The sequence below is a fragment of the Hordeum vulgare genome, chromosome 3H (assembly GCF_904849725.1).
Source record: "Hordeum vulgare subsp. vulgare chromosome 3H, MorexV3_pseudomolecules_assembly, whole genome shotgun sequence".
Taxonomy (NCBI): Eukaryota; Viridiplantae; Streptophyta; class Magnoliopsida; order Poales; family Poaceae; genus Hordeum; species Hordeum vulgare.
In genome coordinates this window covers 447,909,564-447,981,652 of record NC_058520.1, presented here as the reverse complement: position 1 = coordinate 447,981,652, position 72,089 = coordinate 447,909,564, and the positions used below count along the sequence as shown (strand labels likewise).

At 44.1% G+C, this 72,089-nt stretch overlaps 2 protein-coding genes across 4 annotated transcripts; both read right to left on the bottom strand.

The window, feature by feature from the left end:
- Positions 1-33,811: 33,811 nt before the first annotated feature.
- Positions 33,812-37,478, bottom strand: LOC123444188. Of its 3 annotated transcripts, none has more exons than XM_045120825.1 (3): positions 36,828-37,473; positions 35,243-35,338; positions 33,812-34,441 (listed from the first exon to the last, which is right to left on the bottom strand). In XM_045120825.1, exons 1-3 carry the CDS (start codon positions 37,163-37,165, stop codon positions 34,414-34,416), a joined length of 462 nt encoding a protein of 153 aa, XP_044976760.1. In that variant the 5' UTR covers positions 37,166-37,473; the 3' UTR covers positions 33,812-34,413. The 3 variants fall into 3 exon arrangements, 1 of the variants encoding a protein (XP_044976760.1); XR_006630958.1 differs by having other exon boundaries at positions 35,243-35,573; positions 36,828-37,478; XR_006630959.1 differs by lacking the exon at positions 36,828-37,473 and adding an exon at positions 35,475-36,821.
- A 9,849-nt stretch (positions 37,479-47,327) lies between these two features.
- Positions 47,328-57,640, bottom strand: LOC123441839 (probable E3 ubiquitin-protein ligase XBOS34). Its single transcript, XM_045118047.1, has 9 exons — positions 57,539-57,640; positions 56,120-56,234; positions 55,484-55,564; positions 55,302-55,390; positions 55,107-55,177; positions 54,926-55,007; positions 54,490-54,592; positions 53,798-53,883; positions 47,328-47,903 (listed from the first exon to the last, which is right to left on the bottom strand). The coding sequence occupies exons 1-9, from the start codon at positions 57,638-57,640 to the stop codon at positions 47,328-47,330; spliced, it is 1,305 nt and encodes a 434-aa protein (XP_044973982.1).
- Between the last annotated feature and the right edge of the window lie 14,449 nt (positions 57,641-72,089).

Genomic DNA, 72,089 nt, shown 5'->3' with positions numbered 1-72,089 from the left:
TCCAAACCCCTTTTCTCGAGAAGCAATTCCGATCTCTGCCGCCATCGCCAACAAGTTTCGGGAGACAGAATTCATGTGTCAGCAACCTGTCGGGATGGTGAAGTGCCCCCGAATTCATCTCCATCGACGTTGCTTCCTCACTCCATGAAGCGGGAGTAGTTGCTCCTCGGGGCTGAGGCATTCTATCGTAGCTATGTGGTCATCTCTCTCCCATGATGTGATGTTGATTGTGATCATATGTTATGTTAATCTAGGGTGATCCCATGATGTTTCCCCTTCTTCTATGTATTGGATTGATTTACTTACTTGATCTTATCTAGTATAATCCCTGAGACCATGGTGACAGCGGTCTACTGGACATGGATTAGAAGAATATTTTCATGAGTGATTTCATCTTTTGTGAATTGATTGAAGATTGAGAGTCTCTTGGTGCTTGTGTTTGACTATCCTTGAGATATGTTGTGGTGATTGTGGTACTCTCTTTGGATGGCCGCGGTGACATTGGGAAATCCATAGATGAGAACTATGAGCTCTGAGGTCTTCTTTTGTAGCCTTACATAATTCTCGTCCTCTTTTGATCACAAAGGAATGACCTCCAAGTACGTCTCCATTGCATGTTTTAGTGGAAATATCATGTGATTAGATTATGTTAATGTTGTTGGGAACTGCCACTAGTGAAAGTATGAAGCCTAGGACTTGTTTCCCACCATTCTTACACCGTTTATGCTCACTTTTGTCACTTGCTATCTTGCTGCCATTTTTTTTACTTATTGATATTACCTTGCCTTGCCACACCTATCACCCATATTTTACCATCTCTTCGCCGAACTAGTGCACCTATACAATTTACCATTGTATTAGGTGTGTTGGGGACACAAGAGACTTCTTGTTTCTCAATTGCAGGGTTGCTTGAGAGATACCATCTTCAACCTCTACTTCCCTGAGTTAGATAAACCTTAGGTCATCCACTTGAGGGAAATTGTTGTTGTCCTGCAAACCTCTGCGCTTGGAGGCCCAACATAGTCTAGAAGAATAGGAGCATGCGTAGAAATCAAGCTATTTCTGGCGCCGTTGCTGGGGAGGTGAGTGCTTGAAGGTATATCTTTAGATCTTGCATTTAAATCTTTTCGTTTCTTGTTTTCACTAGTTAGGCTTATGGAAAAATGTACTCTTAGTTCGCTGCTTGGGGAAGGCCGCTTTACCGCACCCGTGGTAGAGAAGTCTCCTCCACCTACTGAATGTATCCCATTCAAAATACCACTAGGGATAATTGAAATAATTAGGAAGGATTGTTATGATGGAACAGTCCATCCTAGTGATTATTTGTTGAAACTTACAGAACTTTGTGAGTTGTTTAAGATTTCAGGTTTGACAAGAGATGGAGTCATGAGGAAATTATTTGCCTTGTTAATGAAAGGAAAAGCATTGGAATGGTATAGGCTACTAGATGATTCTCACCTACGGGATTGGGTAGAGATCCAGTCTCTCTTTTACTCCAAGTTTTATCCTCTTAATGAAGTCCATGAGAATAGGAATTTTGTTTATAATTTCTATCTTCATGACGGAGAGAGAGCTCAAGCTTGGGGGAGACTGAAAACTTTAATGCTAAAATATCCTAACCGTGGGCTCCCCAAAGATACGATTAGTACTAATTTCTATGCTAGGCTCTCTCGACGGGATAAAGACTTTCTCGATGCTTCCTCTATGGGTTCTTTCACAAATGAAATGATTGTTGCTAAATGGGAACTCCTTGAAATAATTCAACCCAATACTGAAGATTGGGAGATCAAAAAAGGTAAACAGTGAGGTATAAATTATGAGTATGATTGCATTAAGACCTTTGTTGAAACTACAAGTTTTAATAAGTTTAGTGCTATGTTTGGGCTTGATTCTCAACTCCTTGTTGATTTCCTCAAATCTTTTGCTTCACATCTTAATATGCATAAATAGAATTGGATCAAGCATCATGAACCTTTTAAAGAGATTTGCAAAGAAGATGCAATTGTTAATGATGATTGCAACATGCATGATCCAATTCCTAAAAATGAAGTTTTATATAAGCATGTTAATTTTTGTGGAGTGGATAGACCTTGTGAAAGGCCTATGATTGAAGAAGAGAAGTACTGTAAGAAACATAAGCATGAAAGAACAATCACTTGGGTTAGAGATTTAAATGAAATTTCTAGAGAATTATGTGACCTTTATCCTTTTACTTGTGAACTTTGTGGTATAGAGTGTCACTTTAATTTTCAATGCATGAACTTTCAAAACATAACTTTTAACTAGTTGTGTGATAACATGATCACTTTTGATCTTTATGATGAACTTATGTTATTTTTGATGTGTGAAGAGTTATCAGAAAAAACTTCTTGGCTAGATGATAATGCCTTAGGAATAAACAAAACTTTGCAAAAATGACATCTCTATTGCGGTGTTAATTGCCATGAAAATGATTACATAAGTAAGATTAGAAAGGAGGGAACTTTACCAAAGCATAAAAATGTCTCTTATGTTTCCACTAATAAAAAGGAGAGTTTCTCCCAAGTTTCCCCTATTGTTTCTAATGATAAACCAGAATATTTGGAGAAGCTTCCTCTCCAACCACTCCCTCCTAAGGTGAAGAAGAAGAAAAAGAAGAGGAGGAAGAGGAACAAGAAGGAAGAAGAATGGGTATCAACCTGGCCTAAGCATATTCCTCGCATCAACTTTTATCATGATAGACATAAATTTATGGAGGATGGTGAGCTTGATTGTTATTATCTTGATGATAAGTCCGTAGGTACCATTGAAGATGATTTTGATTATGGTATACATGTTACTTATAGTGATTGGGAAGATGATGATAATGCTACTTATGATCTTGAAAATATTTTTGGTACCAACTTTGAAAATGATGATATGGAAAGCTCTAAGCATGGGGATGATAGGATTGCAAGACCCTTACCCATTAGTGATGTGATAATTGATAATTCTTTTGCTAGTAAGAATAAAGACAACATGTTTACAAATATAGTTGTTAGCAATAATAATGCTCTTCTCTACCATGATGATATTATAACTCCTATCTATAGTGATTGTAAAGATAACTATGACATAAGTAGAAATTATCCATATCAAACTTGTCATAATCATGGAGGGAATTACCCCCTTGCTGAACACCATCTTCCCAATACACAGTTAATCTATAGTGTTCAGGTTATTTATGATAGTCCTACTCCCACTATTACCAATGAGAAAGATTATGCTTATGTGGAGAGTAAGAGTACATTTTTGCATGTGGATCATGGAAACAATGCTTTATGTGATACTTATATTGTTGAGTTTATTCATGGTCCCACTGAAAATTATTATGATAAGGGAACATATGCTTATAGATATTTCAATAATATCAAGTTCCATCTCTTTATGTTGAAGGTTTTGAAGGTGCACTTGTTTTGCCTTCCTATGCTTATTGCTTTGTGCTTCAATAAATTATTCTATTGCAATATTCCTACGCATAGGAAGCATGTTAGACTTAAATATGTTTGATATTTGCTTCTTGATGCTCTCTTTTGTTCTACAACTCTTATTCCTACGAGAGCATCATTAAAACCTTAAGCCTATCTTTATGGCTATAAAGAAAGAGCTCTAGGAAGGCAACCCAATTTGCTTTTACTTTCAGTTTTAGTGGTCTTGATGTTTTTTACTACTGTAGCAACATCATTGTATCTTTATTTTCAAGCTTTGTGCCAAGTTTTAGCCTCCGATGGCAAGAAAGTTCAAAAGTTGTGACATGCTGTCCAGAAACAGATTATGTCTGCTTGACGGAAAAATTCGCCAAAAATCACCAGGACATCTTTTTGATCTTAAGAATTTTGATAGTATGGTCTATATAATTGAATTTCCAGCGTATGGTCTGAGTTTTTTTATTTGAGTTGCAGAAGTGCCCCAAAAAAATTATTTACTACCTCTTGTTCCGTTTTTCACAAATTCTACCAAGTTTTGTGTTTTCATTGTTTCGAATCCTAAGCTTGATTTTTTATTTGCAAAAATCTTTTGAAAATCATGAGAAGCAGTAGATTTTCAAGAAAAACTCTATTTCCAACTGGTAATGAATTATTTTATTAACGGTACTAACCACTCTAATCAGCTTATGATGAGTTTCGTATGAAGGGAGTTTTCAAGTATGCGATGGGAGAGATGATGAAAGAAGATATAGGAACGTCTAGCACTGAAGCTTGGGGATGCCCCCATGCACCCCAAGAAATATTCAAGTAGACTCAAGCGTCTAAGCTTAGGGATGCCCCCGTGCATCCCCTTCTCTATCAACAATCATCAGTTCGTCCATCTCCATGCTATATTTTTATCACTTCATATGATATGTGCTATGCTTGGAGCGTCCCACTATTTGCTTTTTAGTTCGTTTTAGTTTTGCTTGCTGTTCATAATAAGTCGGAACCTAGCCTACATTGTTTGGGAGATAGACACGCTCCATTCCACTCTAGAACACAACATAGGTTTTCATGCTTATATTTTTGTGTGTTCTTCATCTTTTCGTAGCTACTGCCATGCTTAGCTCTTAGTTTTCATGCTTATCTTTTTAAAATCTTTTATTTTGGTTGTTTCTGGAACTCTCTTGAGTTATCATGCTTATCTTGTTTAGAGAGTTGGCTCGTTGCACTGAGTTGTGTTTCTTGCATGAGTAGGTAATTGAGATTGCTATTTAAGTACAGTAGTAACTTGCAATAGTTTTGAGGTATTGATTTGAGTAATGTTTGGACTATTGGTGCCAAGAGCTTGAGATTATTAGTGATAGGTGTCGTATTTTGGGAAATCTGTATGTTTTTTCAAAAACTAAAAATTAGTTGAGAACTCTAGCTACTAAATTGATCGCTAACCTCTGGATTGAAATATATAGAGTACCCTCACATTACCATGAGTCGAGGATGCGCAAGGATAACCAAACACCCAAACACTCCTCCTCGGGGTACTTGTCTCTTTGTGAATCTCCTAAGTAGATAGAGAGTTACCGATAATAAGTGCATGAGTTCTTCGGACTAATGTGAGTATTCGATTGTTGGCACTTCCACCATCCATATTTTGCTAGCTTCTTCGGTACCGTTCATTGCCCTTTCTCACATTGAGAGTTGGTGCAAACTCCGCCGGTGCATCCAAACCCATGACATGATACGCTCTGTCATACATAAGCCTCATTATATCTTTCCTCAAAACAGCCACCATACCTAGCTATTAAGGCATTTCCATGGCCTTTTCAAGATACATTGCCATGCAATATCCACCATCTCATGACTTGATATTCATGTCATACATGATTTTGCTTGATCATAGAGCTGCATGCTAGTTGGGCCTTGCCCTCATTACTGCTACATGACGCGCTAGTATCATTGCATATCCCACTACATTGGCAGAGGCATACATTTGCATACATCATGATAGTTTTCACTTGTCTTTATGTTGAGTACTTCTTATAAAGTGTGATGATTTTTATTTTTATTCATCTAAAACATAGATTGTTGCACTTAAGAGAGGAAAAGATCCCAAAGTGGACAAAACAAAAGATCCCAAAGAGGACAAATGAGAGATAAAAAGAAAGAGCCAAAGAGGCCACAAAAAAATAAAAATAAAAATAAAGAAAAATAAATAAAAAGATAGAAGGGGGCAACACTACTATTCCTTTTGAAAGATCCACACTTGTACTCCATTGCTATATTGGTACTACATAGAGATTATCATTCATGCATAACCATGTGGGGACCCTTGCACTATAGAACTTGGTTTGCATATTCCAATGATGAGCCTCCTCAAATGAGCTCTAGGTCTTCATGAGAATACAAGTAGGATGCACCCCCACTAGTTCCATTGGAGAGCTTACCTTAGCTCATATGTGCATCCATTACATGGCAACCCCTACTCCTCACATCATATCCATCATTTGGCTTTCTCTCGCCTATGGTTGTCCTCATTGATATGAGCCTTTCACACCTTTTTGTCGTCCTTCCCCATCATTATTGTATTTTCCATCCTAAGTGCCAACATATCTTGCTTACGCTCATCCATTGCATGAGTGCTCAAAATCGAAAGGGAGAGGATCATTTTGACTTGTGCCTGACAAGTGGTCTGGGGATGAGTTAAAATAAGATTCTGAAGGAGACTAAGTGTGAGGTTTAGTAGATTGAGTTCTCAATTAAAAAACATTTTATGATCTCAATCCTTCTCCCACTTCTTGCACGCAAACACCATTTGGATACATTCGAGTCACGGACAGCGAGAGCTCTTGCACCTTTATGTTCTTACTTTGCTAAATTCAATACTAGATATAGACTATTGCTTGTTATTGTCTTGGCTTGAATTGCATATCTCACTTGCTTTACTTTGAAGTTATTATATGTGTGTTAGCATGTCACCACGGAAATTATTGTGTTATCATTTACCTACTCGAGGACGAGCAGGAATTAAGCTTGGGGATGTTGATACGTCCCAAACGTATCTATAATTTCTGCTTGTTCCATAATCTTTTGGGTGACATTGTTATATGTTTTGCTACAATTTTATATCATTTTACACATATTTGGACTAACCTACTAACTTAGTGCATACAGTGCCAGTTTCTGCCTGTTGATGTCTTTTTGCAAGGGCTTTTACCCAATTTTCCGAAGCCCCAAAAATCCCGAGAAAAATATATAAAAATCAGCATACCAGAAGCTTCCAGATCACCGAAGATGGGCCAGAGGGGGGCTAGGGGTCGTCCACGTGACCTCCTAGCGTGGCCTACCCCTTGGCCGCGCCAGCAGGCCGCCTGGGCGGGCCCCACCTCCTCTGGTGCCCTACTTTGGCTCCTATTTTCACCCCCGTGGAGGAAACGCTGATTCCAGACCACTTTTCTCCAGAAGCAATTCCGATCTCCAACGCCACCGCCGACAAGTTTCGGGGGAAAGAATTCTTGTGCCGGCACACAGTCAGAACGGGGAAGTGCCCCTCGGATTCATCTCCATCGATGTTGCTTCCTCCCTCCATGAAGCGGGAGTAGTTCCTCCTCGGGGTTGAGGCCTTATACCGTAGCTATGTGGTCATCTCTCTCTCCCATGATGTGATCTTGATTGCGATCATAGGCTATGTTAATATAGGGTAATCCCATGATGTTTCCCCTTCTTCTATGTATTGGATTGATGTACTTACTTGATCTTATCTAGTATAATCCCCGAGACAATGGTGATAGCGGTCTATTGGACATGGATTAGAAGAATATTTCCATGAGTGATTTCCTCTTTTGTGAATTGATTGAAGATTGAGAGTCTCTTGGTGCTTGTGTTTGACTATCCTTGAGATATGTTGTGGTGATTGGGGTACTCTCTTTGGATGGCCGCGGTAACATTGGGAAATCCATAGATGAGAACTACGAACTCTGAGGTGTGCTTTTGAAGCCTTACATAATTCTCGTCCTCTCTTGATCACAAAGGAATGACCTCCAAGTACGTCTCCATTGCATGTTTTAGTGGAAATATCATGTGATTATATTATGTTAATGTTGTTGGGAGTTGCCACTAGTGAAAGTATGAAGCCTAGGCCTTGTTTGCCACCATTCTTACACCGTTTATGCTCACTTTTGTCACTTGCTACCTTGCTGCTATTTTTATTACAGATTTATATTACCTTGCCTTGCAACACCTACCACCCATATTTTACCATCTCTTCGCCGAACTAGTGCACCTATACAATTTACCATTCTATTAGGTGTGTTGGGGACACAAGAGACTTCTTGTTTCTCAATTGCAGGGTTGCTTGAGATAGACGATCTTCAACCTCTACTTCCCTGAGTTCGATAAACCTTAGGTCATCCACTTAAGGACCTACAAACCTCTGCACTTGGAGGCCCAACATAGTCTACAAGAATAGAAGCGTGCGTAGACATCACCAAGCAAGGCCTTTAGGATGATTTGGGTGAAAGTTGATTTGATCTTGCTGAAAAACAGAAACTTTTTCGCTCACAAAATTATTTTAAATTTTTAACAGAAGAGTGCTTTTGAGTTGATTGTTTTTTCAGAAGATTAATAAACAAGTTATTCAGGTCATCCTAGTTGTTCAGAATTGTTGGAGTTACAGAAGTATTCGAAGTAGTCAGATTGCTACAGTCTGTTCTATTTTTGACAGATTCTGTTTTATTTGCGTTGAGTGCTTGCTTTGATGATTCTATTGTTTTCTTTGATGAGTGTTTGCCATAGAAAAGTTGGAATACAGTAGATATAATGAAAAATAAAATATGAATAGGTTTGCAACAATACTTATAGTAGTGGTTTGCTTTCTTATACTAATGGATCTCGCGAAGGTTTTGTTGAGTTTTGTGTGATTGAAGTTTTCAAGTTTTGGGTGATCTTACATTGGATGAAGGAACAAGGATTAGAAAAAGGTAAGCTTGGGGATGCCTGAGGTACCCCAAGATAATATTGAAGAAGTAGCAAGCAACTAATCTTGGGGATGCCCCCGAGTGGCATCCCCTCTTTCTTCTAACAACCATCGGTATTTTACTTGAAACTATATTTTTATTCGTCACATATTATGATTTTTGCTTGGAGCGTCTTGTATGACATGAGACTTTGCTTGTTTTGCTTTGTGTTTTAAGTATTGAATCCTTGCTGGACACACCTTTTTGAGAGAGCCAAAAATTATGCTATGCTTGCTCCTATGCTTCACTTAAACTTTTAGAGCCATGGATTTGCTCTAGTACTTCACTTATATCTTTTTGAGCACGGTGTGCTTTATTATTTTTGAAGAAATGCTCTCATGCTTCACTTAGATTTATTTGGGGTAATTTTTTTAAGAAATTCTCTCTTGCTTCACTTAGATTATTTTGAGAGAAAGAAAAATTATGCTCATGTTCTTCGGTTAAATTTGTTTGAGCTTATCAAAAGCAACATATGAAAATAGTCCCAAAGTTATAAATATACAAGGGGGATATAATAAAAAAATTCATGAAGATGACCGGATAAAATAAAGTTGATTCTTAGTAATGGTTTTGAGATATGATGATATGATATGTGAGTCATGTTGATGAGTAATTGTGCTTTAGTAAGAATATTGATGTTAAGGTTTGTGATTCCCTATGCAAGAACGAAAGTAAATAGTTATGCAATGAAATTTATATCCTACTTGTGGTGCATTATTCGGTGTTTCTTATGCTTAATGCTTGGGTGCGCGATTTTTCTTTTCTTGGTTGGTCGCTACTCAATCTTTTTGCTACCCTTCATTTTGCACTAAGTATGATCACTACTTCTGCATCCAAAACCCTTTAAACTAGTTTTTCCATATGAGTACACTATACCTACCTGTATGCGGTATTTCCATGTCTTTCTAAGCAAATTTGCATGTGCCATCTCTAATTTTTAAAATAAATTTCTCTTTTGTGTGCTTTACCGCTCGCGAGGTGGTGAGGGGTGGCCAATATTTTCCATGCTAGATGTGTTATTCTCACGATGAATGTTTATTCACTTGTCATTGCACGAGAGTACGACAAAGGTATTAGGGATGCCCAGTCCCGAAATGAAAAAAATCAATTTACTTTTTGTTGTCAAATAATAAATTCCTTGGAAAGTGTTGGTATGGAGTGCACCCATGGATACGGACAAGCCATGGAAAGTGAAAGTAATGGTGGAAAAAAAAATAAACTTTATTTTCTGTTTGGGAACCGCCTATGATGTATCTAGCATGGAAAGTGTTGGGAGCCCTAAGTCATTTTCGTTGGTGGGAAAAGTATGCCTCCCAAAATGTTTTTATCTCTCAATTTTCGCTATGAGCTCTAGCACCTCTACAAATCCCTACTTCCCTCTACGAAGGGCCTTTCTTTTACTTATGAAAAATTTATTTTGAATTTGAGTCTCCATCTTCTCTCATAAAGCACCAACTAAGGGGCACTATGATCGTATTTGAGCATTGGGTGTAGCTAATATTCGAATGTGTTTCATGAATGGATCAATGATTGAGCATAATGGGCTAGGGATAACTTGCTTTGGTGTTGGTATTTTGAAAGACATGGTTGCTTGTTGGTATGCTTGAGTATTAAAGTCTTGATGTCAAAACTAGACTATTGCTTTGAACCATATAAAAGTACAAATGTCCATGCTATAAACAAAAGAAATGTGATGAACACGTTAGGCAGCATTCCACATCAAAAATTATGTTTTGTCATTTACCTACTCGAGGACGAGCAGGAATTAAGCTTGGGGATGCTAATACGTCTCCAACGTATCTATAATTTTTGATTGTTCCATGTTGTTATTTATCATTCTTGGATGGTTTACAATCATTTTATATTCATTCTATATTATCTAACTATATTATTCTCCAATGTATCTATATTATTTTATCCAAGTTGCTATTTTCTTCATGTTTTTTACATCACAGGAAATCAATACCAAACTCAGTCCAAATGAAGTGAAACTTTTTGTGGATTTGTTTTGGGCCAGAATACATCCAGTGGGCTAGGAACGCACCTGAGGGGATCTCCGATGGGAGCACAACCCACCAGGGCGCGCTTGGGGCCCGGGCGCGCTTGGGGCCCAGGCGCGCCCCGGTGGGTTGTGCTCTCCTCGGTGGCCTCCCGCACCGCCTCTTTGCTCTATAAATACCCCAATATTCTAGAAACCCTAAGGAGGGGGACGAAAATCAATTCCAGCTGCCACAGAGTCCAGAAACACCAGATCCAATCTAGACACCATCACAGAGTGGTTCATCATATCCATTGGTGCCTCTCCGATGATGCGTGAGTAGTTCTTTGTAGATCTACGGGTCCGTAGTTAGTTGCTAGATGGCTTCCTCTCTCTCTCTTGATTATCAATACAATGGTCTCTTGGAGATCCATATGATGTATGTCTTTTTGCACTGTGTTTGTTGGGATCTGATGAAATTTGAGTTTATGATCAAATCTATGTTTTTATCCATGAAATTTATTTGAGTGTTCTTTGATCTCTTATATGCATGATTGATTATAGCCTCGTATTTCTTCTCCGATATTTAAGTTTTGTTTGGCCAACTTGATCTATTTATCTTGCAATTGGAAGAGGTGCTTTGTGATGGGTGCGATCTTACGGTGCTTGATCCCAGTGATAGAAAGGGAAACGACATGTATGTATCGTTGCTATTAAGGATAGCATATGGGTTCTATTTCTACATAAATAGACTTTGTCTACATCATGTCATCGTTCTTAGTGCATTACTCCGTTTTTCCATGAACTTAATACACTAGATGCATGCTGGATAGCGGTCGATATGTGGAGTAATAATAATAGATGCAGGCAGGAGTCGGTATACCAATCTCGGACGTGATGCCTATATAATGATTATTGCTTGGACATCGTCATGATTATTTGAAATTCGATCAATTTCCCAACAGTAATTGTTTTCCCACCGTTTGCAATTTTTCTCGAGAGAAGCCATTAGTGAAACCTACGGCCCCGGGGTCTCTTTTCATCATATTTGCCTTTGCGATCTATTTTCCTTTGCTTTTATTTTCAGATCTGTTAAGCCAAAAATATAAAAATAAGTTGCTGCAATTTATTTGTTCCGCGGTCTATTTATCCTATCTACCACTTTTACCTCATGTTATTTGCCTATCTTGAGGCGTCGTACCTAAAAGGAATTTCTGACGCCATTGCCGGGGAAGATCGAGTCAAGATAGTCTCCCGCCAACGTGCCAATTTCCGACGTCGTTGCCGAGGAGGGATTGACAACCCCTTTAATACGTCGGGTTGCGAGTAGTTGTTATTTGTGTGCAGGTGTTGTTTTCGTGGTGTGAGGAGGTTCTCCTACTGGTTCGATAACCTTGGTCTCATCACTGAGGGTAATACCTACCGTCGCTATACTGCATCATCCCTTCCTCTTTGGGGAAATACAAACATAGTTCTAGCAGACATCACTAGTCCACCGTCATCAGATTGTGCTCCTGTAGCCAGTCCATTTCCAGGATGGCGTCGTAGAAGTCGAGAGGGAGTACTTTCATGTCCGTGTAGAACTGATGCTCATGCGAGCAACAGTTACAGTTTGGGACGCTTGCGGAGCAGATGAGTTCCCCGATGTCGGCCACGCGCACCTTGTACTCTCGTGGCAGAGGCCGGACTCCAGCGATGTTGGCTTCCAGACGGTCATTGATGAATGATGTGGAGCTGCTAGAGTCGACCAACATCAACACCTTGCGCCATTGAATCTAGGCACGGAGCTGGAATGCGTGTGGTGACACGCCGCCTGTCAGGAACGATTGGGAGATCGTCATGACAACACATGGTGGTGGATCTTCCTCGAGGCTAGCGCCTTGGTCCTTCGGGGTGTCGATGTTGAACAGCTCCACGAGATCCTAAACGACGTGGAGTTGCACGGATGTGGGGTAGGTGTGATCGTGCCCCCATCGTTCTCCACACTTGAAACAGAGTCCCCGTGCACTTCGGTAGTCCCAAAGTATTTTGACCTTGGATGCTTCTGCTCTTGCCGCCTCTGTCCCGCGGCGGTCAGTCGCCCCAGCGGGAGGTGTCACCCGTGGGGGCGGTGGTGGAAGAAGCAACACGTTGGGCACTCGAGTCGTGGTGTCCGAAGGGCGCGCCGCTGGTTGGAGCGGACTCTCTGACCGATCACCATTCACGACCACCTCTTGAAGCGGAGCTAGCGCACGCTGTGTCGAGGTCCGGTGGTCTTTGCACCATGACCACCACACGGATGTGTCGGGACCCCGATCCTGAGTCATAAGAACCCAGCCTGCAACACATCACATCACTTTGCGGCCTCACGCACGGTAAACTCCATGGCTGCCACCTTACCTTGGTCGGGACCGTTTGCGTCTTTTGGCTCACGTATATGAATATGTTGCTAGCGTTCAAACGACAAAGAACCCGGGTCGACATGACTAATTATAAACCCAAGCGGTACATCCATAGCACTCACGCTTATCTTGCATATTTTAGAGTATCCATTTAAGTTGTCTATGTACCACGTAATGTTTCCAAGTAGTCCATATCTGAGGACGCGGCTATTCGAACAGATTGATTCACCCTGCAGGGTTATACTTCTTCACACATGCTCTCACCACTTAGCACCATATGCACGTCATGCATCTCGGCAACCTTCAAGCGGAAGCACTGGCGTGGGTGACGGCCACGACCGTTAACCACACAAGACCCTGGTCCAGGTTTATCGCCTATTTGAGACTGAACCCGCAAGGAAGTCCGGGCGAGGTTTCCTCTACGGCCCCAAACGATGTGCGCAGGGTTCCCAAGCCCACCATCCGGGTGCCACTTGGTACACCATGCCACTGTGTATCTACCGCAAAGAAGCCTACCCCGTCGGGCAGAGCTAAACACGGCCGCCAACACTTTTCCTACAAACACCAGAAACTAGTTGCAACTCCTGGACAGAGATCTAGGCGATTAATAAGCCAAGAGGGTAAATTAAGTATCCCAATGTGTGGTAGTATCTTGTCTTGGATAACATACACAGAACTCAGTTCTTAAGGACGATCCTAATGAGACAACCCACCATGTACTCCTACATGGCCTCTCATCGCTACCTTTACCAAATCGGATTCACACTTTTACTCTCACGTTGTAGGACATAACTCAACCATTCCGATTCATCATCCAGATGGATCAGACCGACACGACTCTAAGCATAGCAGGCACAGTAAGCAAGCATGAATGAGTAAGCACAACAAGGCTCAAGCAGTTGCTACTCATGCTAAGTGGTTTCAACTATTTACTGTGGCAAAATCAGGTCATGCACAGGAATGGGTTCCACTACCTACAACATGTAACAGTTGCATCGTGTTTATCCTAATGCAATAAAAGAGAGCAGGAGCGAAAAGTGGGTTTATATCAGTATGCTCAAGGGGGTTTGCTTGCCTGACACGTCTGAAGATAGCAATGAGTCTTCATCAATGTCAATGATCACATCATCGGAACCATCGTCTACCGAGAGGGAATAGCACCGGCAAACAAGAAAGGGACAATAATTACTTCAAGGAAATGCAACACTATGATGCATGATCAAGAAATAGAAATGAAATGTGGCAGGGCCAATATAGCTACCATTTCTTAGGTTGAAGCTGGATTTGAATTAGAATTCAAATACCACTTCAAGCAAGGTATTTTCTGGATACCCTTTTAATTGATTCGACCTGATGCTCAGGTACAACTTGTTTGAGCATGCACGAAGATGGCATATTGGGGTGCTGAGTTTCCTAGATCATTGTTTGGTCATAGTAATTGAAGTGGAATTCAAATAGGTATCAAATGCCAACTCCAAGCTATTTATTAAATGTATCCTAATCATCATTTTGCCTATTTGGTGATGTTAACTTTCTCAAACTAGCATGAAAATGCCATAATCAGATTATTTGGATTTTTTTGATCATTTTTCATATATAAATTATTTTCATTGGACTTACAAAATATTTTCTATGATTTTTTGAAGTTTTAGGCATTTTCTAGATTTATAATAATACAGAATTAGTATTTACTGCGTCAACACTGCGTCATCATTGCGTCATCACGTCAACTGGCCTGGGTCAGGTCAAACGTGACAGTCAGGGCCCACTGATCAGTGACACAGAGCTAATCCCCGGTCAAACTTGAGGCTAACCAGGCTTTGACCCCATGTGGGGCCCTCTGTCAGTGACTGGGGGGGCTCATTAGGCGCTAATCACCAAGCCACGTCGACGCTCATCGGAATGTGGCCGGTGGCGACCAAAACCGCGACGGAGGCTCGCTGGAGTTGGCCGAAATTGCGCTATGGGGCACTATTTGGCATGCGGTTGGGTTCTACGGGAAGCTGGCAAAGCGCCGCATCCATTCCGACGGGTTTGAGGCACTGGGGTGGCCAGAGCTGACGGCAACGACAGCAGAGGCGGCGGCCGGAGCTCGGCCTTGTGCGGGTGGTGGCTGCAGGGCACGGGAAGGGCAGGTGAGGGGCTTGACATCATCCACAGAGCTCCAGGAGCTCTATCCCAAGCTCGAGCGCGTGGATGGGGTACCACAGCGACGATGACGACATGGCCGGCGACGAGGAGCTCTCGGCTCTGGTGGCTACCACGCTAGAGGAGGGGAACATCAACGGGGAAAGAGGAAACGAAATCTATGGCTCACAGGGGTTCTGATTGTGCTGACGGCAGGCTTGAGGATGCACCGGAGGGGGCGAATCGACGAGGAAGGTCCGGCGGCCGGAGGTGAAGGGAACGACGGCGATGGCGGCGCTCCGTGGCTCCCGGACCTGATTCCAGTGGCGAGAAGGAGCAAGGCGACGAGGGGGTCCCTCCGGTCTTCTCGGGGAGGCGAGGGGAAGCCCGAGGCTACGCGGTTGACGGCGGCTTGGTCATGGCGGCTCGGTCATGGCGAGTAGAGGCGAGGAGGAAAGCAGGGGGAAATAGGGAGGCTGGCTCGATGGGGACGGCTCCTCTGAGCCTATCCCGCTCACCAAATCGGCGAGGAGGCCAGGCAGGCAGGAGGCGTGGCGCTCCCGTGAGCTCACTGTCCTCTGCTTCTCCTCTGCCTTCTGGCAGGAGGAAGAAGACAGGGGTGCCCCCCTGATGGGCTGGGCCTGGAGGTAAGCGTCATGTAAATTCTATCTCTCTCTTTTCCTATTTTTGTTTTATTTCTTTCTGGCATTTAGGTTTAGGTTTTAAAATAAAATGTTTAATTATTTTATAAAACCCTAAATTAGTGTTATATGACACAGATAAATATAATCAATGCCACATAATAGTTTCACCATTTTTGAAACTTTTATTTTAAAGGAGAACAAAATAACTCCATTCCAAACAGTTATTTGATCAAATCAAAAATCCTTTTCAAAATGTTCTTGTGAATTAAAATTTTGGTTTGACAAATTTATTCCCTGTCACTATTTTCCCAAATATTTGGAACATTTTCCTGGTTCCTTTTAAGGTATTATTTTTATTGCCTTTTTGTCAAATTTCAACTCATTTGGGCTTGATCACTTCCCATTTTCAGATTCAATGCAATTTGAATGCATGCATGAAATGCAATGGCAAGCAAGGCAAACTTGGGCTGTGACAACTCACCCCCACGAAACAAGAATCTCGTCCCGAGATTCAAGCATAGTCGGGAAGAGGAAGAGGGGACACTAAGCTATCGCAATCTTCACAATCCAATTGCCCTTCTTGGAGATATTGAATCATTGCTTCATGTTGGTCTTGACATCTTTGTCTTCGAGGTCTTTGTCTAACACGACGACAAGAACAGGAGGACTCTACAAAATTCGATTTCCCCAAGATCAAGCAACTCAAGATCAACTTATAGAATGAGATGTGGAAACGTCCCTTGAGCTGAGACACTATACACATAACAGGGATGAGGAAATGAGACATATAACAGAGGTTCAATTGGTAGGCAACAAATCCACACTTAATACAGATGATGACGAGGTTTCAAAGTAGCAAGGAGTTAAGTTACCCTTCATACCATATCGGGGCACCATAGGAGGATGACTCGTAGAGTTATTCCCTTAAGTGGAAAAAAGAATTACTTTTGATATAATATCATTAAAACTCTTCATACCAAGGAAGGAAATTCACAAATGATTGTTTGAAGGAATTTAAAAGAAGGGCATACTCAGGTTGGAAAGAAACTAGGGTTATAGAACAACTCGACGAACGGAAGGCACATTCCAGTTACTACCGAGGTTATAACCTAGTGTCTCAGCGTGCTCTCAAGAACTTGAGCATTTCCATATTCATCAAAGTTTTACCAATATCTGTGCCAAGATCTTGGTGACGCAACATACTACCATGATGAACAGTGATGGAGGATGGAGATGCAAAGGAAGACAACACTTCCTCAGATTTCACCTTAGCTATACCAAGGGAACGAAATCTGGTTGATCGACCGAGAGACATTTAGCACTTCGCTTCTAATATTCTCCTTGATGTACTAGCACAACCCAATTATAGGTCATTCTTGATATCTAGCCCATCTAATATAGATCGGACTTCGGGGCTTAAAGGGTCCATGAGGAACAACTTCTAGAACAAGTCATACAAAGTCCTCACGGGGAAATGGCTAAGGTTGCTGATGCAAGATATTATAATATTAAGTCTTCCGGCTAGGTGTGTTAACCACGACATCACTTTACCGGGTTATAGAGAGACCAATATTATAATCCTTGGGAAGCGCTACAACCATCATATCTGCCTGAGATTCAGATTTGGTTTGTGACATGATGTTTCAGACTCAGCATGTCCGAAAAGATAGTTTGCAACACAAATCGACGAGATAACGTTGCGAGATTCTCAGGAAATGAACTACGAAAGACAGCTCCAAAACATGAGCTGGATTGCAAGACCCACGTGAACACACTGCCCAAGACAATGATGAGCACATGAAAAGTCTTACAACAAACACTACCGAGTTCTGGGTGGGAACCATCATTGCGGATGACGAAGCCATGTGCAAGTTCGTCTGGTACCTTCAGGAATGGCACTTAACTTCTTTTCCTTGAACAAATCAATCAGTGGCTTGGTGTGCTAGGAGATACATATGGAGTGGAGATGATCAGTCTATCAAACCATAGAATACTTCGCACGTGTGTGACTGACTTGGGACGATTCCGAAGAAAACAAATTAACTTTTCTCGAATTCACGGCGGCAACTTACATCAAATGCACAAGAATTAGAGGAAGTCACTTCTTACACCTAACATATACCTCGTGCTCGAAACACTAAGACAATGTCTACAAAGTTTCCAACACTAGCTTAATGTCCAACATAAGTCATGGAACAAATGAAAATGATGCTGATGGGCTCAACAACAATTCATCAAGATACCCATATAGATGGATTTCCACAACTATGTGAGCAAGATAATAGCATTGGTCAGATCAAAGAATACAATGGTGTAGGCTCAAGGAAATCCATGAGTAAGACACTGTTACTAAAATCTTTGGTTCTGAGTTTGATTTGACAATAGCCCATACTCAAATCAAAATTAACCAAGACAATATATGCAACAATTGATAACACGAATCAACCGATGAAAATACCATCTTTCTTCAGACTCGCACAACAGGAAAGATATCCCTTTAAAATGAACTAACTTTAGGCGGAGCTTTTATATTCCAACTCTCCAAGTTGTTGTTTAGCTTAACCCACTAGCTCGGGGTATCCAACACGGATTCTTGGAGAAGGGGTTGGTTTATAGAAATACCAATTTAGTCACAAGCTCGACATATCAATCAGGAAACAACCTGGTAATACTTCCGAGAAGATATTCAGAATATCACGAGATTATTAAGCTCGAGAACAATCTCTCTTTTCAGGGCAAGATGATGTGATCAAAAGAGCGTGGGATTGACACAATCCTAACCCATCGATCAAAAAGTGCACCATGAAACATGGACTAGGTAGCACGCTCAATCTTAGGATGACGATTCAATCACCATTACCGTAAGAGTGAAATTGTTGTCCATTAGCTACCAATCAATAACATTGCTAGGAGTATTGATTTCACACATCATGGTTCACTTGTTGATATTCCGGTTACAACCAACATGAAAACCGAGGGATGAACAATGATAGCGAGAAGTATCACTACATCAAGAGCTCATAAGAGATGGTGCAATTCTCATGACACTATTGACGAAAAGAGGGTAATACTCCTAGATAGAACGGAACAAAAGCTGGGTTAGCATTTCGATCTGCGGAATACAACTACTTTGACCCAATCCAAGAAATGGATGAGGTACTGGAGTTTGCTTCTCTCAGTCATTCAAGAATAGAACAACTTGACAGACCATGGAATAGAAGACATCGACTATCCTCTCATAAATGAAGGTCAGAATACAACTAGGAAGGGCCAACTCAAGAGCACATGGTTTCTTGAGTTGTGGATGCATGGATTAGAATATCGAACGAGTTCAACATAATTCTTCCAGATAACTCATGCAGAAGGGCGAAGTTGGCAGAATCACAATATGGAGTAGAGAACTCATCACGAGCACTCTTGTTATGGTCTTTAGTTCACGAAGAACTTCTACCAGAGATGGTCCATGGTGTTGGAAGAATGATATACCATGAACCTTGGAAACTACAACAAGGTTACTAACCATTCTAAAGGAACTAGCAACACTATCAACAGAATTGAGCAGAATGATCCTTGGATTCAAAAATCCAGAAATAGAATACTTACAAACTAAATAACATCACGAGATGTTTTCTAATATGATGGAAAGAATTATCACACTGGAAACATAGAGCACATCTAGACTATTTGGTGGTTTTCGAGGTGACATGGTTTCCTAATACTTCAACAATAGGTCGAGGTAATGAAGTACCTCATCATGAAGATTAGTGTGCTTGGTCTGGCCAAAATACATTAGAAATAAGAGGAAGGAAGTTACAATTGCAACAAATTGTTTGGGAACTTTGGAAAACTCGGACAGCATAACGGCTGTACGGGCATGAAATATGAGGCAACCTGCAAGAAAACTGACGTCATAACAATGAATTCTTATGGAGACACTGATCCTTGAAGACAACAACTTTGCTATAGGTCTCCAAAATAGTAACTCGTCATCCTAATGAATAGATGAGAAAGCCTAATTCTTAAACCCCGTAGAATAAAGAAGAGGATGACTCAGAATAAAATGACACAAGGAAAGGAGTAAAAAGAGCCTTACGTTTCCTTCCACAAACAATTCCCTTATATAAATAAAGAGTTGCTAGACACAACATCGACCAGTTTGGCTCGGTTATCCTACAGGCAATCAAGCTCTGATACCAAAGCTGACGGGACCCCGATCCTGAGTCATAAGAACCCAGCCTGTAACACATCACATCACTTTGCGGCCTCACGCACGGTAAACTCCACGGCTGCCACCTTACCTTGGCCGGGACCGTTTGCGTCTTTTGGCTCACGTATATGAATATGTTGATAGCGTTCAAACGACAAAGAACCCGGGTGGACATGACTAGTTATAAACCCAAGCGGTACATCCGTACAGGGACATGCATACATAACCCAGCAAAGCAGGTGTCGATCAACAGCATGTGTAGATGAGTCGTAGCAAGCTACAAGGACTCCATTACACCGCGTGACATTTCCCCGAGGGGACGACACAACAGCAACGAAGGATACACGCCAGTCAATCAATGTGTCTAGAGGAGTAGCAAGCTACCAAGGCTCGATAGAAGCACAAAGAGGCATTTCCTTGTAAAGAGTACTACTAAAGGCACACAACTAGGTGTCGAATCCCACACATATAATGCATTTCATAACATGCACACAATATGCACTATATGCGTATATACAACATGGCATCACAACATAACTCTATGACTCAAGATTTTATCAAAGACTCATAAGAATCAACATAGTATGATATTACAAACAGGGGTCTCGTGACCCGTCACTCAAGTCATACAAACATCAAGCGGAAGCACAACATGTCTGGGTACAGATATCTAGTAAAAGTTGCCGGAAGAGCTTGAAAAGCTACTACGACCCTACCAAAGGAACCAGACCTCTGTCTGGGATTCCCAAACTATTCCGGTCAACATCGAACACATCGCGTAGAACCTTTTAATGAGTCTAAATCTTCTCTGCAAAAACATAAATAAAGCAACAGTGAGTACAAAGGTACTCAGCAAGACTTACATCAGAACTATCTACATATGCATCATGTATCAATGAAAGGTTTGTGGGGTTTGATTGCAGCAAGCCAGCTTTGACTGTTGGCTAACCTGTACTATGACTACAAGTTCTTTCTTTGAGGTGGGATAGCGCACACGAGTCCACATATTCACCAATTCAATACACCACTATGGATCCACTCTCGTCTCCCTATGAGAAGGCCTTCCATAGCACTCATGCTTATCGTGCATGTTTTAGAGTATCCATTTAAGTTGTCTATGTACCACGTAATGTTTCCAAGTAGTCCATATCCGAGGAAGCGGCTATTCGAACAGATTGATTCACCCTGCAGGGGTATACTTCTTCACACATGCTCTCACCACTTAGCACCATATGCACGTCATGCATCTCGACAACCTTCAAGCGGAAGCACTGGCGTGGGTGTCGGCCATGACCGTTAACCACACAAGACCCTAGTCCAGGTTTATCGCCTATATGAGATTGAACCCGCAAGGAAGTCCGACCGAGGTGTCCTCTACGGCCCCAAACGATGTGCGCATGGTTCCCAAGCCCACCATCCGGGTGCCACTTGGTACACCGTGCCATTGTGTATCAACTGCAGAGAAGCCTACCCCGTCGGGCAGAGCTAAACACGGTCGCCAACACTTTTCCTACAAACACCAGAAACTAGTTGCAACTCTTGGACAGAGATCTAGGCGATTAATAAGCCAAGAGGGTCAATTAAGTATCCCAATGTGTGGTAGTATCTTGTCTTGGATAACATACACAGAACTCAGTTCTTAAGGACGGTCCTAATGAGACAACCCACCATGTACTCCTACATGGCCTCTCCTCGCTACCTTTACCAAATCGGATTCACACTTTTACTCTCACACTGTAGGACATAACTCAACCATTCTGGTTCATCATCCAGATGGATCAGACCCGACACGACTCTAAGCATAGCAGGCACAGTAAGCAAGCATGAATGAGTAAGCACAACAAGGCTCAAGCAGTTGCTACTAATGCTAAGTGGTTTCAACTATTTACTGTGGCAGAATCAGGTCATGCACAGGAATGGGTTCCACTACCGACAACATGTAATAGTTGCATCGTGTTTGTCCTAATGCAATAAAAGAGAGCAGGAGCGAAAAGTGGGTTTATATCAGTATGCTCAAGGGGGTTTGCTTGCCTGACACGTCTGAAGATAGCAATGAGTCTTCATCAATGTCAACGATCACATCGTCGGAACCATCGTCTACCGAGAGGAAACAGCACCAGCAAACAAGAAAGGGACAACAATTACTTCACGAAAATGCAACACTATGATGCATGATCAAGAAATGGAAATGAAATGTGGCAGGGCCACTATAGCTACCATTTCTTAGGTTAAAGCTGGATTTGAATTAGAATTCAAATACCACTTCAAGCAAGGTATTTTCCGGATACCCTTTTAATTGATTCGACCTGATGCTCAGGTACAACTTGTTTGAGCTTGCATGAAGATGGCATATTGGGGTGCTGAGTTTCCTAGATCATTGTTTGGTCATAGTAATTGAAGTGGAATTCAAATAGGTATCAAATTCCAACTCCAAGCTATTTATTAAATTTATCCTAATTATCGTTTTGCCTATTTTGTGGTGTTAACTTTCTCAAACCATCATGAAAATGCCATAATCAGATTCTTTGGATTTTTCTGATCATTTTTCATATATAAAATATTTTCATTGAACTTACAGATTATTTTCTATGATTTTTCGAAGTTTTAGGCATTTTCTGGATTTATAATAATACATAATTACTATTTACTGCGTCAGCACTTCGTCATCATTGCGTCATCAGGTCAGCTAGCCTGGGTCAGGTCAAACCTGACAGTCAGGGCCCACTGGTCAGTGACACAGAGCTAATCCCCGGTCAAACCCGAGGCTAACCAGGCTTTGACCCCATCTGGGGCCCTCTGTAAGTGACTGGGGGGGCTCATTAGGCGCTAATCACCAAGCCACGTTGATGCTCATCGGAATGTGGCCGGCGGCGACCAAAACCGCGATGGAGGCTCACGGGAGTTGGCCGAAATTGCGCTAAGGGGCAGTATTTTGCATGCGGTTGGGTTCTACGGGAAGCTGGCAAAGCGCCGCATCCATTCCGACGGGTTTGAGGCACTGGGGTGGCTGGAGCTGACGGCAACGACGGCAGAGCCGGCGGCCGGAGCTCGGCCTTGTGTGGGTGGTGGCTGCAGGGCACGGGAAGGGCAGGTGAGGGGCTTGACATCATCCACAGAGCTCCAGGAGCTCGATCCCAAGCTCGAGCGCGTGGATGGGGTACCACAGCGACGACGACGACATGGCTGGCGACGAGGAGCTCTCGGCTCCGGTGGCTACCATGCTAGAGGAGGGGAACGTCAATGGGGAGAGAGGAAACGAAATCTACGGCTCACACGGGTTCTGATGGTGCTGACAGCAGGCTCGAGGATGCACCGAAGGGGGCGAATCGACGAGGAAGGTCCGGCGGACGGAGGTGAAGGGAACGACGGCGATGACGGCGCTCCATGGCTCCCGGGCCTGATTCCAGTGGCGAGAAGGAGCAAGGCGACACGGGGGTCCCTCTGGTCTTCTCGGGGAGGCGAGGGAAAGCCCGAGGCTACGCGGTTAACGGCGGCTTGGTCATGGCGGCTCGGTCCTGGCGAGCAGAGGCGAGGAGGAAAGCAGGGGGAAAATAGGGAGGCTGGCTCGATGGGGACGGCTCCTCTGAGCCTATCCCGCTCACCAAATTGGCGAGGAGGCCAGGCACGCAGGAGGCGTGGAGCTCCCGCGAGCTCGCCATCCTCTGCTTCTCCTGTGCCTTCTGGCAGGAGGAAGAAGACAGGGGTGCCCCCGTGATGGGCTGGGCCTGGAGGTAAGCGTCAGGTAAATTCTCTCTCTCTCTCTTTTCCTATTTTTGTTTTATTTCTTTCTGGCATTTAGGTTTAGGTTTTGAAATAAAATGTTTAATTATTTTATAGAACCCTAAATTAGTGTTATGTGACAGAGATTAAGATAATCAATGCCACATAATAGTTTCAACATTTTCGAAACTTTTATTTTAAAACAAAACAAAATAGCTCCATTCCAAACAGTTATTTGATCAAATCAAAAATCCTTTTCAAAATGTTCCTGTGACTTAAAATTTTGGTTTGACAAATTTATTCCCTGTCACTATTTTCCCAAATATTTGGAACATTTTCCTGGTTCCTTTTAAGGTATTATTTTTATTGCCTTTTTGTCAAATTTCAACTCATTTGGGCTTGATCACTTCCCATTTTCAGATTCAATGCAATTTGAATGCATGCATGAAATGCAATAGCAAGCAAGGCAAACTTGGGCTATCACAGGATGTTTGGTCGCAGCCCTTCCACAAAACGAGTTAGAAAGTAGAAGGGATGAATTGTATCCGAATATGAGCTCAAGTGATTGGTGATAAATTCAAATCTCTCTATGAAGTCAGCTACAGAAGAAGTTTGTCGCAGCGAGTAAAATTGGCGGATCAGCATCTGGTGCCGATCACGCCCGAAATGAGTGCACATCATCGCAAAGAATGACTCCCATATAAACTCACCCAATGTTTTTGGACTGATTTTAGCTACATAGCGTCTAGGCTCGAAAAATCCAGGGCGGCCATGGGCACCCAGAATGTATCATTGATATCGAACATGTAGAAATACTTCTCACACATGGTCTTACACAGGTTGGGATAGTCCACTGAGAATTGTGGAAACGAGATCGAAGGGTGTGCTTGGCCAAGGTCCGCAAGCATCTGGCTCGTGTGCGCGTAGGGGGAAGGTAAAACAGTAGGAGACGGGATTTAGAGCTAACCGTTGGCCGGGGGCGGTGGCGGTGTCTGGAACGACAACGCCGGTGTCCTTCGTTGGATTGGGTAGATGTCGTGGTCATCGAACCTGCGAGATGCCCCCGCCGCGCTTTTGACAGCACGAGGTGCCGTGTTGTGAGTCGCCGGTGGCGACATCGTGGGGTTCGGCGCCATGTGATCTTCACCTTGGGGCTCGTCGGTGACGAGTTGGGCTTGCTGGAGCACGAGGACCGAGTCGCCCAGATCGATGACACGCCGCTCGAGATCGGGCCGCCAAGTGGCCAGATCGTCGAGGCGGAAGGTGACCGCGGTCAGGGCTGCGGTGTTGGCCTCCATTGAGGTTGTGAGCTTGTCGAGGTAAGCTTTGACCGCCGGACCCATGTGCTCCAGCTGCAGTCGGCCTTGTCAAAGACCGCGTGTTTCGATGAACTATGCTAGAGCACGCGACGGTGGGTTGGTGGTGGCGTCTGATATCTCTACCATTAAATAGGATTTGCCGTCGTGACGGTTCGACCTCCCCTTCCTTCTATTGATACGTCCTCCCATCCCCACTCCCCCATTGGTTTTTTTCAATACCCTCCAGAAACCAGCGGCAAGGAAACAAAGAGGAACCAACCGGTTCGCTCAGCCCCTTCGTCCTCCCCTCATATGATCTACTCATTGCTGACGTGCAACTATTCCTGACTTGATGCCTCCCCGGCAACAGCGCCAGAAAAATGTTGCTGACGTGCAACTATTCCTGACTTGATGCCTCCACGGCAACGGAGCCAGAAAAGAGCTTGTCCCCATTACTCAACAATTAGCAATTGTCTTGCAATGGCCCACCAACGCGTGGGTTCGCGGCAGTTTTCGAGGGTAGAGTATTCAACCCAAATTTGTTGGTTCGCGCGACGGCAAGTGAAAGAATATTCTCAAGTATTAGCAGCTGAATGCGTCAAATTCAACCACACCTGAAAGGTTAGTATCTGCAAGCAAAGTATCAGCAGCAAAGTAGTATGATAGCAACGGTGCCAGAAACAATCTGTTGACAAGGCAGACTATTCCTAACTGTTGTATCAATGGCACCAGAAAAGTATTGTAGCAGGTAGCAGCAGTGTAACGAGTAACATCAGTGGCAAGGAACAACAGTAGTGACAGCAGTAGCAAGTAGCAACAGTAGTAACATCAGCAGCAGGACAAAGCGAGTAACAGTAGCAGCAACAGTAGTAACAGCAGCAGAGTAGAACAAGTAACAGCAGCAGAGCAGAACAAGTAACAGCAGTAGCAACAGTAGTAACAGCAGCAGCAGGACAAAGCGATTAACAGAAGCAGCAACAGTAGGACAAACTCGTAGGCAATGGGTCGGCGATTCGTCGGATGACATTCGTCATGCAACAGTTATAACACGAAGAGATATGTGGCTAGCTCTCGTTCGTCAATGTGATGTAGGCATGCATTCCATGTGTCGTCATACTTGCTTAGGGAAAAGAACTTGCATGACATCTATTGTCCATCCCTCCCGTGGCAGCGGGGTCCAAATGGATACTACGGGATATTAAGGTTCTCCTGTTAATAAAGAACCGGACCAACGCATTAGCACTTGGTGAACACATGAACTCCTCAAACTATGGTCCTCACCGGGAGTGGTTCTAGTTATTGTCACTCCGGGGTTGCCGGGTCATAACACATAGTAGGTAACTACAACTTGCAAGATCGGATCTAAAACACACATATATTGGTGACAACATAATAATTTCAGATCTGAAATCATGGCACTCGTGCCCTAGTGACAAGCATTAAGCATGGCAAAGTAGTAGCAACATCAATCTCAGAACATAGTGGATACTAGGGATCAATCCCTGTCAAAACTAACTCGACTACATGATAGATCTCATCCTACTCATCACTGCCCAACGAGCCTACGAATAGATTACTCACAAACGATGAAGAGCTTCATGGAATTGGAGAGGGCAGAAGGTTGATGATGACGATGGCGACGATCTCCTTGATCCGGAGCCCAAAACGGACTCCAGATCTACCCTCCAATTGTAGAACAGGATGTGGCGGCGCCTCCGTGTCGCAAACGCGATGAAATCTTCTCTCCTGATTTTTTTCGGGACGAAAGGGAATTTATAGAGCTGAGTTTGGGGGCGGCAGAGCCACGTGGGCCCCACAAGCTTGGTTGCCGCGGCCAGGGGGGCGCGTTGACATGGCTTGTGGCCCACTGGCCCATCCCCTCCGGTGGATCTTTGCGCAGGTATTTTTCATATTTTTCAGAAATATTCTCCATAAATTTTCAAGATGTTCCGAGAACTTTCATTTCTGCACAAAAACAACACCATGGCAATCCTGCTGAAAACAGCGTCAGTCCGGGTTAGTTCCATTCAAATCATGCAAATTAGAGTCCAAAACAAGGGCAAAAGAGTTTGGAAAGTAGATACGGTGGAGACGTATCAAACTCCCCCAAGCTTAAAACCTTGCTTGTCCTCAACCAACTCAGTTGACAAACTGAAAGAGAAAGAAAAACTTTGACAAACTCTATTTGATCTTGTTGTTGCAACTATGTCTAACTCATAACCAGAATTTCAGCAAGATCACAAGTTAACCACATAAGCAAGTGACACAAAGGTCTCACGGTAAACTAATATCAATGGCATAATCAGCTAGCGAGCAAATAATAATGAGTTTCAGATACCAACAATTCAATCAAAACAAGCATGAAGCAATATGAACAGGTGGTATCTCGCTAGCTCTTTCTAAGACTGCAAAACATAAATGCAGATCACTTTCAAAGATCAAGTGCTGACTAAACATTGTAATTCATAGAAACGAAGATCTAGTCATAGTCATACTCAATATCAATCAAAAGCAAAGCATAAAAATGACAGAGGTGCTCTCTAATTGGTGCTTTTGTAAGAAGAGGATGACTCAACAGGAAAATAAATAGACAGGCCCTTCGCAGAGGGAAGCATTGATTTGCAGAGGTGCGAGAGCTCAAGCTTTGAAAACAAAGATAAAAATTTTGGGTGGCATGCTTTCATTGTCAACGCAATGACCAAGAGTTCTCAATATCTTCCATGCTATTCATGCTATAGGCGGTTCCCAAACAGAAAAGTAAAGTTTTAACTCCCCAACCACCAATCAATCACACTCCACGGCTAGCCGAATCCTCGGGTACCGTCCATACTAACATCAATCCGGGGGGAGTCTTGTTTTACAGTTATGTTTTCGATTTAAGCGTGGAACTGGGCATTCCAATTACCGGCCCCTTTCTCGTGAATGACAGTGAATAAACACATGTCGAGGATAACACGCCTAACATGGAAGATACCAATAGCCCCCTGTCACCACATGAGCGGTTCGGGCATGCAAAACATATTATTTCTTGAAGGTTTAGAGAATGGCACATGCAAATTTACTTGGAATGGCAGGTAGATACCGCAAATAGGTAGGTATGATGGACTCTTGTGGAAAAACTTTTGGGTTTATGGAAGTGGATGCACAAGCAGTATTCCGCTTAGTACAAGTGAAGGCTACCAAAAGACTGGGAAGCGACCAACTAGAGAGCGACAATAGTCATCAAGATGCAATGAATTTGACTAACATGGAGTGCAAGCATGAACAGGATATAAATCACCATGAACACGAACATCATAGAGGCTATGTTGATTTTGTTTCAACAACATGCATGAACATGCGCCAAGTCAAGCCACTTGAATCATTCAAAGGAGAATACCATCCTATCATACTACATCATAGTCATCTCAAAATCTATGTTGGCATTCAAGACAAACCATTATAAGCTCCTAGCTAAATAAGCATGGCATCAGAAACTATGATCTCTAAGTTGTCATTGCAAACATGGTTCTCTCTCAACAAAGCTGAATCTGGAACAATAAGCTACACATATTTACAAAAACAAAAATTCATCACTTGGCCACTCGCATGCTCGAACTTCTGTGACTCGAGGAACCACGTACTTGGGGTGGTTCTTCTCATCCTCCTTGGGGTTACGGCTTGAAGAGCCTCTCAAGAACCTCCTCATCTTTTCCTTTTTCTAGCTCTAAAAAATTCTGAAATTTTAGAGACTTCGAATGAAAAGTGAGTAAAGATTAATCCAACTCGTAGCAACTACTCCTACTAGTGCCAAGAGACTGTATCACACGCTAAAACTACTTGGGACCAGCTAAAATCAACATTCCAAGCTCAAGAACAGGGTCACCAAGGTAGCAAGAATACGCGAAGGATAAAGCACTAGAGTAGAAACTAATTGGGCCAATGGAGGAGTCACTTACCAAGGAGTAATTTCCCCAAAATGGTTCGGAGAATGATGCTTTGAGCAAGGAGATCAAAAATCACAGTCAAATGAGCAAGAACACGGGTTTGAGCTGTGAGACGATTTTTTGTGGAGGTAGAAGAAGAGGATGGGAGCTGGAATGAGTGGAGGGGGTCCCTGTGGGCCCCACAAGCTTGGTTGCCGAAGCCAGGGGGTGGGCGTGGTGATAGGGCTTGTGGCCCACTGGTGTGGCCCCGAGGCCAGCTCTCAGTCCTAGAATTTTTCAAATATTCCAGAAAAAGTCATACTAGATTTTCGGGACCATCAGAGAACTTTTATTTCCGGGGTACTTTTCTCCGGGACGCTAAAACAGGAAACAGGGAAAACTAAACTGAATCTATCATTTTTCTTCTAAGCAACAGAAAGTGAAAGCTTAAAACAGAGGCATGTGACTCTTTGATTCATCCATTTCATGGTCATCGAAATAAATCCGTCAATGGGGTTGATCAAATCCTCATGACAAAACTTTTCCGAATCGCAAAAGAGAACGGAGAATTTTCGAATAGTCACTAAGTCACCTCAATGGGGATATGAATCTCCCCAACAAGCAAATCATACTTCATCTTTACACGAGGAATAGGGCATTCGAAGCTCCCAATAAAAATCGATGAAGTTTTTTGAGAGCATTGATGCAATGTACTTGATATCGTTTCTTCGGAAAGTGCACTGTATGCTCATTACCTTGACATGGAAAGTGACACTGCCTTTGTTGCAATCTATAACAGCCCCTGCCGTGTTTAAAAAGGGTCTTTCGAGGATGACAGCCATGGCATCGTCCTCGGGAATATCCAAGATAACTAAGTCTGTTAAGATAGTGGTATTAGCAACCACAACAGGCACATCCTCACAAATGACGACAGGGAAAGCAGTTGATTTGTCGGCCATTTGCGGAGAAATTTTAGTGGGTGTCAACTTATCCAGTTCAAGTCTACGATAAAGAGAGAGAGAGGCATAACACTAACACCGGCTCCAAGGTCACATAAGGCAGTTCTTACGTAGTTTCCTTTAATGGAGCAAGGTATAGTGGGCACTCCGGGATCACCATGTTTCTCAGGAGTTCCACCTTTGAAAGTGTAATTGCCGAGCATGGTGGAGATCTCAAGATCTGGTATCTTCCGTTTATTGGTCACGATATCTTTCATGTACTTGGCACATGGAGACATTTTGATCATATCAGTTAACCGCATCTGCAGAAAGACGGGTCTTATCATTTCAATGATGCGCTCAAAATCCTCATCATCCTTTTTCTTGTATGGCTTAGGAGAAAAGGGCATAGGTCTCTGAACCCATGGCTCCCTTCCTTTACCATGCTTCCTAGCAGTGAAGTCATTCTTATCGTATCTCTTAGGTTGTGGGTTATCAGGATTAACCGTAGGTTCAATCTCCACATCCTTATCATTGCTAGGTTGAGCATTATTATGAACATCACTCTCCATATTGTCACTAGGTTCATGTTCATCACCAGATTGTGTTTCTGCATCACACACAGAAATATCATTTGGTTCTTCAGGTGTGACGGTATTTGGTGAACTAACATGTAGGTTTCTATCATCCTCCTTCTTCTTCTTAGGATGACTGGATGTATGAGCATTAATTCCTTGAGAATCTTGATCAATTCTCTTAGGATGGCCTTCAGGATACAAAGGTTCCTGAGTCATTTTGCCTCCTCTAGTAATGACTCTGACAGAGTTGTCATTTAATTCATTGAGCAAGTCATTCTGAGCTTTAAGTACTTGTTCTACCTGAGTAGTAATCATAGAGGCATGTTTACTCAGAAGCTTCAGATCATTGACATTTCTGTCTACACAAGCACTTAAATGACTAAGCATACAAGTACTTTGTTCCAAATGTCTGATAACATAATCATTGAAACTCTGTTGTTTGGCAACAAAGTTGTCAAATTCATCTAAGCATAGGCTAGCAGGTTTGTCAAAAGGAATATCACTCTCATCAAACCTACGCAGAGAATTTACTTCCACTACCTGTATCGGGTTATCGAGACCATGGATCTCTTCGATAGGTGGTAGATTTTTGACATCTTCAGATCCAATGCCTTCCTCTTGCATAGATTTCTTGGCTTCTTGCATATCTTCGGGACTGAGGAATGGAATACCTCTTTTCTTTGGAGTTGGCTTAGGAGGTGGTTCGGGAATAGTCCAAGCATTATCGTTGATCAAGATGTTATTCGGTAGAATCTCAGCTTGTTCTATAGTTCGTTCCCTAAAAACACAACCGGCACAACTATCTAGGTGGTCTCTAGAAGCATCGGTAATTCCGTTATAGAAGATATCAAGTATCTCGTTCTTCTTAAGAGGGTGATCAGGCAAAGCATTCTGTAAATGGATGAGCCTCCCCCAAGCTTGTGGGAGACTCTCTTCGTTGAGTTGAGCAAAGTTGTATATTTCCTGCAAGGCAGCTTGCTTCTTATGGGCAGGGAAATATTTCTCACAGAAGTAATAGACCATATCCTGGGGACTACTCACACATCCAGGAGCAAGAGAAGTGAACCAGGCTTTAGCGTCATCCTTTAGAGAGAAAGGAAACAACTTAAGGATATAGTAGTAGCGGATCTTATCCTCACTAGTGAAAAGGGTGGCTATATCGTGTAGTTTGATAAGATGGGCTACGACCGTCTCAGACTCATAATCGTGGAAAGGATCAGATTCGACTAGAGACATTATCTCAGGGTCTACAGAGAATTCATAATCCTCATCGGTGATAAAGATAGGTGAAGTGGCAAACTTTGGGTCGTATTTCATCCTAGCTTTCAGAGATTTTTCCTTCCACTTGAGAAGTAATTTCTCAGCGTCATAGGCATCCTTACACGCAAGAAAATCCTCAGCTATCTCTCCCCCCATAACATAACCCTCAGATATATCAGGTAATTCATATCTAGGAGAGCTAGATCTAGCAGGAGCAAAAGCAGGTTCTATCTCAATAGTATGAGTAGTTTCAGAAGCATCACGAGCATTGGCAGTAACTCTAGCAATATGAGCATCAAGGAATACCCCTAGTGGCATATCATGCAAAGTGGTATCTCTAGCAGTATCAAGCATAGCATCATGAGGAAAAATAGCATCTCTAGCATCATCAGGCAAAGCAGTATCAAGCATAGCATCATCAGGCAAAATAGCATCTCCAGCAGTATCAGGCATAGCATCTCTAGCAGTATGAGGCATAGCAGCATCATAAGCATCATCAAGCACAGGCGACATATCAAGATTTCTAGCAGGAGGTGATGTCGCAAACTTACTCATAACTGAAGGTGAATCAAGTGCAGAGCTAGATGGCAGTTCCTTACCTCCCCTCGTAGTTGAGGGCAAGACTTTGGTTTTTGGATCTTTCAGATTATTCATAGTGATCAGCAGATATAAATCCCAAGTGACTCAGAGAATATAGAAATCCTTCCCCGGCAACGACGCCAGAAAAATGTTGCTGACGTGCAACTATTCCTGACTTGATGCCTCCCCCGCAACGGCGCCAGAAAAATGTTGCTGACGTGCAACTATTCCTGACTTGATGCCTCCATGGCAACGGAACCAGAAAAGAGCTTGTCCCCGTTGCTCAACAATTAGCAATTGTCTTGCAATGGCCCACCAGCGTGTGGGTTCGCGACAGTTTTTAAGCATAGAGTATTCAACCCAAATTTGTTGGTTCGCGCGACGGGAAGTGAAAGAATATTCTCAAGTATTAGCAGCTGAATGTGTCAAATTCAACCACACCTGAAAGATTAGTATCTGCAAGCAAAGTATCAGCAGCAAAGTAGTATGATAGCAACGGTGCCAGAAACGATCTGTTGACAAGGCAGACTATTCCTAACTGTTGTATCAATGGCGCCAGAAAAGTATTGTAGCAGGTAGCAGCAGTGTAACGAGTAACGGCAGTGGCAAGGAACAACAGTAGTGACAGCAGTAGCAAGTAGCAACAGTAGTAACAGCAGCAGAAGGACAAAGCGAGTAACAGTAGCAGCAATAGTAGGACAAACTCGTAGGCAATGGGTAGGCGATTCGTCGGGTGACATTCATCATGCAACAGTTATAACACGGAGAGATATGTGGCTAGCTCCGTCAATGTGATGTAGGCATGCATTCCGTGTGTCGTCATACGTGCTTAGGGAAAAGAACTTGCATGACATCTATTGTCCATCCCTCCCGTGGCAGCGGGGTCCAAATGGATACTACGGGATATTAAGGTTCTCCTTTTAATAAAGAACCGGACCAACGCATTAGCACTTGGTGAACACATGAACTCCTCAAACTATGATCATCACCGGGAGTGGTTCCGGTTATTGTCACTCCGGGGTTGCCGGGTCATAACACATAATAAGTAACTACAACTTGCAAGATCGGATCTAAAACACACATATATTGGTGATAACATAATAATTTCAGATTTAAAATCATGGCACTCGGGCCCTAGTGACAAGCATTAAGCATGGCAAAGTAGTAGCAACATCAATCTCAGAACATAGTGGATACTAGGGATCAATCCCTGTCAAAACTAACTCGATTACATGATAAATCTCATCCTACTCATCACCGTCCAGCGAGCCTATGAATAGATTACTCACGAACGATGAAGAGCTTCATGGAATTGGACAGGGAAGAAGGTTGATGATGACGATGGCGACGATCTCCTTGATCCGGAGCCGAAAACGGACTCCAGATCTGCCCTCCAGATGAAGAACAGGATGTGGCGGCGCCTCCGTATCGCAAACGCGATGAAATCTTCTCTTCTGTTTTTTTTTTTTGGATGAAAGGGAATTTATAGAGCTGAGTTTGGGGGCGGCAGAGCCACGTGGGCCCCACAAGCTTGGTTGCCGCGGCCAGGGGGCGCGGCGACAGGGCTTGTGGCCCACTGGCCCGTCCCCTTCGGTGGATCTTTGCGCAGGTATTTTTCATATTTTTCAGAAATATTCTCTGTAAATTTTCAGGGCGTTCCGAGAACTTTCATTTCTACACAAAAATAACACCATGGCAATTCTGCTAAAAACAAAGTCAGCCCGGATTAGTTTCATTCAAATCATGCAAATTAGAGTTCAAAACAAGGGCAAAAGAGTTTGGAAAAGTAGATACGATGAAGACGTATCACTCATCTACACAACAGGGCAAAAGCACGCACAAAAATACAGTTCAAGACCCAATAAGGCACGTCCCAATAGATGGACCTTGCCAGTTATTTCCAAAAGCCAAGTCATCCAACCTTCATGCACCTCCTCTTCACCCGAGCACCAAACTCCCCTCGCCTGGTGCCGCCTCCTCAACCGATCCATCGCCTATCGTCACCAGGTGCCGTCGTAGCCAAAGTCGGAGGCCTCCAAACTATGATGCTCGCCTATTCTCGCCCGATGTTGTCGCAGCCATCGCCAGAGGCCTCCAAACTGTGATGTTGCCTCTGTTCGCCTCGTGCTGTCACAACCATCGTCGGAGGCCTCCAAACTGTTGTCGTCTTTCCTCGTCGGGTGTTGTCGCAGCCATCGCCGGAGGCCTCCTAATTGCATCTGATCCACCTCCCATCTGTGCTGGACAGATCCTCGCCTCATACGCGCATCTTCCCAGGTAAACCTGACATTTTCATTCATGCACGGTCCTCTTCACCTATTTCTTGTTGTTTTGTAGCTGCCAAGTTATATGTCTTCCTCACGCTCCGGGTTGGTCATCCTTAAACCTTCAGCAAAAAATAAGAGTTAGGTATTAAAATCTACGTACTTGTCAAAAGGAATTACTGTTTACAGGAAGCCCCTGGTAGGATAAAAAAATACGCTTACATATCTTCAGTGCTTCCTGTAGCTAAACGACCATTTCATCAATTTGGTGCCACATTCACTTTACAATGGTTAGATACAACATTCTAAAGCATGTAAATAGCACTCCTTAATTATTTTCTATAGAACTACCATGCTCTGACTTGTAAAACTGCAACCAATGTTTGATTAATGTAAGTAGTAAGAACAAGTATTGCAATTGAATAGTCACAAATTGGCAGAAATGTCTTCTAGATCAAACTAAATTAGAGTATATGCTCGGGTCATACCCTGATTTGGCTAGCCATTATAGGATCAGTTGACTCATGATTGAGTAGGGCATGGGTGTCATAGGAGAGGGGATGGAAGGAAAACGAGGTCATCTTCCATCCCTAAGGCACTGATTGATTGAATATGATAATATGAAAGTGAGGTGGTTGATCCAACAATGTCGAAACAGTAAAGATCTGCTTGGAAGAATTTGGATGTTTTAATCATGAGTTATCAGGCTATGTCATCCAGGGCCCACAAAAACAACATGTGTTTTCCTCATCTATAAAATATGTGATTCCAAATCAATTTGAGGATTTGAAAAATGAGCACCGCGATATAGTATTTTTTTTCCCAAAATAGGATGCTATTTTGGCTACAAGTACAGAACAAATTCTTCAAAGAAAAAAAGCCTTGAACGTGGAGCGTGTCGAGTAAGTGACTGTCAAACTTACCGGTCAAAAAAGCATGCGGCGGCTGTCAAGGGGACAAGAGTCTTCCCCTTATCAGCAGTTTGCTCTGCACTGTCAAAATCTTCTTGTTTACCAGTCCTGGAAAAACATACCAACCGCAAAACGGACCTGTCAGTAGCTTCAGAGACATCCATAATTTAACCGATGAGAAGATGGCAACAACTACTAACTAGAGAATGGTAAAAGGTTTCAGGGTTTCCTCGTAGAACTGAACCTTGGCATTGCTTTTGCTAACTACTAGATTAGGAAGTATATATTCTTCTTGACAATTTCCTTGACCAGATTATCTGCAACAATCGCCATTTATCCTAACCTAAACAAACAAATCAACCAATGAATAAGAAGCCCACCAGAAAAAAGGAGACGTGGTATAGCCAGATTGTTGGGGGGGTAGGGGGTAAATGTCAATGTTGTGAGTCAATTATCTTCAATTCACACGCTTCGAAACACTATTAATTTTCATTGTTGTGCGGACCAATATAGCAACATCTAGATGAAGAAAAAATTCAATAGCTTCAATGGACCATGATGATTCGAACATCTGATGAATGAAGTTGCATATTTCTGCCCAGAAGAAGGATCGAATATCCTTGGTGCATCTGATTAAAATATGTCATAGGACAGAGGTCATCTATATGATAAAGGTAAAAGAGGTATGTATATGTCAATCAAACAAGTAATATGTCACAGGACAGAGGTCATCTATACGATAAGCTTTCTGAATTTAGCCTACACTAATCTTATCAGTTGTTGAAGATAAGAGGAAAAGAGACCACTCCCGACCACACAACATCTATCATCTGGTTTATTCATACACGAAATATCAAACACCATCAACAACAGTGATATGTCTTCTGATGACGACGACGATGATGTGCCCAGCCAGCTGGCTAGAATACTTTCGACCGCTAGTCATCTCATGCCATTTCAGCCAAGAGAGCGTGCTTAAGAAACCTCAAACGGTATTACCCTTTGACGTGGCTTTTATCCCCATTAACTTTTTACATTTTTTATACCAAGAAAAGCCACTAGATATGCTCGAATTGCATCACTTCAAGGAACACAAAGCTTCCAGCAAGGTTCCTTGCAGCAGCATCTATCTCAGTTGTTAACAACCATGCTGCTGATATGAAAGAAATTAGAAGCAAAACAGAGTAAGTGATGGAGGCATATTTACTTAAGCCGATATATGTCATGCCATGCCTCATTGAATAGGTTCAGCTAAACTGGTTAATAGAGAAATGACTAAAACTCACTTTTTCGGTTCTCCCGAAACTAAGTTGTACTTATTCTGTCCCTAACAAAACTAATGCTTATCCCGCGATTTTTACGGTATCCATTTTTAGGTGCTTATAGACCTTTAAATGAATTTAGGAGAAACCGAATTGGGAAAAGTTCTGAACCCAAACATCAATAAGAAAACTTTGATACTCTTCTAAAAGAAATTTAAGCCTAACCATATGTTGATACTAATAGTTTACATCTAGCTCACCTATGAACCTTGTATATACAAGGGAGTTGAAATCTAAGTGAAAGATTTGTACTTGACCTCCAAGATCAAACTCACCGGCTGTGCCAATCCAATACAACTTCCAATGGATGACGCGAAGGGAGAGGAGAGGAGTCCCTGACAAAGTAATATCCGTGGTCACCCTGAACCTGATGCAGAGGGAGGAAAACAGTGGCAGGGCGACGAGGTAGCCTGCAGATTGAGGAGCTAGGTGGCGAGGAGAAGTTGTCGGCGTCATGGTGCAACACGGGATCCACTCCAGGCCGATCTCCGCCCATCTGGGCGAACACGCCTTGGGACAGGGTCACCGGGACGCAGAGCCCGATACCGCGGGCACATGGGACAGATCCCACCTCGCCTTGCACGGTGCGCCAGTCACCGGGCGTAGCCACCATCAGTTTCGAACCGGCATGGCGCCGGTGCAGCGGGGGATGGATGGGGGGCCGACCGGTGGATGTCGCCACCCATACTGTGCGCGTGTCAATGAGAGCATCGTCCCACGGATCTCGCCGGATAGTAGGGAGTGAGGTTTAGCGGCTCCCGAGGGTGCAGCTAGCCGGGAGGGAAGTGTGGGTGTAGGGCGCGGAGTGGGAAGTGGGCGGAGCCGCAGAGGTGGGTGCTTAGCGCTGGCGCAGCCAATGGCTGCACAGGTGGGTGTCTCGCGGGAGGGCAGTAGGGTGAGCGGTGGTGAGGGAAGAAGTGACACAATGAGAGTATTGTGTAGTTACGACTGTAGAATTGTAGTATTTCTGACTTGACTATAGATCCAAAACTGCTCCACACGCTAAAAACCGTCTTTTTCCCACGGGATACGCAACAGAAAATCCTGCAAAATAATGCGTTCAAAAAAATATTAGCACATGCGCTATTTTTTAGCGCTATTGTACGTTACTAGCAAAAGGACCCGTGCATTGCAACGGGAGAAAAAAAATTATAATCTACAATGGTGCTGATCATATTATGTTTTTAAAATTTTAGGACATTTCTTAAAATGCATGAACATTTTTTGAATTAGCAAACATTTTTTCAATTGCACTCAAAAAATAACAGACAAATTCTTTTTCAAAATCCTGGACTTCTATTGTTTTCACCAACATTGTTCTCAAAATTATGAACATTTTTCTGAATATGCGAATATTTTTACAAAAATTATGAACATTTTTGAATTCACAAACGTTTTATATTTTCTTCAAACTTTTATTTCAAAATTCCCAGTTTTATAAATTGCAAAAGTTTTTCAAAGTTTTAGATTATTTAGACTAAAAATGGAACAGAAAAATGAAAATAAAAAATGAGACTAAAAACAGAGGCACGAACTGTTTTTAAGATTTTTACACGAACTTTTGTTTAAAATCGTTGACTTTTTTATTTTATGGACATTTTCTCAAAGTTTAAACATTTTTTTATAAACAAATATTTTTTTAAACTCGACAGTAGTTTTTGAATTCTTAAAAAATATTTTTTTGAATATTTTATTTTGAAATTCTCAGTTTTTTAAAATTGAGAAAAGTTGTTTGAAGTTCTAAATTATTTAAAGTAGAAAAACAAAATGGAACTGAAAATAAAAATTAAAAACTAAACTAAAAAAACAGACGCCCACGCATGGGCCAGCCCAAACAGGTGTGCTGCATCTTTTTCCAACACCCAGACCGTAATATAGGAGGTGCCTACATGGGCCGGCCCAGTCCGGATATTTTCATATTTGAAACGTTTTTTATGACTTATAGGTGGCATTGGTGGGTAATTTTAGTCAACTTTAAGGACAATTTGGATGACGTACGGAAAAAGCACTATTTGATTTATTAGTAGGTAAAGATAAAATTTGGACGTTGGACCATATTTTTCATAATTTGCACTCCTCTTTTTCCTGGACGCATGTTTATATGCATTTGGAAAAGAGAATCGTTTCCCACCCGCGCGTCGGTCGCCCCCTGGCGCGCGCGAGCCTTGCAACATATTTTCCATCCGCGCGCTTCTTCGGTCAATGGATGCAACACTTTTCGTCTAAATATGTTGCAACTTGCGTCATTTTTGTTGTAAGCGTTTTTTACTATATTTTGTCTCAGTAAAAGAGCTGCATATAAGTTTGGTTGCAACTCTAGTTCATCAGATTTTTTGTTACAATTGATGTTTTTTTACTTTTTTCTATAACCGTGTTAATTTTTGCTACAACCGGCATCATGTTTTGCTGCAACCGTTCACTAAAAAGTTGCATACACGTCACATAAATATTTGTTACAACCGACGTTTGACTTTTGCTACCACGTACCATCAGCTTCGTTTTTTTGCTATGATCACGTAGATATTTTTTTTGCTATAAATTTTGTTTCTTGTTGCAACCGTTGAAAAAATTGCTGCATGGCATCGAAATTTTGCTGCATAGGGAGAAAAATGTTGCATGCGGATGCAACGGTGCAGACGACGCGGGGTTGGTGGATTCTGCGGCCCGCGTGCGGCCGGTCCAAAATCTGGGCCGGCGCGCCGGCGCAGATCACCCCCTTTGGAAAATCAATGTTGACCGCGATGCATTAAAAGTGCTATTGTGATGGTATAAAACTATTTGGTCCTTGGTATTCTTGTGCATCTGTTGAAGATGTTCTTATTGGCGTATAACAAACCGACGTTTATAGACAATCTACGAAAGAGAAAACACTTTTGGTAGTCCCGAGTGTGCGCCCACCCTATATGCATGAAATAATATAATATTTTAAAGAAAAAAAAACTGAATCTTTTTTTTTTGGGGGGGGGGGGGGGGCACTTGAATCCTTTTTCGTATCAAATATGATCAAGTATGGTACTCGTATGTATGTTGTGCATGATACTGTATTTAGATTATATACTTCCTTCATTTTTAAATATAAGTCTTTTTAGAACCTTGTATATAGACATACTTTTAAATATAAATTCACTCATTTTGCTCCGTATGTAGTATGTAGTGAAATCTCTAAAAAAACTTATATTTAGAAACAAAGAAAGTATTTATAAATATATTTCACTTTTGCAAAATGGGTATGTGGTAGTATGGATATTGTTGGTCATCAAATACAAGGGTTCGGAAAAAGCAACCCACCTTTGCAAGGGTTGCACTATCGCGGTCGCCGTATGGAACCACGTGTTTGCCTTAACACGCGAGGATCTTTCATCTTCATGTTTCTTTCCAGATCGTGAAAATTTCTACGGCTTGTGGAGTGAGTTGATCGAAAAGAAGGCAAAGAAGCGTGGTACACGTCGTAGTGGGCGGCTTATCTACACATTATGGAATATTAGGAAGGAGAGAAACATGTGGGTTTTCATGGGTTCTCAAATGATTCACTATGAGGTGGTGATGCTGGCATTTGACGATATCAAGCAAAGAGAGTGGACATTTGGTGTTGATGTGTTCATTGCAGGCGTGGGCTAAGCATGTAGGAGTCAATTTCCTAGGCTTCGCCACGCTCCCTTCAAAACATGTGAATCTCTGTATATATGGGGGTTTTCACCTACATCTATATGAAAAGACAGTGCTCCTGTTGGTTTCTCAAAAAAAACACTACAACAAAAGCCGGGAGACGATGTCATTGGAAGCGAACGAAGACTTAGAAAATTCTATACATCCCATGGATGTGCGAACAGAGATACCCAATTCATGAAATATCAAATCAAAAAGGACAAATACAAATATCCACTAGAAAATAATAGGGGGGATTGATTGACATGAAGTTTGTCCAACAATTTACTGAGAGGGTATGCACTTTTCTAGCAAGCAAGATGTCTATAAGGTAGGAGAGAATCCGTCGGCCTAGGTAGACTTCGCCTACCTGATCTACAGCCGCCCCCGCCTCCCCCGTGCGGCGGCGCCGCCCCGCACCGGGGATCCCCCGCCCTCCTCCTACAGCCGCCCCCGCCTCCTCTCCCCTCCGCCGCCGTCGCCCGGGGCGTCACAGGGCAAAGCCCTTGTGGCGTGGCGGCGGCGGCGGTTTTCTCCTCGGATCTCGATCTGGTTGGGAGGCAGCGCTCCTTTCCGGCCAGATCAGCGGCGGTGATGCAGATCGGCGGCGGCATGGCCGTGGTGCGGCGGCGGCGTAGGAGGACGACACCAGGAGCGACGGGTCTGGCCTTGACTCAGTCGGTCTGATTCGGTGTGCTACCGATCTCAAAAGCCGTCAGCGGTGCACTGCTCATGGACTTGATCTGCAACACGGGGATGTCTGGGCGCCGGCCCTAGGCTTGGTGGTGGTGGCCTTCTTCTTCGTCGGAGGTGGTCGGCCAGCTGGCTGTGCATGGAGTGAGGACTGGCGGCTGTCGGTGAAATCTGTGATCCGACTTCGGCCGTGGCGGGTGATGACGGTGCCTACGCGTCGTTACCTTCTTGAAGGCGTCACATTTGCAGTCTCCGTCTGCCCACTCGCAGTCCAATTAGTGTCAGGCTGGTTTGGCACCATGGTGGTGCTCCGGCCGATCAGGCGACGGCAGCTGGATCCTTTGATCTAGTCTCCAACAGAGAAGGCGGCGACCATGCACAAGAAGCTGGATGGAGTTCTTCGAACAGATCTGGGTGAAAACCTGCTCTTGGCTAGATGACAAGGCCGGCGATGGCGACACTCTACGACGTCGTTCCCTTCTTGAAGGCGTCGCCGAGGAGAAGTTCTAGACCACTATTTGCCACCTTCGGGGGAAACCCTAGATCGACAGATCAGAAGACGGCGATGCACTTGTGTCGTCTCCCCTTTGGGGGCGTCATTCTTGGAGGTGTACGCGGGTTCAGGGACTAGTGGATGTTTTCTTCGGTGGAGCGGTGCTTCATCCTGCACATTGAAGGCGACGGATCTCGATGGCGTGGCGCCCTGGTGATTAGGCGTCTGATGTGCGAGGATGGACTCGCGCAGGAGGGCGACGCTGTCTGGCGTCGTGGTGGCGTCGACGGCAGCTAGACCGGGCAAGGTGGATGCGTTAGTACAGTTCTGAAGATGGATTGATGGCAGTTGGCGGCGACGATCTCTGAGTGTGCGCCGGACCGGTGGGTGTCCCATACCCGGCAGGTGGCTTGGTTGGGGCATCAGGTCTTAGATGTTAGGTTTGGCTGTGAGGTCTGTTTGATATTAGACCCAGACTATCAGCATCCCTTCATCAACTGTATACAAGTAGCGACATATATTGTCTAGACGGTGATTTCAGTCTTACTGATGTATTACTTTGTAAGGTTTTTTTGAATAATTAATAAAATGACTGCATGCATCGTTCAGATGCAAAGGCCGAGGGTCTTCCTCCTTTTCTAAAAAGAAAGATGTCTATAAGAAAAGTTCGGCGTGTGATGTCTAGAAGGGAAGCTCGATGCGTGTGGTAGAGATAGTGGACATTGACTGTGTGTATTATAAAGGAGTGTGTTTGCCAAGTTGTAATTTTAAGTACCACGTATACTTATTTGCATCTATTGTGCAGATGCTTGTTCCGTCATATTTATTTGTGTAGATGGTGTTTTAAGGAATTGTGTTAATTTCATGAATGTTTAAGTTTACATTTCAAATCAATTTGTTCATCAACATAAATTTTGAATTATCTCTGGCATTGTTATACTTATGAGATATAGACCATAAAATGCATTCATAAAAAATAACCAAGTTTACGCTATTAATCTGCCAAGTAATCTTTTCACATTATATTTTGTATTACGTGACAACGCACGAGCATTCAACTAGTGAGGTGTAAGAGTAGCGATGGTAATGAAGGAACTAGTATCTCACTCAGATAATATAGCAAGTGGTTACAGGTTGCAATGGGGAAGGGGAAGAAGAACTGCCGCCTCCGTTATCGTCCTAATCCTACGTGGATATCCTAACTGAGGGGAACGATGCCCTTAAATAGAAAAAGTCTATTTTTAACCCTGAACTCGTAGAGGTTTGGCGAAATAAACCCTTAAATCAAAATCCCGGTCGATTACATCCTAAACTATGCAATCCCGGTCTAAATTAAACCCTGTAGTCGTTTGGCAAACGAGGATCGTCGACGTATGACCGGGATTGATGCCATTTCGCACCGTTCCTTGTTGGGCCAACCCATTTTTAATTATTTTTCTTTCTTTAACACGTGCAGATTTTTTTATTTTTTAAAACTACAATAATAAGCACGGATGGTGATCCGAATAAAAGACCTCCCTTTTCCTGTTGTGTTTACTTGCTCCCTTTTTATTCCGTTTCTTTTTTTTACTTTATTTTAGTTTTTCCTTTTTATTTTTATGTTTACATTTTTTTCTTAAATTCGTGGCCATCTTAGTAGGAAATAGAAAACAAAAAAAAAATCATGAACTGGATTTTCAAAAGGATAAAATGGTCACAAATTTTCTAATATGTTGGCATACTTCAAAATATGTTTGTAATTCTTTTTGAATATTGGAAACCATTTCTGTTTTCAAAAAATGTTTACAGATGAAAAAATGTTTAGGATTTCAAAATTAGTTCAAGTTTTCAAAATTTGTGTGTACTGAAACAAACATGAATTCCGAAAATATTTTGGTTTTTGGAACAAAATTAGGCATTTAATTGTTTTTTAAATTTTTTGAGAAACATACAAATATATGTAAACAGTGGCTGAGCTATCGAATTGTCGGAGTCTCGGCACACTGCAAACTCAAATACAGAGAGAAAATATCTAGTCCACCGCTTCCTAGCTCCTGGTCGTGGTGGCCTCACTTTCGTGCACGTGTAACCAAACGAGAAAAAATAGTACAGTGCCCCTGCAATCAAAAGAAAGGGATTAATGGCCGGAGGAGTGAATGGATCATGCTCCGATGCACGTACCGTTCATCCAGTTCTTGCTTCTGGGGCTGGAAATGGAACCCAGTGTGCTGCGACTGGAGCGTGGTGTTGCTCCACGGAAACCTGTCCATGCTCTGGCTGCGCGCCGTCTCCACCAGCGGCGGAATGTCCGCCACCACATCCCCAGCCACCACCCTCTCCACCCTGCTAGACCCAGCCAGCGCGTTCGCCACCACTAGCACCACCACGGCCAACGCGACCAGCACGGAGATGCACGCAAGCCACCTCACCCGAGTCTGCTTCGGCGCTCCTCCACAACGTCGGACGAGGCCACCAGCATGTACCTGTACGACAGCGCCGTCTCACCGAGCCTAATGATTCCGCATGGCCAAATCATGCAGAATCGTGGTGTATGTCCTCTAAAATTATTTTTTAAAACGAAAAAAACATAAACGGGCCGGCCCCATGAGATGAATCCGGGTTGAAATTTGCTAGGGTTCGATTTAGACCGGAATTGCATAGTTCAGGTTACAATCGATCGGGATTTTGAATTAGGGGTTCAGTTCGCCGGACCTCTATCAATTCAGGGTTTAAAATGGACTTTTTCCCCTTAAATAGCCACCGTCGCTGGGCCGGCCGGGCGTGCCCACTCTGGCCGAAGTAGCGTGGGTTGGTCTTGCGTGTGCGGCCCACCCGCATGCCGGTCGCCTCCCCGTCAGGTGGGGCCTTGTGGTCAGGGCCCCTGACACGACGTGAGGCAAACTAGCGCCTATTACTTGGGGGCATCTGAAGGAACAGAGATTTGACAGTTTAGAATCCCAAAAATACATGCTTGGATGCACTGACATGTTCGGTCACACCAACTTCATTCTCGCGTTGTGCGACCTACCTGAGCAACGTGAAGAAGAAGTCATGAAGGCAGGCAGGTGCGCTTGAGGGTCTTCACCACGGAAGCCGTCAACAAAGGCCGCGATGCAGGCGATGGAGCTGAAGATTTAGCCGCGTGATGGTGCCGGTTTCCAGAGGGGGGCCAGGCGGCGGCCATGAAAACCATGTGGGAGGTTCAGGCGGGACAAGAGCATGCAAGCAGAAGAGAAGGGTGCTTGGTGCAGATAGGGATTGGTGGGGAACGAAACTACCTGATGGTTTGGAGAGGAACATGACATCGTGGGAGGGGATCAGGAGCTGCTCTGCCTACGCGTGAGGTCTTTTCTTCATAGGAGCTAAACATGGTTATAACTTACTAGCAAAAATGCCCGTGCGTTGCAACGGAAGAAAAACCATCAGGTTATACAGGTGTGATAGATATAAAGAAGTATGAATCCAATGCAAATATGACATAAGGATTTTTGAAATGTTATTTCACAAAGTATATCTGAGTGATGAGTGATGGCATGATGAGATAAGGCACTTTTAAAATGTAATTTCAAAAACAAAAAATATAATGTTCATCGTGACTTGATTTGTTAAGAGGCCACAACAAAATATTTTGTGGCTGAGCAAATTGTAAATCACAAACACCTTTTTGTACCCAACGCGAGGGACTAATAAAATCATAAAATAACCTCTAGAGATTTTCTAATAAAACCTTTATGTAAGCGACAGTTAGTTATGTTCATTATTTAGAGATGTGTTTTAATTTTTGGGAACATTTTCTAAAAGTTGATAGACATGTTTTTCAAATTCCTTAATATTTTTTGAATATCTGATCATTTTTAAAAATCAAGAACATTTTTTTTTTCATGACAATTTATTTTAAATCATGATTTGTTTTATAATATGTGAGCAATTTTTGAATTCATAAACATTTTATGACTTTCTGAATATTTTTTAAATACACAAACAGTTTATCATTTTCCTACTTTTTTTAAACTGACAACTTTTTTTTGTTCTTTTGAAATCTGGAATTAATTTAGAGAAGAAAACCAAAACAGGAATAAGAAAGTAAAAAAATACTAAACAAGGGTGCCGTTAAACAGGAATAGAAAGTAAAAAAAATACCTGCACATGGCCCGCCCATACATAAGGGAGGAAAAAAGAAGAGAAAACGGTGTGAGAACCAGGGATCGAACCCCTGGTCTCCACTGTGGAGGGATGAGGCTTTGGCCACCAGGCTAGCCCATGTTAGTTGTCTTTTAATATATCAGTCTATTAAGAACATACAACGGCGCGACGATTTTTGAAATCTGAAAACTGAATCGTTTTTTGACTTACGGGTGGCATTGGTGGATAATTTTGATCAACTTCAGGGGCAACTTCGATGACGTACGGACAAAAGTTATCCGTGCTTTATTAGTAGGTAAAGATAACACATGGCCATGGTGCGTAATCTTATCTTATCTTACCTACTAATAAAACAAATAGTGCTTCTTCCGTACGTCATCCAAATTGCCCTTAAAGTTGATTAAAATTACCCACCAATGTCACCTATAAGTCATAAAAAACGTTTCAAACAGAAAAATCTTCGGACTGGGCCGGCCTATGTAAGCACCTCCTATATTACACTCTGGGCAAACCAATAATTTTGTATTTGTAAATGAAGTGAGTAAAAGTTAAAAACTTTGATGGGTCTTTTCTATATGGGTTGCCCGGGACTCGAAACCGGAACTAGTCGGATGGAGTAGATAATTCTTCCTTGTTACAATAGAGAAAAATCCCTCCCCAAATCGTGCTTGCATTTTTCATTGCACACGACTTTCCCTATGTAGAAATAGCCAATATTCTATTCCAAAGAGGAAGTTCTACTAATTTTTTAATTAGTAAGTTGATTCACCTACTCTTTATTATAATAAAAGGAACATTTCAGAATGAAAAATATGAAAGTTTTTTCTTAATCATTTATCAACCCTTTCCTGCAGCACACCTGTTTGGGCCGGCCCATGCGTGGGCGCCTGTTTTTTTAGTTCAGTTTTTTATTTTTATTTTCAGTTCCATTTTGTTTTTCTACTTTAAATAATTTAGAACTTCAAACAACTTTTCTCAATTTTAAGAAACTGAGAATTTCGAAATAAAATATTCAAAAAAACATTTTTTTGAGAATTCAAAAACTACTCAGGAGTTATGAAAAATGTTTGCATCTAAAAAATGTTTAAATTTGAGAAAATGTCCGTAAAATAAAAAAGTCAACGATTTTAAACAAAAGTCCATGTAAAAATCTTAAAAATAGTTCGTGCCTCTGTTTTTAGTCTCATGTTTTATTTTCATTTTTCTGTTCCATTTTTTAGTTTAAATAATTTAGAACTTTGAAAAACTTTTGCAATTTATAAAACTGGGAATTTTGAAATAAAAGTTTGAAGAAAATATAAAATGTTTGTGAATTCAAAAAATGCTCAGGTTTTTTGTAAAAATATTCGCATATTCAGAAAAATGTTCATAATTTTGAGAACAATGTTGGTGAAAACAATAAAAGTCCATGATTTTGAAAAAAAGTTTGTGTGTTATTTTTTGAGTGTAATTGAAAAAAAATATTTGCTAATTCAAAAAATGTCATGCATTTCAAGAAATGTCCTAAAATTTAAAGAACATAATATGATCAGCATTATTGAAGATTATAATTGTTTTTCTCCCGTTGCAACGCACGGGTCCTTTTGCTAGTTAAACCAACATGATTTGATGGTTGAGATGGTTTGGTTCTCCAACCTTTCCTATTTTTATAGTAGTAGTAGATAGATAATAACATGGATAAATTAAATAAATGAGTTAATTACTCCGTACATGAAACCACAACTTCAGCCAACTTTATAAGACATTAGGGCATCTCCCGGTGCATCTAACGTACATATACAGATCCATTGCTGCTGTGACGTAAATGCTCCATCAAAGCTGTTCAAACTGCATAAAGGCGGATGATCTGATTAATTTCGGCACGACAAATGGGGCACCCGCACTTCTTGGACTCAATATCTGTTAAGCAGGACATGCAACCAGCCATGTGACCACATGGAATGCAGGCTCCTTCCACCGGAGCATCCAAGCAAATGACACAAGTAACAAAGGTTCCGTCACCGTCAGCAAGTGGTGGTGCAGTTGGTGTTTGAGTAGATGGAAGTGCAATTGGTATTGGAATAGCCGGAGGTGCCTCCTGTGGAATCACAATCGATTGACTCGAGCTTGTTCCAGTCACTTCCCTCATCCTTGAAGGGGATGGAGAATCTGATGGACCCCATCCGTTGTGAGAGCTGTTCACAGTGTTTCCCCAGCCACTGGTGGTCGTAATTGATGTCGTTGGCTGCACGTCGGGCACTCCCTCTGCTATAGCTGATTGTATCGAGGCATTGATAGCCATCTGCAATTCAACATCCTCGTTACTGGGAGTCGATGGCACTGAAGGTGCTGAAGACGAATTTGGCGTTGAATTTGGAGTAGGAGCATCCACTGATTGCACATGAACCATGCTGGCAACCTATGAAAAGAGGATCTTAGGAAAATTAGATTATTTGTTTTATCTATACTGATGGTAGAGGCTAGGGTTCTACCAGGTCTCGGACGTAGGTTGTAGGGGTGGAAGTGCGGGCTGCGAGGTTGGGGACGCCGGCGCCGGCGGTTGGGCGCCGTCGCGGCGTGAGAGAGAGAGAGGCGGCTAGGGTTTGGGGCTCTCGTCTCCTGAGGGAGACGACAACAGAATATACTGTTTATTGTCTGCTTAATATCGAAGGGGTACATGTGTTTATATAGGAGGACAACCTCCACTAAACCCTAGATAACTTGGACTCTAACTTGGACTCTAATATAACTTGGACTCTAATATAACTTGGACTCTAAGATAGGTAAGATAACTTGGGCTAAGCCCGTAATTAACCCTGCCCATTGGGCCTCCTCCGTTGGTACGTTGTACCGGTCATAACATCTCTCCCCGCCTTCTCAAACAGCTCGTCCTCGAGCTGAACATCTGGAAACTGCTGGCGGAAATCGTCGAGCTTCTCCCAAGTCGCTTCCTCCTTTGACAGGCCGGTCCATTGTACCAAGACATGCCAGATGCCGCGACGCTGTTGCGCCTGTAGCACCTTCGCCACCTGTGCGGAAGCTGGAAGGAGGCGGCCATCCGAAGTAGGAGGAAGGGCCGGTGTCGCTGCAGGAGGGTCCCCGCGGTAGGCCTTCAGTAAGCCGACATGGAAGACGTCGTGGATGCGAGAACCAGCTGGCAGCTCCGAGCGGTATGCGAGTGTGCCGACACGCTCCAGCACACGAAAGGGACCGGCATAGCGAGGTCCCAATTTGCGCTTGGAGCGCAGGTCCAGAGACTGCGTGGTCCTGTGGAGGAGGCGCAGCCACACCCAATCGCCCACCGCGAACTCCGCCTCGCGATGATGAGCATCGTAGTACTTCCGAGCCAGCTGCTGTGCTTGGAGAAGACGCTGGCGTGCCTCAGCCAGAATGTCATCACGGGTGCGGAGTAAGTCGCCCGCCGTCTCGGACCGAGCCGTCCCAGGCTCGTAAGGGAGCATCGCCAGAGGTGGGCGTCCGTAGACCACCTCGAAAGGCGTGGTGTGCAGGGCGGAGTGATAGGAGGTGTTGTAGCAGTACTCCGCCCACGCCAACCAGTCCACCCAAGCTCGTGGACGATCACCAGTAACACAGCGCAGGTACATGGCGATCACCTTGTTGACCACCTCGGATTGGCCGTCTGTCTGAGGGTGGAACGCCGTGCTCATGCAGAGCTTCACGCCTGCCAGTCGAAAGAGATCCCGCCAGACATGTCCCGTGAACACGGGATCACGATCGCTGACGATGGACGAGGGAAAACCGTGGAGGCGGACGATGCCGTCGAAGAAGGCCCGCGCCACGGAGGCGGCTGTATATGGATGACCCAGGGCGATGAAGTGCGCGTACTTGGAGAAGCGGTCAACCACCGTGAGGATGACGGACTTGCCGCCCACCTTGGGAAGGCCCTCGATGAAGTCCATGGAAATATCCGCCCACACCTGGGAGGGTACGTCCAGCGGCTGCAGTAGACCCGCGGGTCATAGTGTCTCCGTCTTGTTCCGCTGGCACGTCACGCATGACCGCACCCAGTCGCGGACCATCGCGCCATCACCGGGGATGTAAAAATCAGCATGGAGACGATGGAGAGTCTTCTGCACGCCCTCGTGCCCTGCAGAGTGCGCCAAGGTCAGGACCTGGTGGCGCATGTCGCCATGGTCGGGCACGAAGATGCGGCGGCCATGTAGGAGTAGCCCCTTGTCCAAGCGCCAGGGCGCGTCCAGCTCGCCGGCGTCAAGGCGCTCGCGCAGGCCCTGGGCGTCCAGGCCGTCGAAGTTGCCCGGCGAATGTCATTGATGAAGGCGAAAGATGGCCCGGAGCGAATGCACATGATAGTGCCAGCCATGGCGACGTCGTCCGCGACATCCTCAGTGTCGCGGCGGGACAAGGCGTCGGCGACCGTGTTGAGACGGCCGGGGCGGTACTCAACGGTGAAGTCGAAGCCAAAGAGCTTGCTGATCCACTGGTGTTGCGGAACTGTGGAGAGGCGCTGGTCCAGCAAGAACTTGAGGCTGTAGTGGTCCGTGCGCACACGGAATGACCGGCCCCAAAGATAAGGCCGCCAGTGGTGCACCACCTGAACCAGCCCAATAAGCTCGCGCTCATAGGCCGCGAGCTTGTGATGGCGAGCGGCGAAGGGGCGGCTGAAGAAGGCGAGCGGTCCCTCGCCCTGGTGAAGGATGGAGCCGAAGCCGGTGCCAGAGGCGTCGCAGTCCACGATGAACGACATATCAAAGTCCGGCATCTGGAGGACGGGTCCCGTCGTGAGCGCCCGCTGGAGAGCCTCGAATGCCGTAGTCGCCTCCTTGTCTCAGGAGAAGGCGTCGCCTCTAAGGAGACGCGTTAATGGCGCGGCGATGAGGCCGAAGTCCCGGATGTACTTCCGGTAGTAGCCGGCGAGGCCCAAGAAGCCGCGGAGCGCCCGCGGGATCGGCCACGCGGCGACGGCGGCGACCTTGTCCGCGTCCATCGCTACCCCGTCCGCCGAGATGACGTGCCCCAGGTACGCGGCGGAGGTCGTGCCGAACGAGCACTTCGAGCGCTTGAGGTGAAGACGATGCGCTCGAAGCTCGTTGAAGATGATGGCCACATGTTGTAGATGCTCCGCCCAAGATGCACTGCAGATGAGAATGTCATCAAAGAAAACAAGCACAAAGCGGCGCAAGTATGGGCTGAGCACGTCGTTCATCAGGGCCTGGAAGGTCGCCGGCGCGTTGGAGAGGCCGAACGGCATCACCAGGAACTCGAAGTGGCCATGGTGAGTGCGGAACGCCGTCTTCTCGATGTCGTCAGGGTGCATGCGCACCTGATGGTAGCCCGAGCGAAGGTCGAGCTTGGTGAAGAAGCGCGCTCCGTGTAGCTCGTCCAAGAGCTCATCCACGACGGGGATGAGGAACTTGTCCTTGGACGTCAGGGCGTTGAGGGCGCGGTAGTCGATGCAGAAGCGCCATGTGCCGTCGGGCTTGCGCACAAGGACCACCGGGGCGGAGAACGGCGATGTCGAAATCCGGATGATGCCCTGCGCGAGCATGACCGCCACCTGACGCTCGAGCTCGTCTTTCTGCAGCTGAGGGTACCGGTACGGACGCACGACTACAGGTGCCGTGTCCGGCAGCAGGTGGATGCAGTGGTCACAGGGCCGCACGGGAGGGAGGCCCTGTGGCTCGTCGAAGATGTCGCTGTGCTGCTGCAGGAGGTCGGCCAGGAGGGGATGCGCCTCGTCCAGTGCGGACGCCATCAACTGGAGCTGTGGAGTCACGGCGCCGGAGCCGCCGATGCCTGTCCACTGAACGCGACGGCCGCCCTCGCGCCAGAAGATGAGGGACAGCACATCGAGGTCCCAAAGGATGGGGCCGAGAGTGGACAGGAAGTCGATGCCGAGGATGAAGTCGTAGCAGCCCATGTCGATGCCGACGCAGTCGATGGAGAACGGCTCGTCGCAGATGAGGACTGGAACCTGCCGCGCCACCCCTAGCAAGCAAGGCGGTCCCCGTTGGCGACGGTGACGCTGAACTTCTCCGAGCCCGCCGGTTGGAGTGCGAGGCGGCGCATGGCGTCCCCAGACAGGAAGTTGTGCGTCGAACCCGTGTCCACGAGCGCGGTGAGACGCCCCCCGTTGATCGTCACCGGAAGCAGCATCGTCTTTGCCGTCTTGATGCCAGCCATGGCATGAAGGGAGACGACGAAGGCGGTCGCGTCGACCGGCCCGTAGGTCGTGACGCCGGCCTCGGAGAGTGTGGTGGCGTCGAGCTCCGCGGTGAGGGCCTCCACCCCCGCCTCGTCGACGGTCTCCAAGTAGAACAGGCGGGCGCACGTATGACCCGGCGCATACGGCTCGTCGCAGTTGAAGCACAGACCCTTGCGGCGCCGCTCGAGCTGCTCGGCTGACGTCAAGTGCCGGAAGGTGCGTGTCCGCGCGGGGGCAGCCGCAGTAGCGGCCGGCAGGGCGGGGCGTGTCGGGGTGGCGGCCGCCGGGGCGGCGCGGGTCGGGGGACGCGTGCCGCGGCCCGGGAACGCCTGCTGCAGGGCGTTGGCGCGCTGCTCGTACGCGCGTGCGTAATACATGGCCGTCTGCAGGTCCTGGGGGTCGCGCATCTCGACGTCGATGCGGATGTGGTCGGGAAGGCCGCCGACGAAGAGCTCGGCGCGTTGGCGAGCCGTGACGTCAGGCGCATGGCAGGCCAACGTCTGGAAGCGGTCGGGGAAGTCCTGCACCGAGGTGGTGAAGGGAAGGCGACCGAGCTCGGCCAAGCGGCTCCCACGTATGGGGGGGCCGAACTGGAGGAGACACAGGTCGCGAAAGCGCTCCCACGAAGGCATCCCGCCCTCGTCCTGCTCGAGGGCGTAGTACCAAGTCTGGGCGGCGCCACGGGGGTGGTAGGAGGCGATCCACGTGCGGTCGGACGCCATGGTCCGCTGCCCCCTGAAAAACTGGTCGCACTGATTGAGCCAGTTCAGGGGGTCGACGGTGCCGTCGTAGGTGGCGAACTCCAACTTGGTGAAGCGGGGTGGCTGCTGCACGAGTGGCGAGGCCGCGTAGGTGCCCTCGTGACGACCCAGCGCGGCGGAAGGAGAGTTTTGCGGCACCACGGAGCTCCCGGCTTACGGATCAGTGTACCCGCCGAACCCCTCGAAGGTGGGGGCGGGTGGCTGCAACACCGTCGGCTGTAGTGGCGCCGTCGTGTAGGTCGGAGTGTCAATCCACGTCGGTAGCGGGGACGGCGACGGCGGCCACCGGACCTGGGTGATCGGCAGGCCGTGGGGCACGACAGTCGCCGGGGGCGGTGGCGCGAAGGGCGCCGCCGGCGAAGGCGGTGGTGGTGGGGTTGCGTACGGAGCCTGGAGGAAAGTCCGGAGGTTCGAGACCGCCAGGTTGAGGTCGCGGATTGCCGAGGACATCTCCGCCGGGGAGAGGACGGGGGCGGGTTCGGCCGCCAGGGCCGCGGGACCGGAGGCGGTCGGACCTGAGGTGGCCGGCGGCGGTGAGTGGTGCGGCGGCGGCGGCTGCTGTGAGGTGGCGGGGAAGGCGGTGGTGGCGGCGGCGGTGGTGGTGGGAAGGTCCGACAAACTCATCGAACCCAAGCTACCTAATACCAAATTGGTAGAGGCTAGGGTTCTACCAGGTCTCGGACGTAGGTTGTAGGGGTGGAAGTGCAGACTGCGAGGTTGGGGACGCCGGCGCCGGCGGTTGGGCGCCGTCGCGGCGTGAGAGAGAGAGAGAGAGGCGGCTAGGGTTTGGGGCTCTCGTCTCCTGAGGGAGACGACAACAGAATATACTGTTTATTGTCTGCTTAATATCGAAGGGGTACATGTGTTTATATAGGAGGACAGCCTCCACTAAACCCTAGATAACTTGGACTCTAATATAACTTGGACTCTAAAATAGGTAAGATAACTTGGGCTAAGCCCGTAATTAACCCTGCCCATTAGGCCTCCTCCGTTGGTACGTTGTACCGGTCATAACAACTGAAGTTAACAATTTCTGTTAGTTCTCATTGCTACAAAGCAAACGTTACATTCGTTCATCAAAAGTTCAAAACACAGATGATATATTTGCATCGTAATTATTAATTACTCATCGATGTACTGATATACATATAAATTACCCTCCGTCCTACAATAAGTGTCTTAAGTTTAGTATAACTTTGTACTAAAGCTAGTATATAAAATTGAGAGAGTTATTTTAGGACTGGGGGAGTATAAGGGAAGGTTGTTCAAATGACGACCGAAAAACTGAAGATTAATCTTCACAACTAGTTCAGAATATACCATGAATGACTAGCAGTTAGTAAAGGGAAACATCTCAGCTTATATCACCTGTTCCACGCTACAACATGCACTGTAAAAGGATCGAAGCTGCTGCTTGTCACCTTCATAAGCCGGTAAAAGCTCATATCGAGATGCTGTAAATATTCAAATGAAAATTAGAACTGGCAGCAACGGTCAAGAGGAATCACAAACTATCTTTATGTGAGAGATTCTAATTTTGCAGCCAACAAGAGTGATCAAGCATACATGACTATATGTGCGTGGGTGTTATCTTCGTTCCTCTGTAGGGTACCACCATAATCATGAGTTCATCACTAAGAATAGGTCTCCTGAGTCTTAATTCTTAACAGGTACTCCCTCCGTTTCTAAATATAAGTCTTTTTAGAGATTTCATTAGGGGACTACATACGGACTACAACGGTCAAGTATGTCTATGTACATCCGTATGTAGTCCTTTAGTGAAACCTTTAAATAGACTTATATTTAGGAATGGAGGGAGTACAAAAGAGAATATGTCATTTACCATGCCAAGGATCGTGTTAAATGAGATAATAAATTTGAGTAACTATAACAGAAGAACTGTGTGTTCTGCTCCTTTAGCAAATAATCTTCAACAGTGAAAGGAGCAGCAGAATATGAAATTACACTAAAATGGCAAAAGATTGATGAAGCATGTACCCACCAACACAAAAATGCATTTCAAATTTGCATAAACTGGCAAGGTACAATATTGCACGTACTTGTAACTTTGTCAAAAATTGTCATGGAAGGATCAACAAGGTTATACTTTGGTGCCTCAAGTTGACATTTCCAAAGTTTGGCAACAACACAAGGTTTAGCCGCCTGTTTAATAATAAAAATAAAATGTTACAAATAATAAATACTCCGTAACATATATACAAAGAAACTCAATAAAAATAGCCAATGTAAATACAACAAAAAATGGAAGGAAGTGCAGTGTAGCCAATAGTGTATGTTTCTATTACTGAACTAGACAATGGGGGAAGCATACACTAGATACAAATACGAGTTCAGTAACTACATTACTCCTTACCTCATGTTAAATAGGAAGAATGTGTTCACTTTGTTGATGATATCAACATGTCAATATATCAAGTATTATAAACATCAATAGGCTACACAAAACCAAAGCAGCATTGCAACAGACTTCCATACCTGCGATTCAGGATATATAGATAATTCAAGCTTTACAGGTCTTGTCGGACTCTGTGCCTCACGGGGTAAAATAACTATCCAGCTGGGTAAAAGATTCAAGTTAATATAGAGACACATACATAGGAGATTACCCTCACAACTATGTGCTTGTGGTACAAGAAGGAGGTCCTCGGAATATTACATCTTTCTAGTCATGACCTGAGGAGGACCACAATTCTCCCTCATCCATCCAGAAAAAAGTGAAATCTGTCCCTGAAAATAATTAAGAATGAAACAGCACCCAATAAAAAAACTATAGAATAATAATAACCAATGAAAATGAGCAGGTCACTAGAAATACGGTAAAGCAAAATATTACATGAAGAAACAAAGATACCTCTATGGCCCTTACAACATTCAGATGGCCCTTTCCTCTAGCCACATCTAAAGCGGTATTGCAGTCATCATTTCTGACAAAGGGGTTAGCTGCAAATAAATCATAAGCAAAAGGATTTTATTTAACATAAAAAATTCAAGTGGCAAAAACGTGAGGCATGGTGATATATGTTCTTCACATACCTCCATGTGACAGAAGTAACTGAACAGTAAGATCAAGTCCTCTTTTCGCGGCATGGTGCAGTGGGGTCCCAGCATGTGATCCTAAAAAACAGAAAAAAAAAGGGAGGCATTACAATAGCAACAATAGAAAATGGTGACTTATTTAATTAAGCATGCATCCAGTGATAATCCTATGGACCCTAGTGTTTAACAACTTAGAAGGGTCACATTTTATTCAAGCAGAGTTTCAATATTGTAAGGTTGCAATTCTCTTGATTGAGTTGATTCCGTTTTTCATAACATGCAATGGTCAACCTAATTAAACATAAGCTGTTTTTTTTTTACTTGAGCACAATCTGTGTTTGTTTTCTATTTGACTGAGAAATAACAGTAAGAAACTTCAAGGTGCCTTTTCATTTCGCAAAGTATGTGCAGCTTTTACACCCTTGGGAAATGGTCATGTCAAAATTAAGTCACTTTTGGTTGAATTACCTTATCACAATAGACTTCAAATAATTCCTAGATCCAAACTAAGAATAATAACAAATTCGTATTCACTTCATTACCACAAATCGTCTGTTATGCCTAGGAATAATGGAGATATAATCAACTAAAGCAATAAAATACACTAAGTTGATACGAGAAGAGGATATGTACCTGGACGGAATGCGTTCAAATTGGCACCTAAGGTTATTAGGAGCCTCGCCACGTTAAGCAGATCAGGGCGCATGCTGGCGACCATCAGGGGCGTCTTTCCTTCCTTGTTAATCCACTGCAAGCAAAAAAAAAAAATCAACCCCAACAAGATAAATTAACTCATCTGGATCCCATGTATCTATACCTAATAATAATAAAGCGGCTATTGCTTTCGTCGGAAAACTCACCGCGGTATTTTTATAAAAAAGCCCTTGTAATTTTTGTTATTCAACCCGCGCTCCATCATTTATCTGCAACGTAAAAGAAAAAAAATGATTCGCTGCAAAAATTATACCCGTACGCATCGCCTCCTTCCGTCGACTCTGGGCCACCCTGGCCTGTGCCCAGGCCGCCGACACACCACTCGCCGCCGCGGCCGACCTCAACCGCCACCGCTGCCGATCTCAACCCACCCGCCTCCGCGGCCGTACCTCTCCCCACTCACTGCCCCCGTTGCAGCGCTCGAGCGCATCGCGTCGACCCTGGTCCACCCTGGCCTGTGCCCAGGCCGCTGCCACACCACTCATCGCCGCGGCCGACCTCAACCACCACTGTTGCCGATCTCAACCCACCCGACTCCGCGGCCGTACCTCTGCCCTCTTGATGCCCCCTTTTCGGCGCTCGAGCACAGCTTCTGGATCAAATCAACGCGACAGCTACAGTGACTGGGGATGATGCGTCTGCTCGATGCAGAACGACGGCGGCGCGGCGGAGCGAAGTACTTGCAGGTGGAGGCGGGCCTCCATGGCTCACATGGGGAACTCCGAGGTTATGGCGCGGCAACGGCGACTCCTTATGGCCAGATAGAGGCGTCTAACCCTTGCTCCCCTCATCGTATCCCCTCCTCCGGCAGGAACTCATCATCTGGTGAGATCCCCTCCCCATGCCTCCAACCGTGTGCCAAGTACCGGCAAGACATTTTGTTTTGTGGGGATTTGTTTGCTGATGAATGAATGTATTGAATGTAAGATTGTATTGTTGTAGAGACAGAGAATGGAACACCACCTTCAGTTTGTCATCTGATCCTACATTCTCTACCCCATGAGTGAAATAATATAACAGTCCACTGATCAATTCACGTAACCTCTCCTCTTTGTTTTGCTTTGCTTGTCCCGCTCAATTTCTCATCATGGTGGAATTAACAATGGACGGGTTGATTGCTCAACAAAATAGGATAGGACTAACTACATTAGTTAGTTAGCTTATTATTTTAATAAATCAAAAAGATTATAAAAAGATTAAAAGCGTGTGATATTTTTTTCTTCCGTTGCAACGCACGGACCCTTTTGCTAGTATAAACAATATGCTGTCGAAACATCAGAAAACGATCATCGCCAAAGAAAGAAAAGGCTGGAAAGGCAGCGAAATTGTTATCCTTGCCTCGACGCCTGCACCCTGCGCCCGGAGGTTTCGAATCCCCTCGACGTTGCCGTAATTCACCTGCTGGAAGAGCAGCTCCGCCTTGGATTGCCGTAACCCCATTTACTCGCCGGACTGTGCAAAATTGAGGAATAAATGAAGAGCAGTTCCCTTGGATAGGAGTTTCTCTAACTAGAGGTGGCACGTACGAAATCTGTGCAACTCAGAGGAAAAAGATCGTGGGCTTGGAAAGCCGGGAAACCCTACCTCGGCCGCGGAAGAAAATTGCGAGGGATTGATGTTAGACCCTAAGATGATCTAGCTAGAAAATGGTATAGGAAGGAGAGGGGTGTGAGCGAGGAAGAGAACAGAGAGAAAGGAGAAGTGATTTTTTTCAGAGAAAGAGAAAGGAGAAGTGATGTTGCTGCAAACTCTCCACTCCTCATAGCATCTCTAGCCGGTGAGCTATCCCGTCCCCAGCCCATTTAGGACTTATTTGGTTCACAACCGCTTTTTCTGGTTGCTGGGTAGAGATGCTTATCTCACCCTCTTCATCATCATCATCCAGTCCCTCTTCAATATTCAGAAACGTGCTCTCTCTCTCGGAAGGCTCGTCGACATTATCAACTTGAGTAAGAATAGGATGTTGAGAAGGCTCACATGACCTAAAGTTCAAAGTTGCTTTAGCTGTTTGTCCTACACAAGGAAAAATAACATAAGAGATCAATTAAACATAAATGTGACAACCTGCATAACTCGATATAAAGAAGTTCAGCTCACCATCATATAGCTCTCCTAAAGCATCAAACAATGTTGGAGCGAAAATTCTTCACTTTAGGAAATTACTAAAAAGAGAAGAAATTAATTGGTGAATATCCACACAAGAATTTATCTCTCAGGCGGCTAGATGAAGACATAAGTAACTTGCAACGAGAATATTTTCCCACAATGCAGGTTCAGCCACCACCATCTTCCTTGAGTCATCCCATGAGATTCCGCTTTGCATCCTTGCTTCTTTGAGGAAGTGATAGTCCCTTTTGAGATCCTTTTCCTTATTTTGTGTTTGCAGCTTTGTGATTAAAGCATATGGATGCTTATCTTTCATTTCTCTTGTTATCTTGTTCCATGCTTCACTAGACATCCATTGTCTCCCCTAAATGATGGGTTTTTATGCTCATGAAGCAACTCAACTAGAGTCTTCTCTTGTCCAAAAGTCCATGATGCTCTAGCTTTTGGAGATGTCCCTTTCCTTTTTGTACTACAAGCTTTCGGTGTCAACTTCTTGGACGGAGCCAGGAACTTCTCAGAGAACCTCTTCCAAACATCATAGTTGTTGAGCATAATAATGTGAGTAACATTGTTATTTAACTTAGTTATGAAAAAAATTATGTGCTAACAATTATGGAAAGAAACAAAGAGTTCAGATTACTAACTCTTTCCACATCCTCACTCCTCCCCGTGTCTTCCTTACTATTGTTGCCGATAAATGACATAATCTTCCCACATCTTTACTGCAATTGTGTCTCTATCATTATCTCCATCGACCATTTGAGTACTCAACGACTCCACATAATTGTGGTATTGATTATCACCTCCCGGGAGATCAACAAAATCTCTCGCTGGTATGTTATTGTGCTAATTGTGTAACCACTCCTTGTCACCTTTATGCATTCGAATGATATTATGAAAAACCGCAGCAGCTGCCAGTATCTTGACTTGGTTCTCTATGCGAAGAAATGTATCAACTTTGAGGATAGGAAATCGTTTTTTCAAAAACCCGAGAGCCCTCTCTATATAATTCCTTAATATAGCATGACGAAGGTTGAATAATTCCTCGTAGTTCCTTGGTCGACATTGACCACGTTGGAACTCTTTCAAGTGATATATAACTCCATGATATGGAGCAAGAAATGATGGTGTATTAGCATAGCCACCATCAATAAGGAAGATTTACCTTCGGGAACTTCAAACCCATTCTTCAAAGACGATCTAAGGACTTACGCATACGTTGCAGATCCCTCCCGGCCACATGAGATGAAAGTGAAATTTAAATCAAAGTCGCAAGCCAACATCACATTGTGACTTAGTGTGCCCTTTCTATTCCTATATGGAGCAGCTTTGTCTCCGCTTATAGTAATAAGGATATGGGAACCATCGATTGCTCCAATGCAATTCTGCAAGGAGAAGGGTGAAGAATGATTTTGTGATCTTGTGAGAAAAAAATAACTATTCGGCAATCCATTGTGACGCCCTCGTTTTAATCGGACGCTAATCATACACGCAAATGCATAAGATCAAACTCAAGGACTCACGGGAAGATATCACAACACAACTCTAGACACAAATAAAACATACGAGCTTCATATTACAAGCCAGGGGCCTCGAGAGCTAGAATACAGAAGCATGATAAACACACGAGTCAACGGAAGCAAGAAATATCTGAGTACATACATTAAACATGGGGAATCTTAGAGAAGGCTAGCACAAAAGATACAATGATCAAACGAGGCGAGGCCTCCTGCCTGGGAACCTCCTAACTACTCCTGGTCTTCAGCGGCCTCCACGTAGTAGTACGCACCATCGGGGTAGCAGTCGTCGTCGGCGAGATACTCCATCTCGTGGGCTCCATCATCTGGTCGCAGCAACGGATAAGGGGACAGAGGGGGAGCAAAGCAACGGTGAGTACTCATCCAAAGTACTCGCAAGACTGACATCAAAACTATGCTAAGCATGCAACAGTATAAAAGAAAGGGGTTTTATATGTGGACTGACTGCAGCAATGCGAGAAAGAGAGGGGAGGCCTAGTCCTATTGAAGACTAGCATCTTCAGGGGTCTTGCAGCAATAGACGAGAGTAGAACAGGTAACACAATTAATAGTCATATTGTTGCAACAATATTAATATTAGGTCATGCCCACAGATTCTCCCTCAACTCCCTGCGAGGAAGCAATCTCGGAGCAACTAATCCAGTTAAGTAATAGTTGTAGTTGTATAAGATCAGGGCACAACTCCAAGTCATCCTGTAACCGTGGACACGCTATCCGAATAGTTAATTTTCATCCCTGCAGGGGTGCACCAAGTTTTCCGTCATGCTCGATAACACTCTGGCCGGACACACTTTTTTGGGTCATGCCCGGCCTTGGAATATCGACACGTTGCAACCCCACCTAAGCTCACCACAGAGGCCAGCCCGTCGGTCTAAATCCTAAGCACAAAGGGGTCGTGGGCCCACTTGCCCTTTGCGCTCTTGCACGGTGCAAGGGTGGCCGATGTCAGTCCTAGCACCCCTTAATACAAGCGCGATGCATCTCGGGACCACTCGGGCGCGCGCCGCTCCATTGCTGACGTCTGAAAAGCTTCGGTTGATACCACGACGCCGAGTACCCATTACTTCTCATGCGTAGCCAGTTAGTGCGAAAAGGTCTCCGACCAACCCACATCAAATACCCAAAATCCATTAACATTTTATTTAACTCATCGACACATCCACGCGGGAATCCATCCGCCTAACATCTATTCATCAAAGATCCCAGCAACAAGGTCAAGTAATTGTGTGGTTGTAAAATCCGGGGGGGGGGGATCCGAGGTACCACCCTCGTTGGATCCCGAACGATGTAACCGTCAAGGTGGACTTAGAGGAATCACCCTCGAGGGTCTCACACTTGAGGGGTTGCACGACAGAGTCGTCGTCGGGAGTGGTGAAGGAGAGGAATCACCCTTGATAACTGATACGTCCATTTTGCATCATGTTTTCATGTTGACATTTATCGCTTTTTGGGCTGTTATTTCACTTCACGGTACAATACTTATGCCTTTTCTCTCTTATTTTGCAAGGTTTACATGAAGAGGGAGAATGCCGGCAGCTGGAATTCTGGCCTGAAAAAGGAGCAAGTTTGAGATACCTATTCTGCGCAACTCCAAATGCTATGAAAATCAACGGGGAATTATTTTGGATTTTATGAAAAATACTGGGCGGAAGAAGTACCAGAGGGGCGCCACCAGGAGGCCATAAGCCTGCCAGACCCGGCCTACCCCCTGGCCGGGCCTGGGTGGCTTGTGGGCCCCCTGTTGCCCATCCGGCGCTCATCTTTTGCTATATGAAGGGTTTCGTTCCAGAAAAAAACAGGAGGAGGCTTTTCGGAGGATTCACCGCCGCCATGAGGCGGAACTTGAGCAGAACCAATCTAGTGCTCCGGCAGGACGATCCTGCCGGGGAAACTTCCCTCCCGGAGGGGGAAATAGTTGCCATCGTCATCACCAACACTCCTCTCATAGGAGGGGACTCATCACCATCAACATTTTCATCAGCACCATCTCATCCCCAAACCCTAGTTCATCACTTGTAACCAATCTCCGTCTCGCGACTCCCATTGGTACCTGTAAGGTTGCTAGTAGTGTTAATTACTCTTTGTAGTTGATGCTAGTTGGATTACTTGGTGGAAGAGTTTATGTTCAGATCTTTGATGCTACTCATTACCTCTCTGGTCATGAATATGATTATGCTTTGTGAGTAGTTACTTTTGTTCCCGAGGACATGGGATAAGTCATGCTAATAGTAGTCATGTGAATTTGGTATTCGTTCGATATTTTGATGTGTTGTATGTTGTTTTTCCTCTAGTGGTGTTATGTGAACGTCGACTGCATAACACTTCACCATTATTTGGGCCTAGAGGAAGGCATTGGGAAGTAGTAAGTAGATGATGGGTTGCTAGAGTGACAGAAGCTTAAACCCTAGTTTATGCGTTGCTTCGTAAGGGGTTGATTTGGATCCACTAGTTTAATGCTATGGTTAGACTTTGTCTTAATTCTTCTTTCGTAGTTGCGGATGCTTGCGAGAGGGGTTAATCATAAGTGGGATGCTTTTCCAAGTAAGGGAAGTACCCAAGCACCGGTCCACCCACATATCAAACTATCAAAGTAACAAACGCGAATCATATGAATATGATGAAAACTAGCATGACAGAAATTCCCGTGTGTCCTCGGGAGCGTTTTCCTCCTATAAGACTTTGTCCAGGCTTGTCCCTTGCTACAAAAGGGATTGGGCCACCTTGCTACACCGTGGTTACTTTTGTTACTTGCTACTTGCTACGAATCATCTCACCACATAACCACTTGTTACCGATAATTTCAGTGCTTGCAGATATTACCTTGCTGAAAACCACTTGTCAGATCCTTCTACTCCTCGTTGGGTTTGACACTCTTACTTATCGAAAGGACTACGATAGATCCCCTATACTTGTGGGTCATCAAGACTCTTTTCTGGCACCGTTGCTGGGGAGTGAAGCGCCTTTGGTAAGTGGAACTTGGTAAGGAAACATTCATATAGTGTGCTGAAATTTATTGTCACTTGTCACTATGGAAACTAATCCTTTGAGGGGCTTGTTTGGGGTATCTTCACCTCGAACGGAAGCGCAAAGAGTTGCTCCTCAACCTGCTGCACCTACTGAATATATTTGCTTTGAATTTCCTTCGGGTATGCTTGAGAAACTGCTGGCTAATCCTTTTACAGGAGATGGAACATCACATCCAGACTTGCATCTAATCTATGTAGATGAAGTTTGTGGTTTATTTAAGCTTGCAGGTTTGCTCGAGGATGAGGTCAAGAAGAAGGTCTTTCCTTTATCTTTGAAGGATAAGGCGTTGACATGGTATAGGCTATGTGATGATACTGGATCATGGAACTACAATCGGTTGAAATTGGAATTTCATCAAAAGTTTTATCCTATGCATTTAGTACATCGTGATCAGAATTATATTTATAATTTTTGGCCTCGTAATAGAGAAAGCATCGCTCAAGCATGGGGGAGGCTTAAATCAATGTTATATTCATGCCCCAACCATGAGCTCTCGAGAGAAATTATCATTCAAAACTTCTATGCTCGACTTTCTCATGAAGATCGCACCATGCTTTACACTTCTTGTACCGGATCTTTTATGAAGAGAGATATTGACTTCAAATGGAATTTATTGGAGAGAATTAAACGCAACTCTAAAGATTGGGAGCTTGAAGAAGGTAAGGAGTCAGGTATGAATTTCAAGTTTGATTGCGTTAAATCCTTTGTTAAAACAAATACTTTTTGTGACTTTAGCGCTAAGTATGGACTTGACTCTGAGATAGTAGCTTCATTGTGTGAATCATTTGCTGCTCATATTGATCTCCCCAAAGAGAAGTGGTTTAAATATCATCCTACTTTAGAAGTCAATGTAGTTAAACCCAATCCAGTTGAAGAGAGAGTCATTGCCTATAATGATCCTGTTGTTCCCAGTGCTTACATTGATAAACCACCTTTCCCTGTTAGGATAAAGGATCATTCTAAAGCTTCAACTGTGATACGTAGAGGCTACATTAGAACACCTACACCCCCTGAGCAAATTAGAGTTGAACCTAGCATTGCTATTATCAAAGATCTTCTGTCCGACGATGTTGAGGGACATAATATTCACTTATGTGAAGATGCTGCTAGAATTGCTAAACCTCATGCTAGAGACAAACATAGGCCTGTTGTTGGCACGCCTGTTGTTTCTGTTAAGATAGGAGATCATTGCTATGATGGTTTATGTGACGTGAGTGCTAGTGTTAGTGCAATACCTCAATCCTTATATGATGAAATCAAAGATGAGATTGCACCTATTGAGATAGAGCCTATTGATGTCACTATTCAGCTTGCCAATAGAGATACTATCTGCCCTGTAGGAATTGTTAGGGATGTTGAAGTCTTGTGTGGTAAAACAAAGTATCCTGCTGATTTCCTCGTTCTTGCTACCCCCCCAAGATAGCTTTTGCCCATCATATTTGGCAGACCCTTCCTCAATACCGTCAATGCTCATATTGACGGTGAGAAGCAAACTGTCACTGTTGGTTTTGAAGGTGTGTCACATGAGTTCAATTTCTCCAAGTTTGGTAGACAACCTCATGAGAAGGAGTTGCCTAGTAAGGATGAAACTATTGCCTTAGCTTCTATTGCTGTGCCTCCTACTGATCCCTTAGAGCAATACTTGCTTGAGCATGAAAATGATATGCATATGGATGAAAGGGATGAGATAGATAGAGTTGTCTTAGAACAATATCCTATCCTTAAGAATAATCTGCCTGTTGAACTGCTTGGGGATCAACCCCCACCAAAGGGTGATCCTATGTTCGAGCTTAAACAGTTGCCTGATACTCTTAAGTATGCTTGATGAAAAAGAGATATACCCTATCATAATTAGTGCTAGCCTCTCAGAGCTTGAAGAAAAGAAATTACTAAAAACTCCGAGGAAGCATCGTGCTGCTATTGGATATACTCTTGATGATACTAAGGGCATTAGTCCCATTCTATGCCAGCACAAGATTAAAACTGATCCTGGTTCCAAAACAGTTGCTGATCATCAAAGGAGATTAAATCCTAAGATGAAAGAGGTAGTAAGAAAAGAAATACTAAAGCTCCTGGAAGCAGGTATTATCTATCCTGTTGCTCATAGTGATTGGGTGAGTCCGGTGCATTGCGTCCCTAAGAAGGGAGGTATTACCGTTGTCCCTAATGATAAGTATGAATTGATTCCACAGAGGATTATTACTGGCTATAGGATGGTCATCGATTTTAGGAAATTGAATAAAGCCACTAGGAAAGATCATTACCCTCTGCCTTTTATCGACCAAATGCTAGAAAGGTTGTTTAAACACACACACTTCTGCTTTCTAGACGGTTATTCTGGATTCTCCCAAATACCAGTCGCACAATCTGATCAGGAGAAAAACACTTTCACCTACCCTTTCAGTACCTTTGCTTATAGACGTATGCCTTTTGGCTTATGTAATGCACGTGCCACCTTTCAAAGATGTATGATGGCTATATTCTCTGACTTCTGTGAAAAGATTGTCGAGGTTTTCATGGATGACATCTCCGTTTACGGGTCTTCTTTTGATGACTGCCTCAACAACCTTGATCGGGTCTTGTAGAGATGTAAAGACACCAATCTTGTCTTGAATTGGGAAAAGTGCCACTTTATGGTTAATGAAGGCATCATCTTAGGACATAAAATTTCTGAAAGAGGTATTGAAGTCGATAAGGCTAAGGTTGATGCAATTGAGAAAATGCCATACCCCACAGATATTAAAGGTATAAGAAGTTTCCTTAGTCATGCTGGTTTCTATAGAAGGTTTATTAAAGACTTCTCTAAGATATCTAGGCCCCTTACCAATCTCTTGCAAAAGGATATTCCTTTTGTTTTTGACGATGATTGTGAGGAAGCCTTTGACATACTTAAGAAGGCTTTGATAACTGCACCTATTGTTCAACCACCTGATTGGAATTTACCTTTTGAAATCATGTGTGATGCTAGTGATTATGCTATTGGTGTTGTCCTAGGGCAAAGAGTTGATAAGAAGTTGAATGTTATTCAGTATGCTAGTAAAACTCTAGACAGTACCCAAAGAAACTATGCTACTACGGAAAAGGATTTTTTAGCAGTCGTGTTTGCATGTGAAAAGTTCAGGTCTTACATAGTTGATAACAAAGTCACTATTCACACTGATCATGCTGCTATTAAGTACCTCATGGAGAAGAAAGACGCTAAACCTAGACTTATCAGATGGGTTCTCTTGCTACAAGAATTTGATTTGCACGTTGTCGACAGGAAGGGTGCTGATAACCCAGTAGCAAATAACTTGTCTAGGTTGGAGAACGTTCTTGATGACCCATAACCTATTGATGATAGCTTTCCTGATGAGCAATTAAATGTCATCAATGCTTCACGTAGTGCATCGTGGTATGCTGATTATGCAAACTATATCGTTGCCAAATATATACCACCTAGTTTCACATACCAACAAAAGAAGAAATTCTTCTTTGACTTGAGACATTACTTTTGGGATGATCCTCACCTTTATAAGGAAGGAGTGATACGTCTCCGTCGTATCTACTTTTCCGAACTGTTTTGCCCTTGTTTTGGACTCTAATTTGCATGATTTGAATGGAACTAACCCGGACTAACGCTATTTTCAGCAGAATTGCCATGGTGTTGTTTTTGCGCAGAAATAAAAGTTCTCGGAATGACATGAAAATTTACGGAGATTTTTTCTGGATTTTATGAAAAATACTGGCGCAAGAATCAGTGGAGGAAGTGGAGTCGTGAGCCCACAAGCCCACCAGGCGCGGGCCCCCTGGCCGCGCCTGGCAGGCTTGTGGGGCCCACAAAGCTCCACCGCCTCCAAATCCAACTCTATTTAGTCCGTCTCGCCCGGAAAAATAAAAAAATAGTTCATTGTGTTTTACGATACGGAGGCGCCGCCACCTCCTGTTCTTCATCTGGAGGGCAGATCTGGAGTCCGTTCTGGGCTCCGGAGAGGGGAGATCGTCGCCATCGTCATCATCAACCTTCCTTCATCGTCAATTTCATGATGCTCTTCACCGTTCGTGAGTAATCTCATCGTAGGCTTGCTGGACGGTGATGGGTTGGATGATATCTATCATGTAATCGAGTTAGTTTTGACGGGGATTGATCCCTAGTATCCACTATGTTCTGAGATTGATGTTGGTACTACTTTGCCATGCTTAATGCTTGTCACTATGGCCCGAGTGCCATGATTTCAGATCTGAACCTATTATGTTGTCGCCAATATATGTGTGTTCTTGATCCTATCTTGTAAGTGGTAGTAACCTACTATGTGTTATGACCCAGCAACCCCGAAGTGACAATTGCCGGAACCACTCCCGGAGATGACCATAGTATGAGGGGTTCATGTATTCACCAAGTGTTAATGCGTTGGTCCGGTTCTTTATTAAAAGGAGAACCTTAATATCCCGTCGTTTCCATTAGGACCCCGCTGCCATGGGAGGGATGAACAATAGATGTCATGCAAGTTCTTTTCCCTAAGCACGTATGACTACATACGAAATACATGCCTACGTTAGATTGACGAACTCCAGCTAGTTACATATCTCTCCGTGTTATAACTGATACATGATGAATAGCATCCGGCATAATCATCCATCACCGATCCAATGCCTACGAGTTTTTCCTACTGGTCCTTGCTACGTTACTTTGCCGCTACTGATGTCACTGCTGCTACTGTTACTCTGTTGCTACTGCTGTTACTTTGCTACTACTGGTTACTGTTGCTACTGCTGCTATCACCCTACTTTACTACTGATACTTTGCTGCAGATACTAAATCTTTCAGGTGTGGTTGAATTGACAACTCAACTGCTAATACTTGAGAATATTCTTTCGCTTCCCCTTGAGTCGAATCAATAAATTTGGGTTGAATACTCTACCCTCGAAAACTGTTGCGACCCCCTATATTTGTGGGTTATCAAGACTATTTTCTGGCGCCATTGCCGGGGAAGCACAGCTATATTCTCCGAGTCACTTGGGATTTACGTCTGCTGATCACTATGAGGAATCCGATAGATCCAAGAACTAAAGTCTTGCCCTCCACTACGAGGACAGGTAAGGAACTGCTATCTAGCTCTACACTTGATTCACGTTCAGTTATGAGTAAGTTTGCGACACCACCTCCTGCTAGAAACCTTGATATGTCGCGTGTGCTTGATGATGCTACTTCTGTTGCCCATGATGCTATGGTTGATACTGCTTTGCCTGATGACGCTATGCTTGATACTGCTTTGCCTGATGATGCTATGCTTGATACTGCTTTGCCACTAGGTGCATTCCTTACTGCACAAATTGCTAGAGTTGCTGCTAGATGTGATGATACTTCTGAAACTGCTGATACTATTGAAGTAGAACCTGCTATTATGCCTGAATTGCCTGATATGCCTGAGCGTTATGTTATGGAGGGAGAGATAGCCGAGGATTTTCTTGTGTGTAAGGATAGCTATGATGTTGAGAAATTACTGCTCAAGTGGAAAGAAAAATCTCTGAACGCTAGGATGAAATACGACCCGAAGTTTGCTACTTCGCCTATCTTTGTGACCGATAAGGATTATGAATTCTCTGTCGACCCTGAGTTAATCACTCTAATCGAATCTGATCCTTTTCACAGTTATGAGTCTGAAACGGTCGTAGCACATCTTACCAAACTGCACGATATAGCCACCCTATTCACTAGCGAGGAAAAGATCCGCCACTACTATATCCTCAAGTTGTTTCCTTTCTCGCTAAAGGATGATGCTAAGACTTGGTTCACTTCTCTTGATGCTGGTTGTGTGCGTAGCCCCCAGGATATGGTCTACTACTTCTCTGAAAAATATTTCCCTGCCCATAAGAAGCAAGCTGCCTTGCAGGAAATATACAACTTTGCTCAAGCTGAAGAAGAGAGTCTCCCACAAGCTTGGGGGAGGCTCATCCATCTACTGAATGCTTTGCCTGATCACCCTCTTGAGAAGAATGAAATACTTGATATCTTCTATAATAGACTTACCGATGCTTCTAGAGACCACCTAGATAGTTGTGCTGGTTGTGTTTTTAGGGAACGAACCGTAGAACAAGTTGAGATTCTACTGAATAACATCTTGTGCAATGAGAATTCTTGGACTATTACCGAACCACCTCCTAAGCCAACTCCGAAGAAAAGAGTTATTCTATTCCTTAGTCCTGAAGATATGCAAGAAGCTAAGAAATCTATGCGAGAGAAAGGCATTAAATCTGAATATGTCAAAAATCTACCACCTATCGAAGAGATCCATGGTCTTGATAACCCGATACAAGTAGTAGAAGTAAATTCTCTACGTAGGTTTGATGAGAGTGATATTCCTTTTGATAAACCGGCTAGCCTATGCCTAGATGAATTTGATAACTTTGTTGCCAAACAAAGGAGTTTTAATGATTATGTTAGCGGACAATTGGAACAGAATGCTCGTATGCTTAGTCACTTAAGTGCTTGTGTGGACAGGAATGTCCATGATCTTAAGCTCTTGAGTAAACATGCCTCTATGGTTACTACTCAGGTAGAACAAGTACTTAAAGCTCGGAATGACTTGCTCAATGAGTTGAATGACAATTCTGTTAGAGTCTTCACTAGAGGCGGTAGAATGACCCAGGAACCTTTGTATCCTGAGGGTCATCCAAAGAGAATTGAACAAGATTCTGAAGGAGTTAGCACTGATCCACCTAGTCATCCTAGAAAGAAGAAGAAATATGATAGGAACTTGCATGCTAGCAACCCAGATGCTGATACACCTGAGAGTCCAAACGATGTCTCTGTTTCTGATGCCAAGACACAATCTGGTGATGAACATGAGCCTAATGATAATATCGATAGTGATGTTCATGTTGATGCTCAACCTAGCAATGATAGGGATGTGGAGATTGAACCTGTTGATCTTGATAACCCACAACCTAAGGCTAGGAGATACGATAAGAATGACTTTGCTGCTAGGAAGCATGGTAAAGAAAGGGAACCATGGGTTCAGAAAGCCATGCCCTTTCCTCCCAAACCATCCAAGAAAAAGGATGATGAGTATTTTGAGCGATTTGTTGAAATGATTAGACGTGTCTTTCTGCAAATGTGTTTGACAGATATGCTCAAAATGGCTCCGTATGCTAAGTACATGAAGGATATTGTGACTAATAAGAGGAGGATACCTGAGGTTGAGATTTTCACCATGCTTGCTAACTATACCTTCAAGGGTGGAACTCCTAAGAAACTAGGTGATCCCGGTGTGCCCACTATACCTTGCTCCATTAAAGGAAACTACATTAGAACTGCTCTATGCGACCTTGGAGCCGGTGTTAGTGTTATGCCTCTCTCTCTTTATCGTAGACTTGAACTGGATAAGTTGACACCGACTGAAATCTCTCTGCAAATGGCCGACAAATCAACTGCTTTCCCTATCAGCATTTGCGAGGATGTGCCTGTTGTGGTTGCCAATGTCACTATCTTAACAAACTTTGTTATTATGGATATTCCCGAGGACGATGCGATGGCGGTCATCCTCGGAAGACCCTTTTTAAACACTGCAGGGGCTGTTATAGATTGCAACAAAGGCTATGTCACTTTCCATGTCAACGGTAATGAGCATACGGTGCACTTTCCGAAGAAACAATATCGAGTACATTGCATCAATGTTATCGAAAGAACTTCATCAATTCTTATTGGAAGCTCTGAATGCCCTATACCTCCTGTTAAGATGAAGTATGCTATGCTTGTTGGGGAAATACACATCCCCATTGAGGTAACCTAGTGACTATTCGAAAATTATCCGTCTTCTTTTGCAATCCGAAAAGGTTTGTCGAGGGGACTTGATCAACCTCATTGACGGATTTCTTTCGATGACCATGAGATTGATGAATCGAGGATTCACAAACCTCTGTTCCAAGCTTTCACCTTCGGTTGCTTAGAAGAAAAATGATACATTTAATTTAGTTTTCCCTGTTTTTTGTTTTAGCGTCCCGTAGAAAAGTACCCCGAAAATAAAAGTTCTCCGAACGTCCTGAAAATCAAGTATGATTTTTTCTGGAATTTTTGAAAAATACTGAGACGAAGAGCTAGTCTGGGGGCTGCACCAGTGGGCCACAAGCCCTGGAGGAGTGATACGTCTCCAACGTATCTATAATTTTTGATGGTTCCATGCTATTATCTTGTCAACTTTGGATGTTTAATATGCATGAATATGCTATTTTATATATTTTTTGGGACTAACCTATTAACTCAGTGCCAAGTGCCAGTTTTTTTTCCCGTGTTTTTGGCCCATTTTCAGACGGAGTCCAAATGGAATGAAACTTTACGATGATTTTTTTGGACCAAAAGAGACCCCCGAAGCTTTGGAAGAAGGCCAGATGGGCCACGAGGGAGTCACAAGCCCTGACGCCGCCACCACCCCCCTAGGTGGTGGCGACCAGGCTTGTGACCTCCTCGCGGGCCCAACCGACGTAATTCCACCACCATAAATTTCTATAAATTTAGAAACCTCCAGAAAGAAACCTAGATCGGGAGTTCCGTCGCCGCAAGCCTCTATAGCCACCAAAAACGAATCTGGAGCCCGTTCCGGCACCCTGCCGGAGGGGGAATCCATCTCCGGTGGCCATCTTCATCATCCCGGCAATCTCCATGACAAGGATTGAGTAGTTCACCCTCGGGGCTGAGGGTATGTACGAGTAGCTATGTGTTTGATCTCTCTCTCTCTCTCTCGTGTTCTTGAGATGTCTTGATCTCGATGTACCATGGGCTTTGCTACTATAGTTGGATCTTATGATGTTCTTCCCCCTCTCCCTCTTGTAATGAATTGAGTTTCCCCTTTGGAGTTATCTTATCGGATTGAGTCTTTGAGAACACTTGATGTATGTCTTGCACGTGTCTATCTGTTGTGATAAACTTGCGGGTTTGTGACAATTGGGAACCTATGCATATGGGTTGGCACACGTGGATTCATGTGAGTACTTGATGTATGTTTTGGTGATCAACTTGCGGGTTCGTGACATTGGGAACCTATGCACAGGGGTTGGCACACGTTTTGACTCTCTCGTAGAAACTTTGGGGCACTCTTTGAAGTTCTATGTGTTGCTTGAATAGATGATTCTGAGATTGTGTGATGCATATCGTATAATCATACCCACGGATACTTGAGGTGACAATGGAGTATCTAGGTGACATTAGGGTCTTGGTTGATATGTATCTTAAGGTGTTATTC

Coding starts and splice junctions, on each gene's coding strand:
- LOC123444188 (XM_045120825.1), bottom strand. CDS start 37,165: ATGGTGGCTACGCCCGGTGACTGGCGCACCGTGCAAGGCGAGGTGGGA. Junction 35,339..36,827: donor GTATTGGATTGGCACAGCCG/GTGAGTTTGATC, acceptor ATGTTTTTCCAG/GACTGGTAAACAAGAAGATT. Junction 34,442..35,242: donor GCCGCATGCTTTTTTGACCG/GTAAGTTTGACA, acceptor TTTTTGCTGAAG/GTTTAAGGATGACCAACCCG.
- LOC123441839 (XM_045118047.1), bottom strand. CDS start 57,640: ATGGGGTTACGGCAATCCAAGGCGGAGCTGCTCTTCCAGCAGGTGAAT. Junction 55,178..55,301: donor ATGTTGTAAGGGCCATAGAG/GTATCTTTGTTT, acceptor AATTATTTTCAG/GGACAGATTTCACTTTTTTC. Junction 55,008..55,106: donor CAGGTCATGACTAGAAAGAT/GTAATATTCCGA, acceptor TCTTTTACCCAG/CTGGATAGTTATTTTACCCC.